The following is a 72,089-nucleotide window of genomic DNA, read 5'->3' on the forward strand; positions in this document are numbered from 1 at the left end:
TATGTTATTAACAAGTCAAAACAAATTAACAAATCCAAAGGTTGCTGATCTTTACCAGTTAACAGCTACAACTAGGGTTACATTCACATTAATATCTGCATCCCATTGGCCCAGCCTCCGATTCCAGTCTGTCAAGAATTATAGTCTCACCCAGCTGGTGTGGCTCAGTGGTTGAGCGTCAACCCATGAACCAAGAGGTCACCAGTTAGTTAGATTCCCAGTCAGGGCACATGCCCAAGTTGTAGGCTCAATCCCCAGTAGGGGGTGTGCAGAAGGCAGCTGATGGATGTTTCTCTCATCAATGTTTCTATCTGTCTCTCCCTTTCCCTTCCTCTCTAACTCAATAAAAAAAAAATTTTAAAAAAAACCATATTTAAAAAATAATAATTACAGTCTCTTACAAATTTCTCCCCTAAAATTTCCCAAGAGTCTTTGGATGGGGAGTGGCGGGGGGATGCACATGAATGTGAATCAACCCAAGCATCCCCATGCTGCTGGCCTCTGTCCATGCAAACCAGAGCTGCTCAAGCGCCCTCCACCAGCCAGAGAGCTGGGATTCCTATTCATTTCACATCATCGGAGTGACTAAAGGCCCGCCCACTGTCACTGCACTGACTCTGCTGAGCTGGGCAGAGACCCCCCACTCTGACACCAGATTGCTGCGCCACTGATGCTCACAGCAGAGTAGCACCGTCATTGCCATGGGGGAGAGGAGAACGGTTACCTTCACGCCGCTACTACTTCCCATGGCAGGTGTGCTTTGGGCCCCAGAGCATCACAGCGTTTAGCCTAACAGGTCTTCTCATTTGTACCCCTGGCCCTTCCTCCCAGGGTGCTCAGGAGACTTGTTGCTGTGCCCTGAGCATGCACAGGCGCACCGTACCAACCTACATTTCCCCTTTCAGTCATTATCCAAAAAGAAAACAAACAGCCTTCCTGAAACTTGGCTTCAGTCACAAAGTACCAGCCGTGACACCATCTGCTTGAAGCCCATTTGTGGAGACGGTCTAAGTGTCCTCTCTCAGGAGTTCCTCAGTGCCCAGGTCAGTCTTCAGATATAATTAAACAATTGGGCGGAAGAGTTGCTGCCCAATAACACATACCAGATGTTGGAGTCTCTCTCAGCTCCTGCCCAACTGAGACTCAGGTACAGATACACAACGTATTTTATTTATTACTTAATAAAGTAAGTATACAGCTATAAACAACACCTACAAAACTTGAACTGTAACTTTACATCTGTGACCTCAGAGCTACAACAGCACAAACAAAAAAGTCGATCTGTCCATTCAACCTTTCCCTCCCTAACTTACAGTGGTTTCTGGGAGAAAGTGTTGGTTGGTTGGTTTTTTTTTCATCTACTGCTCAAACATTTCTGGGAATTTTACCTCTCTGAAAAGATGAAAACATGGATGAAGAAATTATGCTGAGAGAAATAAGTCAGACACAAAGAGTCAAATACTGTATGATTCTACTTACATGAAGTACCTACAAGTAGTCAAATTCATGGAGACAGAGAGTAGAATGGTGGCTGCCAGGGGCTGGGAGGGGCCATGGGGAATTCCTGCTTAATGCGTGCAGAGTCTCATGATGGGAAGATGAACAAAGTTCTGGAGATGGGTGGTTCTGACAGCTGCACAATAACTAATGCCACTGAGCTATACACCTAAAAATAGTTAAAAGGTAAATTTCATGGTATGTATATTTTACTACAATAAAAAATACAAGAAATTATGGAGCACTCTTTTTTTTTCCCCCAAAAAAAGGCAGACACAAAGGTGTTGTGAATTAAGGAGTTAAGGTGTTGGTCCCGCCTCGGGAGGCCAGATTGAAGCAATTTCCCTGAGATACCGAAGATGTACTTCCACTGAAGGCTAAGCTGAGGATGAAGAAGCTAAGAGGAAGAGAAACTTTTTTTTTTTTGGCATGGTTTTTGAGGGCAGCGATTTCCAACCAGCGTGCCGCAGGAATTTTGAAAACATGCAATACCTGACCTTTTAGTCAGGGGCACTGGCTTCTTTTCCCTTAGGTTGCCAAATAACAAAGTGACAACAGCCAACACAACAATAGCTGTCCAGTGTGAATGAATCAAAATTATACCTGTTTTTTTTTTTTTGGAAGATCAGCAAAAAATATAAGTTTTGGGTGTGCTGAGAATGTTAGTAATTACTTTACGTGTGCCATGACATGAAGAAGGTTGAAAATCACTGGTGCACAGTAGTATGGTTACCCCTCTCAGGAACGTAGTGCGTTAGTTTTCAAAGCTCTTGCAGGAGTGATCTAACCTGAGGTCATAACAAGCCTGGAAGGTGAATGGGGAAGGGCAGGAGTTCAGACTCTAGGGCTATGGTGCCGGGCAGGGGGGGGGGGGGGGGCGGGACGACTGGCCCTGCCCCAGGGATGCTCCCAGTGTCCTTGGGGAACTGACCCCCCATCTTGCAGACAGCAAACTGAAGCTTAGACAGATGAACTGACTTGCCCCAAATCCCAGTTACTAACAAGCGGAGCAGAGACTTGACCCTGTCTCTTGACTCACTACCTAGTGCCCTTCCAACAACCAAGGATGACTTAAAACAGAATGAGACTGGAAAAGCCCAAGATAATTCCCAACTGCGTCATAGAATGAAAGAATCCCTATGCTACACTAAAAGGATATATTTTGGGGATGTATTTTAAGCTTTATAAAATCCTGCCACCCCCGCCTCTGAGTAGGAAAGTGGTAAAAAGAGAATCTGAGGTGAGAAGGCATCTGACTCATCCACGATGCGGTGGCGGAGAATCTGTAAGCAAACACCCTGCATTTATTTCAAGTCCTGTGCCTCCCTCTGCCAGCCTTGGCATCCAGCCCATCGCGTTTGGTTCAGGGGCCCACCTTTGGACACATGGTCTGATCCCTATTTTAGGATGATAGAAGTCACCTAAAACACGTGGCCATTAAGCTAGAGTTTCAAAGAACAAACACATTGCAGACAGAAGATGGAATAAGCCATCTGGCTGCCGTCATATGCTGGGAATTCATCATCCAGATGTGTGTTCTAGGCCCCATCTGACACAGCACAGCCCTATCCACAGAACATCATCCCTGTGTCCTGGCCTGTTCCAGGAAGCAGCTGGCAAAGTTGCCTGCGAGAGAAAGCACGTGGCCTCTGAGGTGAGCCAGGGACAGCCTCTGAGGTGCCAGGGATTTATCCAAGCCGCCAAATGTGCCCTGACAGACAGGTCTGTGTGTGCTGAGGCGCTTGCTCTGCGGCTCAGATGAACAACTCATTGCGGAATTCACCCACAAGGGGAAGTGAGTTAATGACTGGAATGGTTCACTTTCTGCCTAGATGTGTCATAAAATCAGCTTGTCGATCCTGGCTCTGAGAATACATTTGCACACCCAAATGCAGTTCTGTGGGGCTAGGCAACAGTTCAAAGAGGGAACGCTCGCAGAGAAAGTTCATAGGCTTTTCTCTGTGCTCAGAACAGGCCAGTGAGCCTGACAGCTGCTCCAGGCGTGGTCAAATCTGCTGGCAAGCAGCCCAAAGCTGTCTGCAGCATCTGCTCCACATCTGGGACTTGTGACTCATCAGCCACTCTCTCCCGCTGCCCTACATTCTCCTGCAGGCCAGAGCACGCAGGCCCCATAGTGCTGAGGCCCTAGCAGTCAGAGGCCCATCAGGATTTGTCCTTAACCCCAAATCTCTAACACTATCTTCCCCTGCCCCATAGACTCAGTGTGGTCCACCAGCTCCAGGTTCAGGGGAAACTGTGCCCAGACCATCTCAGACACAGCCTGAGCTATTATTATAAGAGGCTCAGGTTGAATCCAGGTTCCTGGACACTGGTGTCTGTTCCGGCCTTTTAAACTTAACAGACCCACACTCCCATCAGGCCCAGCTGGCCCCCCAGAGCAAGCCACAGCAGCACCTGTTCTAGTCCAATCCTGTTTACCATGACCTACTATTTTTGCTCTCCCCTCCCTGGTTCTCAGATTCCTGGTTCCATATCCGTTGCCATAACTGCTTCTGGCCCCTTCCCTTTGGTGACCCTTTGAACTTCCCTTTTTAGACCAGGGCTTCTCACGTGGTTCTGACTCAACTTGCTCCTGCGGTGCTGGCTTCACGCTCAGGCTCAGGTGAGGACTCCAGGATTCAGCCCCAGCCCTGGGCACCCCCTCAGCTGGAATCAGGAAAGGCAGATGGTGAGGATTGTTTCTATGGTCCCTGCCTGCTGCTGGCCCTCAGCCTTGCTTTGCCCTCCATTTCCAGCACGTGTGGGGCTCCCTGACCCAACTTGGGTTCTGATCCCTAGAGTCCCTCCCTCACCTGTGACAGCTCTGTCCTGGGTTCAGTTTCCGGTTTCATGCTGGCCCTGCCCAGATTACACCAGGCCCGCTCCCCTGACTGTCTCATTGAGATCAGAGTAGGGAAGACTGCCAGGCCTCTGAGGCAGTGGGGGTCTGAGAGGACAGGGAAACCCTGCCTCAGGGGGAGCCCTGACTATCTGTGATCATATCTGCCTAGGGATTTTGGGATTACTTATGAGGAAAAGCCTAAGGGGGAGCAGGAGGCAAGGTACTTGCCATCTCAGGCCCTTATATTCTACTCTCTAAATTGGGGGGAGGAGGGACTCATTTTGTTCCAGATGATACCTCACACAACCTGGAAGTTAAAAGTGCCCCATATGACTCAGACCCTTTTCCTTGCCTGCCAGACTCCATGTCTGACTTTAGGGACACGTCATGGACGTTCTTCCTCCACCAATGAGCAAATGAGCCCACCTGGGATTCCCCCACCTGTTTGTTCCCTCCACTCTAGAAGGTGCCAAAACAAGGACCAGAGCCAGCCCTTGCTCCCTTTTTCCTCCTCTCCAGCCCTCATCATCCCCTTCCCTGGAGACGCAGGGACCCAAAGACCTCTTCTCTGTTGATTCTCCACTGGTTCTCTTTTCCATCGGCCCTAGAGGTAGCAGCTCTAATGAGCATGCACTGTGGTGGAAAGGTGAGCAGCAAGACTTTGCCCCCAGAGTGATTCCAGCCCTGTCACATGACTCTAGACAAGTGATTTAATGTTTCTGCGCCTGTTTCTCACTCTCTAAACTTGGGATACTAATAATCCCTCCCTCTCCGCATTGCTGTGAGGATTATGAGTTCATAAATGCAAAAATGGTGCCTCACCTGTAATAAACGTTGATGCTACAGCTCTCACTTGCGGATTGCTCACTCTACGCCTGATTCTAAATACTTTACATCCAGTAATTCACTTTTCTTAGGCAAAGTAAAACAGGGGAAAAATGATCATTCCGTAATTTTAATTTAAACTATCATTAATGATTATTGTGCTCATTAACTGGGATTAACAGGCATTACCAAAGTCGTCATAATTCCTGTTACTCCAAAGAATCTAATTGTTTTTATTTTTGTGGTGCTCTCCCTACTGGCCTTGGTAAGGTTTATATTTAATAAATATTCATACCGGGTATAAATAAATAAACAAAGTTGTAAAAGATTAGAGAATTTCCCCATCTGAACACAAATCCAATGTGTGAAGATGACAAAAATGAAGCACCAAGGGGAGAGAGACTCCTAACAGTGCCCCTCATCTGAACCTAAGTCTGCCTCATAGTGTCGACACAAATCTGTGTGCATCTTGTGACTTAATATTAAATCATAAGCAGCTTCCATGTTGCTGGATTGTCCTTACAATGATCATTGATGACTGCAGAATAGCGTCTGTTTAATTGAATTGCCATAATTGCATTGAGTCCATTATTGGATATTGGTGGATTTTTACCATTATAAATAACTATGGGGTCAACATCATAGCACAAGCACCTTTTTCTTTCTTTTAGATTATTTCTTAGTCCAAGTCTCGGAGATGGGGTTACTGGGTCCAGGAGGCAAACTGAGGCTATTTGAAGCTATTATTGCTTTTATAATCTCATGCATTCCTCCTCAGTTAGTGGAGGATTCTATGCATTTGAGGGATGAACACTCCGGGGAAGGCAGGAAGAGGGAGAAAGGACTAGCATTTGTTGTTGAGTGCCAGGCATCATGCTGGCTTCGGATTGAATCTTTGAGGTGCTGCGATCCAGATTTGTCGTCACTGATGTTGTTTTGGCCATTTATGAAGACGTTTACCGAGCAGTACATCAGAAGCTTTGTTCATTCAATCTTATTTAATCCTCACAACGCATGCTCTGAGGGAAATATTATTATCCACATTTTACAATAGAGGAAACAGGAACTTGGAGAGATTAAACCAAGGTCTCACAGCTAATGAGTAGAAGAACCTGGGTCCAACTTGATGCTCCATCATTTCTGTCACATTGTGCTCCAGCCCTTCCCCAACCCCAACTCTGAAATTACAGATGGGATGTTTCACCCTCAGTTCTCTATGGATAAAGGGAATGCTGGAGATGGGGGCCTGGGGAAGGTCTGTTCTGAAGGCAACTGGACCCTCCTTGTCCTCTGCCTATAAACCATTTTGTGTTTTTTTTTCTTGCTGGTGGAAAGCATAATATTAAAAGTCTCTCTCTCTCTCTCTCTCTCTCTCTCTCTCTCTCTCTCTCTCTCTCCAAGGAGTGGGCTCTCTGTAAATAAAGGACCCACACCACCTATCAAAGATGATGACCAAGGACTTATCAGATGTCCTTTGAGGCTAAATAGCTCTCAGAACAAATATTACTGAAACTTGAGTACGTGTACTGGTCCTGTCCTTATGTTAAAATAGCTCTCTCGCCCTAGGTTTTGCTCAGTGGATAGAGTCGGTCTGCAGACTGAAGGGTCCTGGGTTCAATACTGGGTCAAGGGCACATGCCCGGTATTGCGAGCTCGATCCCCAATAGGGGTTGTGCAGGAGGCAGCCAATCATCCTCTCTCATCATTGATATTTCTATCTCTCTCCCTCTCTGAAATCAATAAAAGTACATTTTTAAAAAATAATAATAAAATAGCTCTCTCACGGAATTATTTGATCTGGCCCAACATTTACCAACTTTGCACACATTTCAAAATCTCAATAAATCATCTAATCACAGAACATATTTTAGCCTTTTTTCCCTACCAAGAGTCCTGTATTATTTTCCCCTCATATTTTGAAACACGGTCTTTCTCAAACACACTGAATTAATAACATTCCAGATGTTGCCTAGTGATATATATCTGGGCCACTGACACCCTGGATATCTTAGAACTACCAAGGAACAGGCTGCAGATGAAGACGATTATGGAAAAACAGGGGTTGGAACGTGCACAGACCAAGGAGACCAGACTTAGTGAAATGAATGAGTTAAAAGCCCCTACTAGGTGTGACAGAGATCATCTGCAGGCTCTATGAGCTGAGTTCTGCAGCACCCTGACTGGTGCAGACCACGCACTCATCAGCCTCTTTCGGATGAAAGTAACAGAAATCTGCCTGGTTGGAGTAAAGGGACATTTATTGGCTCCTAGCTGAACAATCTAAGGGTACTCTTCAAGTGTAACTTGATCGACGTGTTTAAATGGAATCATCAGGAATGTGTCCCCATCTCTTTGCTTTCTTCTATCCAGAGTGATGACAGGATGATCACTAGAAGCTTCAGGCTTATTTTCCACATAAATCCTAGTGGATATTATGTATTTCCCAGTTGTCCCATCAAAAGTCCCAGGACTGACTCTCAATTAGCCTGAATTGGCTCCTCTCCACCCTTTTCCCTCCTTTGTAGCTAGGAGCCTGATCCGTGTTGATGCATCAATGGTTCCCTTCCCTTAGGCCTTCCTTTGGGCATTTTCAGTGAGAAGACCAGCAGAAGACTGGAGGAAGAAAGACAAATAAAGATGCTCATTTTACCCAGGTCCCTTTGCAAGGGTTAGCTATGTCTCATGGCCAGTAATCACAGGTTCTGCCTCATCTCTTTCCACACAGCTTTCCCTCTTTTAGTGCCAGTAATGGCTCCTCAGTCTTGCCTCTACAACCTCTGGGTGGTACCAATGACTCAATGACCCAGGTATAAGTAACCTCAGGAATAGCTCTATCTCTTATGTCTTTCCTATACTCTGCCCATACCTCTGTGGGAAGGTTGATAACCCAATCTGAGAATTCAATCTGTTTCCAGGATCCTAGTTGATACAGCTAACATGCCCATCCCTAAAAAAATCCATGTTTCTTGTTGGACAGTCCTGAGTCACACGCCTACCCCTGAAACAAAGGTCTGAAATCAGCTCCATCCAAGCCACAGTCATTGAGAGTGAAGGAGCAGTGGTCCCCCAAAGGGACAGACAAAAACAACCTATGATCGCTACATTTAGCAAAGTAGATAAGGAGGAATTCTAATCATCTGTGTTAGACTACCCAAGCATTCTTCAAAAGCAGCACCAAATAGAAATAAGGATACATTTCAGGGAATAAATTCATGCTGAAACAGTCTTTCATCCATGTACATGCAAACCAATAGCCACTCATTTTGCGAGTTCTGGGTCTGTTGACAACTCTCTCCTGAAACAAATTGAAATTTCTATCATCGATTCGCTTTGAAATGTCATAAAGCAGCATAGGCCTTAGCTGGCTGAGCAATAAAGCAGGCCCTTTGACAGCTTAAATGAGTTGCCCCTGACAGCAGGACAGAGGACAAGGCATTAGGCATTGCCAAGAACGGATAATTTGGAAGCCGCCTAGTGGCAGAAATGACAAGGCCAAAATCATAATGCGTTGGGGAAAAATGACATCAGTTGAAGGATAAACATAAAATGGGAAAATAGCAACCTCATCACAGAGCAGTAAACACTTAGAAGAACATTTAGCCTGGTACCACATGAAACCCCTATATCTTAGCAAGGAATCCTTTTTATATATGGTTAGCTGCCATTATAATGACTGGCTCTGCGATGGATGAGTCACCTTGCAGGTAAAACCATGGACCACTACCCCAGTGACTCTGAGCCCTTTACCACTACTCAGAAACCAGTGCTGCCTTAGCCAGTTTGGCTCAGTGGATAGAGCATCGGCCTGCAGACTGAAGAGTCCTGGGTTCGATTCTGGTCAAGAGTACATGCCCAGTTGCAGGCACGATCCCCAATAGGGGGCGTGCAGGAGGCAGCCGATCAATGATTCTCTCTCATTATTGATGTTTCTATCTCTAGCTCCCTCTCCCTTCCTCTCTGAAATCAATAAAAATATATTTAAAAAAAAAAACAACAAGAAACAGTGCTGATGTTAGTTACCTCATCCCCCCACCCCATGTTTTGATGGAGGTTCCAATGTGCCTTTTTAATGAACAGAGTAGCATTCAATGACATGTTGAGGCTATTTGGCTTTTCTTGTCAGTTTTCTCAGTACAACTTCAGATGCTGCTTTAGTTGAAGTTCAGAAATATGCATTTGCCTGGAGAACAGGCCTCCTGAGCCACTTGTGTGTCTCTCCTAGTCCCACTAATAATTCCTTTGTGATACAATTCGACCACAGTTCTCTCGATCCATAAAGACACTTTAATATCAGCTCTTTGGAGAAAAGAGGGATCTAAAGGATCCCTTTGCTTCAGTGCTTCTGGAGTTTAGGAAATGAAGAGTTTGGAGCCAAGGGAGAGAAGAAATCCAATCTCTAGTTAAGGAAACCCACACTTGGGCCCATGGGGTATAATGAAAAGACTGTGAGCATTAGAGGCAAACAAGCCAGGCTCAAGTCTTAGTGTGTGACCTTGAGCAAGTCACACCTTTGTGAGTCTGAGTTTTATCTAGTATTATTGTTTCCAAGAACACTAATGATTTGATAAGCATTAAAAATAAAAATAAGTAAGTGAGTTGTCTGAGCCCAGGTACCTCTGATTAGTATTTCCAAGGACATTCCTGCTTTAAAGGACCCTTCTAAGCAAAAGTCATCAATAAACTTAGAGGACAGAATAGAGTAGTGGAAGCATGCCACAAAGATTTCATCTCACCAGCCATTTCTGCTTGATTTGTAGTATTTCCCTGGGACACTATATTCAAAAGGATTCTGAGGTCATATTTGGGCTCATGTCTGTGCTCAATGGAAAAGAATGCCCTCGTCAATGGGCACAAAAAGAGGATCTGGCACCATGCATAACATCACTGTTGTAGTGATTGAGAGCATTGAGCTTGAAAGTCAATTCTTAGAGGAAGTAATGTGTATTAGCTCTTGCTTCAATAACAAACAACACAAACTAGAATTTCAATGGCTTATAAACATAAACACTTATTTCTCATCACATACAGAGTCAGGCTGTGGGTTGGATTGGGTCTGCTCCACATTTCTTCTTATTCCAGGAACCAGGCAGAAGGACCTTCCCTCATTTGGGATATGCGATGCTGTGGAAAGAGCAAAAATTCCAATGGTTAAGCCAAATCAGACCATCACATTTAAAACTTCTACTCAAACATAGCATAAATCATATCATTCACATTTCATTGGCCAAATCAAGCCATATGGCAAGCCCAAAGTCAATAGGGAAGGAATATATAATCTTCCTGGGAAAAATGGCAATCAATGTAATCTACCAGATGGTGTTTAAGAAAGATACTTTTAGAATTGAGATACTATATCTGTAATGGGGAATGAATATGTTATACTACTTATACTAGTCTGACCAGCCATAGAATAAAACTAAAATTAAAATGTACTAGCAAAGTAAACTTATAAAGGAATTTATATAAAGCTACCCACGTTAATCTTTGTAAGTGTTAAACCCAGTTTGTTCACCTCTGGCCAAGTTCTCTTTACGGTTTGACAGCCTGTCCCAGGAACAAGGAATGCCAATGCCTACAGTTAAACCACAGCTGTCTGGTTGACACACATTGAAAAATAACTTTGAAACACAAAGAATGAGCCTGAGCAAGGACTGCACATTGCCAGAAATTACACTGACCCCCTCCCCTGATCTCTTTGTTCTACCCTCCCTCTCTCTCCTTATAAAAACCTCTGCCTGCACTGGGATGTTAAGATGGTTTTTGAGTCCAGCTGGTGTGGCTCAGTTGTTGAGTGTCAACCTATGAACCAGGAAATTGTGGTTTGACTCCCGTCAGGGCACATGCCCCAGTTTCGGGCTCAATCCCCAGTAGGGAATTTGTAAGAGGCAGCTGATCAATGATTCCCTCTCATCGCTGGTATTTCTATCTCTCTCTCTCCCTTCCTTTCTGAAATCAATAAAAATATATTTTAAAAAAAAATAGATGGTTTTGGAGGCATGAACCTGCCATCTTCTCAGGTTGCTGGCCCCTGAATAAATCACTTTACTTCTCACAAGCACTGGTCTCATGAGTTTGACTTTCATGTTGGCAGGCAGCCAAGCCTGAAGGTCATTTCCCTGGTTTCATATCTATTTTTTCTTATTTTTTAATACATTACACATGTACTATACATGTAATTTAAAAATTAAAAGTTATAAAATGTTCATGTGTCTTATGGATATTGGGAATCCCTGAGGAGAGAACAAGCTGATACCTGGAAAGTGGAGGGTGCCTATGCTGATGAAAGTAGCGGGAGAGGAAGAACACAAAAAGCTGGGAGCTCTTCAGGGAATATGTGAGTTTAAAAGAGAAGATGGCAAGGGAACTAAGTAGATGACAATTAATCCACAATGGAAGCACTAGAAAATCATCAACAGCAAGTTTATGAGCAAGTGGGGTGGTGCCCTGGCTGTGCCACTTGGATAGCATAAGACCTGCAGAAGGCACAGAGGTCTTAGAACTGAGGTGATTGGGTGAATGACTGACTGAATGAATGTTAAAGATATCTGGAAGGCAAGGAATATGGAACACTTATAAAGAAAACAGGTATCATCTAAGAGAGCAGCTTCAACAGGAAGTCAAGCATTACTAAATAAATATTTATCAAGTAACTACTAGGTTTCAGGTACCATACCAGGTGCTGCAGGTACAACAAAAGAGACAGGGTTTTTTTTAAAGCAACTAACAGGTCACCCTCAACCAATATTTTGTTTTCACCAACCTACCCACTCAATAGATATTCTTTTTCCTTCTTTTCTGTTACAGTGGGCAATACATGCCCCATCTAGATCCCATCCCTTTTTCATTGTCTTCACTCCTGCAATTAAACCTTTTCTCTCCCAAATTCTCACTCCCTACCAAATCATTTGCATAGTTACAGAAACATACTATAGCTGAATAGGGGGGAAAGCAAGATTTTCCTTTCTAAAAAGAATTTGGAAAGGAATGCAAGTTGCATTTCAGTTGCCACAGTGACCAGGGACCCTACTGGCATTTAGTGAGGGCCAGGTTGCTAATTGTGTTGAATCTTATTTAAAAAGAAAAACGTCCTTGCCCAGCCAGTGGTTCAGTAGTTCAGTGTCAACCCATGAACCAGGAGGTCATGGTTCAATTCCCAGTCAGGGCATGTGCCTGGGTTTAGGGCTCGATCCCCAGTGGGGGGCATGTAAGAGGCAGCCGATCAATCATTCTCTCTCATCATTGATGTTTCTATCTCTCTCTCCCTTTCTTCCTTCCTCTTTCTAAAATAAAAAAGACATTTTTAAAAAGACAAGAAAAAGAAAAACTCCCTTAAACCTCACAACATTCTCCAGCCATTGCCAACTACTCCTCAAACCTTCCACAGAAAAACTTCTTGTTGGAGTTATCTATATCTGTGGTAGGCAGTTAGACAAACATGAGCAAAGCAAGGACAATGAGCCAGGTACAGAAAGTCACCTGAGCAGAAAGCCCCAGGTGCCTAGCAACAGGCAAAACTGGGAAAATAAGGAGCTTGCCCCGGGGTAACTTCTCTACCCCTAGCATATCACTGGTCATGGGGTTTGGACCCCCTGACCTTTCATATTGTTGGTTATGCAGTTTAGGCCCCCTGACCCTTTCCTCACGAAAGATAACACCTAGATCTTGGTTGTATTTCAGCTTCAGGCCCAGAAAGCAGCAAAACCAGACAAGCAACACCAAGACTGTCTCAGGACCAGATGCACTGACTAATGACCCCCTGCCCAGACCATGACCCTGAAAGGACACACCTGGAAAACCGATGAATATTCTATTGAGATCCTCCCCTGAGACGTCCCCCATGATTCCTGCCTACAAGAGAGAGATACACGGATTGAATTGGAGAAGAGGACAATAGACAATTCTACAATAATAGTTGGAGATTTCACCACCCCACTTGGATGGATAGAACAATTAGACAGAAGATCAACAGGAAACAGGAGACTTGAACAACACCATAAACCAACTAAACCTAACAGACATACTAGTACTTAGAACACTCCACCCAAAAACTGCAGAATACACATTTTCTCAAATACACATGGAACAATCTCCAGGGTAGACCACATGCTAAGCCACAAAACAAGTTTCAATAAATTTAAAAGGCTTGAAATAATAAAGTATCTCCTCCCACCACAGTGGAATGAAAGTAGAAATAAATAACAGAAGGAATTCTGGAAAATTCACAAATTTATGGAAATTAAACACACTCTAACAATCAATGGGTCAAAGAAGTTCCAGGCAAAAATTTTGAAAATTCTGCCTCACCTAGCATCCCATGAATTATAGCACCAGTTCCTTAATATCTTAGAGGAAGCAATTGTCTGATGTGTAAAAAATGCTATGAATTCCTATACAGATCAGTTTTTGCTGAATAACAAACCACCATAAAATCATCATGTGTAGAGGTCTTAGAATTGAGGTGATTGGGCGAATGACTGACTGAATGAATGTTAAAGATATCTGGAAGGCAAGGAATATGGAACACTTACAAAGAAAATAGGTATCATCTCACCAGCCATACTCACAGGTATTCAGATTGGCTAGAATATCCTGCTTTTGCAGGTCTATGGGAAAGCTGAGATATTCAGGCTGAAGGTGCAGCAGCTACCTGTGGTCATTTTCTTCTCATGACAAGAGGACAAAAGCTCCAGAGCAATGAAGGGATGCGCATAATTCCTCATAAGGCCTAGGCTTACACGTTGTATATTATCACTTCTGCCCATGTGCCCATTGGCCAAATCAAATCACACAACCAAGTCCAACATCAGTGGAAAAGGGAAGAATACTTACCCCTACCATAATGGTCAGAGGGAAGGGAATGAATATTTGCTGAACAATAATCTACTTTTCCACAGCCCCCTTGGAAGAAAACTTTGAAAAATGGTGCTGTCATTACTACTGTGGATGCTGAACTATAATGTCTTCTTATTAACCATGTTGGTTGTATTAGAAATGAATGTTTAAGACTCATCTTCTCTCTGTACTTGTAACTATTAAAAGCCATATAGAAATGTTAAATTCTTCAAAGCCACTTTACCCGACTCATTCAATGACCATCGACTTACTAATGTATTCTTAGCTCAGTAGCATTATCACCACAAGAATTTTTGTTTCAACACAATTTCTTCTTATACCAAATAGAAAAATTTTTAAATGTCTGTGTATATATCAAAGCAAAAAAAATGAATCTGGCACTATCAATAGGAAATGAATTAATATAACCTTTCTGAAAATCTTTCTAAAAGAAAAATCCCTCTGACATCTGAATTTTTGACTTATTGTTGAAAAGTTCAACCCTCAGAAGGAATCTTAGTGAAGTTTATCTCTGTTGAAGTAAAAAATACCCAATATAAATACAATAAGTCTAATCTTTCCTAGCCTATAAGATCTCGCTAATATTTTCACATGAAAAAAAAAGAAGCTGATTGTGAATGATAACATTATTCTGAATTCTGCATTACTCAGTCAATTGATGATACGTAGCCTCCTCTCATACTATAATCCCCCTTCCAATAAATATCTCTCCCCCAGATTTCTATCCTATTTGTTTCATTAAGAATTGTGAGGGATGGGGGGAAGAAGCTACCAAAAAAAAAAAAAAAAAGAACTTGGTGAAAAGAAATTTATTTTTATCTCAATTTCATGCCAGGAAATATGAAGTCATGAAAGCGTACTGAAAAGGATAGACAGTTTTTAAACAGGACCTTACGAGCCAGGCCCAATGCCTGTTGCCAAATTAAATGAAGACTTGTTTGAAGTAAGAACAGAACATTGTTCTGAGATTGAGCCAACTAGAAAGGCTGATACACCATGACATTTCTAGCTTGTATCACCTCCCTGCCCTTGAAATGAACTCTAGATAGAGGCAGCATAGCCAAAGTTGACAATGAGATAAAGAGTGCATATCTAAGTCATATAGCACCCAAAACCTCACTATTCAAGCCAGCTTGGCAGAGAAAAGATTCAATTGTTGGAAAATCTCAATTCCCATTATTTCCAAATACAAGAAATACCTTTGGATTTAAGAAATTGACAAATGGAACCAAAGTTTTTTCCACTTCTCCTTCCAAAAATGCCATTGAAATAACAAAGATATTTTTAAAAAGAAGAAAAACACAAATAGCGGTACTAGGAAAATCGAGAGGAATGCTATCACCACCAAAGAAATGTTGATGAATTGCTGGAAGATATGAAGCAGGTAGGATAACCATAAATCAATGTGTAATTTTAAAATCCAGCAGTTATTGTGTAAGGCCTGTGAAATAAAAATTATTTTCAAAATATTAAAAAGATATTATTTGTTGGCATTTGCACTGATGGAACAAAAATAATTGTGGGTACCTTAGGCACCTAACTGGTACAAGTAGTCATTGTATTCTAAATCTCCAGACATGGGGGGGGAGATTACATAAGAATGCTCTTGATTAAGCCATAAAAAATATTTTATATTATTAAAATATTAATTTTAATATTGTGAAAAAATTGGAAGTATATATAAAGCATTTTTGTTGAATACCAAAATATGATGGTTATCTTAAGAAAAATCACCTGTATAATTAATTTGAGTTGGAAGCTGAATTAGTTGTTTTTTTTCACGGAACACCATTTGTTCTTGAAAGAACAACAGACAAACCATAGCAATTGAGAATTGGGTATCTGGAAGACATTTTCTCAAAAATGAATGAAATGAGCCTGTCACTGCAAGGAAAGTAGCTGGCAGTATTTGTTGCCAATGATAACATTCTAGCTTTCAAGAGAAAATTAGATTTTTGGAAAACTTGTACACACCTACATAAGCCTGACATCATCCTAATACTTAAGACTTTTTTGATACCAGCAGCACTATTAATAAATGTGATTTATTGATATTGTATAATTAAAGATATCAACATTTGAAAGATCTGCATAATGCAGTGAGCCAATATTTTCCAAATGACAAATGTATGATGTTATAAAATCATGCATGGGTAATCGAAAATGTTAAGGTGCAAAATAGATGACTCAATTTAAACATAGTAGAATACAAAATTCATCTATAAGATTTCAGATTCCACATTTGAACCATCTTTTAAGAAAATTGCATTTGTCAAGTTTTGGGGTAGTATCAAAGAAGATTATTCATATTTATCTAAACAAGTTATTAAAATACTCCTCTCTTTTCTAATTACATAGCTGTGTGATGCTGGATTTTATTCATATACTTCAACCAAAGCAATCCTCCTATATAATAAAGATGTAATATGCAAATGGTCATTACTCCGTGAAGCATAACGACCGACCACCTAACGACCGGATCACGGATCAGCAGGAGGGTGGGGCAGCGAGCTACAAGCAGGCGGCGGAAAGCAACAGGAGGGGGCAGGGCAGCAAGCTATGAGGGGGGACTGGGGAATGGAGGGAGCTACAGGAGGGTGGAGCAGTGGGCGGAGAGCTACTGGAGGGCGGCAGTGAGCTACTGGCGAGCTACTGGCACACAGATTTGTGTACAGGGCTACTAGTATATAATAAAAGGCTAATATGCAAATTGACCAAACAGCAAAATGACCAGTCACTATAACAAGCACTGACCACCAGGGGACAGACACTCAACACAGGAGCTGCCCCCTGGTGATCAGTGCACTCCCATAGGGGGAGCACCTCTCAGCCAGAAGCTGGGCTCATGGCTGGCAAGCACTGCGGCGGGGGCGGGAGCCTCTCGCACCTCCACAGCAACACTAAGGATGTCCAACTGCAGCGCTGAAGGTGTCCGACTGCCGGCTTAGGCCTGCTCCTAAGCCAGCAGTGGGACATCCCCCGAGGGTTCCCAGACTGCAAGAGGGCACAGACTGGGCTGAGAGACCTCTAGTATATTACAAAAGATTGACTGTAGAAGCAGATGTGGGAATCTGTCTTCTATTAAGCAATTATTAAAGGGCTCTAGCCAGTTTGACTCAGTGGGTAGAGTGTCAGCCTGCAGACCAGAGGGTCCTGGGTTAGATTCCGGTCAAGAGCATGTACCTCAGTTGCAGGCTTCTCCCTGGCCCGGGTCCTGGTTGGAGTACATGCAGGAGGCAACCAATCAATGTATTTCTCTCACATCAATTATTTCTCTCTGTCTCTCCCGCTCCTGCCCACTCTCTCTAAAGATCAATGGAAAAAATATCCTTGGGTGAGGATTTAAAAATTAAGAAAGAAAGAGAAAGAAAGGAAGGAAGGAAAGAAGGAAGGAAAGAAGGAAGGAAGGAAGGAAGGAAGGAAGGAAGGAAGGAAGGAAGGGAGGAAGGGAGGAAGGAAGAGAAAGAAAGAAAGAAAGAAAGAAAGAAAGAAAGAAAGAAAGAAAGAAAGAAAGAAAGAAAGAAAGTTGTTAAAGGAATTTGTAAAAAATGTAAAACAATGCTACTCTTCTAAATTTCTTTGAAAAACACCATAATTTTTAATGATATGTCATTTACATGAACATGTTATGAATTTGTATTTTAAAACATAAATATGTTTTCATTTCTCTAATTTTAATTTCTAACACAGGACCTATCAATAGATAGCCCTCACACACGAAAGCTCTTTGAAATCCTTACTTATTTCTAAAAGTATAAATTGGTCCTGACACCAAAATTCTGGAGAATCAGTGCTGTATTTACTTTCACTTTTGCTATAGTTGGTTTCTACCTTCCAGAGTAAAAAAAGAAGATGGGGGGGTGGGAAAAGGAACACTGATAGTGTCCCAACTGCAACCAAACATGGGAAGGAGGAAGACGCACCACAGGGTGTCATGAGGGTAAATCTCATACTTTTCATGAGGCTAAAGTCCTGAGGGAACATGGATACCACTGCAATACATCAGTAATAGCTAGAAGTGACAGTTTGAGAGCAGGTTTGGGGAAGCAAATGAATGGGTTTCCATATAACTCATTCATACCTGGGGTTGCTAGTCTGGTCCCGTACATATTTGAGAAAAGTGGGAGGATCAAATAAATAACCTGTGATGAAAAGAAAAGAAAAACATCTGATTTCAGTTTGACTCCCCCCCTCTTAGGCAAGCATACTATGAGTTTGTACACTGGAACAGGCAGTTTCTTCTTCTAGGAATTACAAGGTCGGGCCAGGGCCCTGGCCTGGTTGTAAAGATGAGGAATTGGTGATATGCAGGGTTTCAAGGCACAGGCAAAGCCTCAAAACAAGCATTCAGATTCTCACAGATGATCATGGTTAAGCATTCAGTCATGTATTTAATCAGCAAGAGCTAAGTGTATTCACCAAGACTTGGTGCATTTACCACTAAGAAAAGGTTTTTAAAGTAAATTTTAAATATAAATGGATTTGCTACAAAATCCCCTCTCTTTCAGACTGGCATACATTTTCTTTTCCTTTTAGAAGTGACTTCTTATTCTCAGTCTAGTGAAGAAATTATTACTAAATCAGTAATAAGGTAGTTCAGTAAATTGATGTTTCAATAATTCTGAGAACACAAAAAATCATTCTACTAAAATTATTAGGGAAATGACTTCACTTTCCAAAATATCCAATGTAGTTGTCTGAAGACTTATAAAATTAACTGCTTTTTCTATCTCTATTCTGGTGACTTGATTTGACATTTTAAAAAGCACATTATTGATGGAGTTATGAGTCCTGAAAGAACTAGAAAAAATGTCTCACTCTGTCATTCATTCACTCAGACATCTGGAGGTGAGACTGAAAGTTCCAAACCTCTAATCACACTATTGGTTCTCCTGACAACTAGCACAATCCATAGTTGCTTTCCAAAAGTCACCTGATTAACATAAACTCAGATGTGGTTGAAAGGGTTTTGTATTATATTAAGACATCTTTATTGCTCTTATCATTTAGGAAATTCTAAGAGCTCCAGGAGCTCTGTGCCAGAAATGAAGATGAAAACCAAATACATATCTTACATTATAAGTCACAATATCACAGCAGGTCACACATGAAAATCTATTCCAACACTTCCACCTACTTTGCCTTTGAAATCTTTCCATATACTATGCGATGGAAGTTCTGGCACCAAATTTCAATAAATGTAGGCTATCACTGAATCCAGAATTTAGTCATCCACACTAAATGAGTCATCCACTCATTTTTAGCTTTAGCTAAAACATTAAATCCAGAATTTCTGGTAAGTGTATTCATATCAATATATTAATCCTGATACAAAACTATAGTCTGTGCTTTTTGAACTAACACTCTGCAATCTATCCTCACACATATTTCCTGGGTTTCTACTTAAATGAATTATCAAATTCCTGCAGTTATTTTGAAATATAATCAGTTTTCTTCCCAGGTCAGAATATTCATTTGTCCTTCTTGAGCATCCTATAATAAAAGGGTAATATGCAAATTGACCCTAATAGCAGAATGACCAGTCTCTATGAGGTGCACTGACCACCAGGGAGCAGATGCTCAATGCAGAAGCTGCCCCCCTGGTGGTCATTGCGCTCCCACAAGGGGAGCTCTGCTCAGCCACAAGCTGGGCTGGTGGCTGTGAGAGAGCCTAGCAGCGTTGGTAGGAGCCTCTTCCGCCTCCTTGGCAGCACTAAGGGTGTCTGACTGTGGCTTAAGCTGGCAGGTGAACATCCCCCGAGGGGTCCCAGCCTGCAAGAGGGCCCAGGCCGGGCTGAAGGATCTCCCCTTGAGTGCACAAATTTTCATGCACTGGGCCTCTAGTGCTAAGATATGATTCTAGTTTAGGTCTAGAATAGGAAATAAAGGACAGTTAATATGGGTCTTGAAGAGAATAAGCATCCCCTTGTAAGCAACTGCCTTCAAATAAGGTGATTCAAGAAGGAAAGGTCAGTCTTCTCAGTCATAAGAGGAGGGGCTACTTCTGCTCACTTAGAAAGACCTGGATGTTTAGCTTCACCCAAGGCAATTCAAGTTTCTAAGTCCACCTGTTCCCAATGCCCTAGTTGTCACATAAACAATTTGATAATTTTGTAATCCACCCAGTCATATTTTTAATTAAGTTTGCCTTACAGCTATAAGAAATATAAGACTCTTTAATGGTTACCATAAAAGTTCCCTGATTGGCATGGCTCAGTGGTTGAGCATCGACCTATGAACTAGGAGGTCACGGTTCCATTCCAAGTCAGGGCACATGCCCAGAATTCGGGCTTGATTCCCAGTGGGGGCCATGCAGGAAGCAGTCGATCAATGATTCTCATTCATCATGGATGTTTCTATCTCTCTCCCCCTCTCTCTTCCTCTCTGAGATCAATAAAAATATATTTTTTTCAAAGTTCCCTGATTGTCTGAATGTGACTTGAGTTTAGACTTTAAAGCCTTAAGCTTGTCATTTTCTGTCAGTTTTCTAGCAGTCATAAGATATCATCCCACCCCACAGTTCTTGTCATCATTACCACCATAACGGTTAAATGCAACATCCACTTGGTCTCAAAGGCAACTACTTCAATAGGTATTTCCTCCCAACCAATCACAGGCCACTCTTTAATTAATCATGATCCCACTGTATGTTATAGATTGCCGGAATCCTGACAAGGAACTAAACACTCCATTCAGGGCCAAGGACATCAACAAACCAATTCCAGAACTCTATCTTTAAGAAATAAAAGGATTAAGTATAACATCTCCATAATTAAGCTGTAAGAAATACAAGACTTTTTAATGGTTACCATAAAAGTTCCCTGATTGGCCGTAACTGGTTTGGCTCAGCGGATAGAGCATCGGCCTGAGGACTCAAGGGTCCCAGGTTCGATTCCGGTCAAGGTCATGTACCTTGGTTGCGGGCACATCCCCAGTAGGGGGCATGCAAGAGGCAGCTGATCGATGTTTCTCTCTCATCGATGTTTCTCTCTATCCCTCTCCCTTCTTCTCTGTAAAAAATCAATAAAATATATATTTTTTAAAAAAAGTTCCCTGATTGGCATGGCTCAGTGGTTGAGCATCGACCTATGAACTAGGAGGTCACGGTATTAAGTATAACATCTCCATAATTAAGCTATAAGAAATACAAGACTTTTTAATGGTTACCATAAAAGTTCCCTGACTGGCATGGCTCAGTGGTTGAGCATCGACCTATGAACTAGGAGGTCACGGTATTAAGTATAACATCTCCATAATTAAGCTATAAGAAATACAAGACTTTTTAATGGTTACCATAAAAGTTCCCTGATTGGCATGGCTCAGTGGTTGAGCATCGACCTGATTTCTGTTGCCTACTGAGCAGGGACTACAGCTGACCCTTGTTATGTAAGAGTCTAGTGCAGTGGTTCTCAACCCTGGCTGCACATTAGAATCACCTGGGAATCTTAATTTCCAGAGGATAAGGCCCAGAAATCAGGATTTTAAACAGATTCCCAAGTGATTCTAATGTGCAGCCAAGGTTGAGAACCACTGGTCTAGTGAGAAGAAGAAACCAAACCAGGTATTTCAGCAGAGGGAAATTGTTTACACCGTGTTAAAGGGCTGAAAAAGCAAAAAGTAAATGTTGGGGTCACCTAGAAATAATAACTTCAGGAAGCAACTACCACCTCTAGGGCTGGAGAAACAGAAAGAGGAGAATAAGCTAACCCAAACCTAGACTCTCAGAACAGAGACCCAATAGAGCTAGGGCTCAATCTTCCAAGGAGGTTAGGACCAGCTGCTGCTGCTAGTCTCTAAAGCAAGCATGTCAAACTCAAAGGCTAACACGAGCCAAATAAACAAGGTTTAAGTTTATGTGGGCTACAGAAAAACAAAAGCTTCAATTTTCATAGAAACATGGGTTTATTTCGATAGAGACATGCTGAATACAAAGGGCTGAAATAAATGAGTAATCGTTAACATAAAATATTAGAACATTTTAATAAAAAGTAATATTTTTTTCTTGAATATTAACGTACCAGACACTGAATAACACACAAATTAATAAGCGTAACACAAATACACCTATTTTTCTTGTTCTCCAAAAGTGAAATACTTCCTGTTGCACACACCAAACAAGTCAGTACAAGACTAATGATGTGGCAATCGGCTGCTAAAATATTCACTGCTTGTATTAGTGGAGAGAAATGGTGCGCCTGCGCATAAGGTGCATAAGGGAAATGAATGCAACATGATTACAGAAATCAGTCATTAGCGAACGTTGTAGTTCGTTATTTTTTAAAAATATATTTTATTGGTTTTTTTACAGAGAGGAAGGGAGAGGGATAGAGAGTTAGAAACATCGATGAGAGAGAAACATCGATCAGCTGCCTCCTGCACACCCCCTACTGGGGATGTGCCCGCAACCAAGTTATATGCCCTTGACCGGAATTGAACCTGGGACCCTTCAGTCCGCAGGCCCTCGCTCTATCCACTGAGTCAAACTGGTTAGGGCTGTAGTTCGTTATTAATAATTATGTGTAACAGGATATTGTAAAATTTAAGTTATGAAATTTTTATTAAAACATTTCTTACATACCGTTACACTGACTGGGCCGCAGAAATATTCCTTGTGGGCCCCAAGTGGCCCACAGGCCGCGAGTTTGACATGCTTGCTCTGAAGGACACAATGAGGCTGTTTCCAGTAGTGCTGAAAGAAGCTGGAGGCTGGAACCAGCTGTGCTGGGGTGAAGTTCCCCTGCAGGTAAACTGCCCTGCAAGCAACACTAACAAGCACAGCAAGAATGGGAAATAGGTTCTCCCCTCCTCCTGCTTTCCAATCTCCCTCTAGTGCCCCCATTGGCAGAAGCAAGCTGACAAGAGTCTGGAAAACATTTTGTAGAGAGCTAAACCCACAATCCCTAGAGTAGAGAGAAGAATTTGGAGCTAAGAGACAATAGGTAAATGATTGGCATAGAGCAGTGATGGCGAACCCATGACACGTGTGTCAGAGGTGACACGCGAACTCATTTTTTTGGTTGATTTTTCTTTGTTAAATGGCATTTAAATATATAAAATAAATATCAAAAATATAAATCTTTGTTTTACTATGGTTGCAAATATCAAAAAATTTCTATATGTGACACGGCACCAGAGTTAAGTTAGGGTTTTTCAAAATGCTGACACGCCGAGCTCAAAAGGTTCGCCATCACTGGATAGAGGGTGTTTATGTCCAGTGTTTCTCTTTGACTAAGAGGGGTTTATCCCAGGAAGATTAGAGTAACTTTTGAAAATCAAGTAAAACAGCGATTTTCAACCTTTTTCATCTCATGGCACACATAAACTAATTACTAATTCTTTGGCACACCAAAAATATATTATATTTTTTGCCAAATAGATATAATTCTGATTCATTCACATTGGACTGCTATTGTTGTGTTGGTTGTTGTCATTTTTTTATTTGACAACCTAAGGGAAAAGAGGTCAGTGCTCCTGACTAAATAGCTAATGCATGTTTTAAAAATTTTTTGTGGCATACCAGTTGAAAATTTTGAAGTAGGACATAGTTTTTATAGATTATTAGGCTTACAGTTTTTTAAATTTCAAGTGTAAGGTCTTAATAGTTTGGCTATTTGTGGAAAGGTTGATAAACTTACAAAAAGACACTTAACCTTATTAATCAAGAAAATGCTAACTACGGTGAGAGTTTTAAATCTATCAAACTGCAAATTTTAGACTGACAAATATACAAAATAATGTTGGCACAGATATGAGAGATAGGCTCTCTCATGTGCTATTTTATGGAAGCTGCTTCCTGCATGCCCCACACTGGGGATCGAGCCCGAAACCCAGACATATGCCCTGACTGGGAATTGAACAATGACTTCCTGGTTCATAGGTCAACACTCAACTACTGATTCACACTGGTCAGGCTAGAACTTGAATTCTTGATATAAATATAATTTCTGCCCTCCACCCACTGGTACAGGCTTTGCCAGGCACAATTTAACACATATTCTTTACAGCTTAAAATTTAAGCCAATGTTTCTACATAAGGAATCTAACCCACAGAAGTATACCCACAGATTCACGAAGATATATACACAGGATTTTTATTGTAGCATTGTTTCTACAAGGAAGATTTCTTCAAGGCATACAGATAAGGGCTAAACATACTGCAGAATAATTTATAAAATATGTATATCAAATAATTATATACATGTGCATGTGTACATTATATATAGATATGTACATATATGTATATACAAAAAGCATTAACTGTGATTACCTTTGGTGAGTGAGGGAATGGGAGGGATGGAAGGAGATAAAATGAGATCATACTTATTTTTTTGTTCAATTCAGCACATAAACATTATATTAAGAATAATTTCTTGTGAAATGTTTGTAACTACAATTTTTTAAAAGAATATATGCTTCTTGGGAGGCACTCAAAGCTTCTCAGAGAAATGATACTGCATAAATCCAAGACACTGGTATTACCATTGTTGTTACTATGAGCATCCTCACCCTTCACAACTATAACACCGATATGCCTTTCATCAGAGAAATTTAAACAAGATTTACAAATAGAGGCTCAATTATTCACAGAACACGCCTTTGAAGCAAGGCTATAATTCCAAAATACAGACATAATAAATGACTTGCCCAGATTTTCAAACAAGTCAGGAAATGATCCAGGGCCAGGATTCCACTCTTGTACAAATAAATGTGTACGTACTGGCTCTCAGCACAGCACCATAAATAACCCTATCCCTGGCATTTCAGTCTCTCCCCAAGTAATTGAGTGTTTAAATGATGTGCAAACCTTCACTGTGGCTTTAAAACTTGTCTATGTCTGGCATTCTTTTTAAAGGAATAGCTTTTAAAAGTTTAACATTAACCTTCCTAAGAAAGTCAGAGAATAATACTCGTTTTCACCTTCTATAAAAGGACAACCCTAAAAGAATATTGTGCTTTTCGAAATAATAGTTCTGATCATACTATTTAGCCTAAGATCATTAACTTAGTAGGAGTATTCTAAAATGCATTATCCTAATTATGAAAACTTCCTAAAGAAAAGACACAGATCAACTTCCCTACCCTCAGCTTCCTTATTTGTAAAATAACAGGGAGGTATTCTTATTCCCTGCTTAACGAATTGAATTGTCTTGAGGCTCAAATAAAAGATTGAAGGTGTTCTATAAAGTCTGAAGTTCCAAGTAAAATATTATGTATGTATGAAGCCTGAATTCTTTTTTAAAAATATATTTTTATTGATTTCAGAGAGGAAGAGAGAGATAGAACTTCAATGATGAGAGACAATCACTGATCAGTTACCTCCTGCATGCCCTCCACTGCAGATCAAACCAGCACCCCAGGCATATGCCCTGACTGGAATCAAACTGTGACCTCCTGGTTCATAGGTCAATGCTCAACCACTGGGCCACACTGGCCGGGCTGGAACCTGAATTCTTTATACAAGTATAATCCCTGCCTCCCACCCATCCCAATGTGAGAAAACATCTGATTTGCCAAATTCAAGGCCTCTCAATTAGGAGCCTTTTTTTTTTTTCCTAGACCAACAGGTCTCAACTGCAGTGTCTAGAAAAGGAGTGTGTGGCATTTATTTATGTAATATGTCACAATTTAAAGTGACAGTGTCTTAGGCCTTTTATAAAGAGGACTAGAGGCCCAGTGCACGAAATTCATACACTCAGTGGGGGTGTCCCTCAGCCTGGCCTGCACACTCTCTCAGTCTGGGAGCCCTCAGGGGACGTCCGACTGACGGCTTAGGCCCACTCCCCACCTGCTCCTTGTGGGGAGCGGACCTAAGCCGGCAGTCAGACATCCTTAGCACTGCCACAGAGGCAGGAGAGGCTTCTGCCACCACTGCTGTGCTGGCCAGCCATGAGCCCAGCTTCTGGCTGAGCAGTGCTCCCCCTGTAGGAGCGCACTGGCCACCAGGGGGCAGCTCCTGCTTGAGCATCTGCCGCCTGGTGGTCAGTGCACATTATAGCAACTGGTCATTCAGCCATTTGGTCACTTTGCATATTAGCCTTTTTTTATATAGTACTATGCTAGAATGTTACACAGTGCAATGGCTGCCACAGTCCTTTTCTGAGTGGACTGCCCTATTCTTCAGCTTCTGCTTCTCACATAATCTTTCCTTAGCCACAGCCAGAGCTGAATTAAAAGGTGGGTAATTGGGCAGTTGACCAAATCATTAATCTGTAGAAACTATAGGGCACTAAAATATCACTCAAATAATTAGTAACTATAGAAACAATTAAGGTTTCCACAGGCAAATTCTTACACAGTTGGGAGAATATAAATTTGCCCCTGCTTGAAATACTGTACAGCAAAGTAGAAACTAAAAACAATATTATTAATCTAACAGCTATTAGATACCTATTACATACCAGTCCCTATAGCACGTGCTTTACCTATATGATTCCATTTAAACCAAGATATTATTGTATATTATTATTTTCAAACCTATTTTTCTGATGAGGAGGTTGAGATGTGCCCAAGACTGCACAAGAAGCAAACGATAGAGGTGCAATTTGAAACCAATCTTCCTCCAGGATCTGTACTCACTATACCTCACAGCCCTCCCCAAGTCTAGCTAAGCCTGGCATAGGTTTTTGTGTCTTGCATTTATATAGGAACAATTAGACAAAATTCATCAGGCAGGCTAAATCTGAAACCAAATAATTCATGGATAGTGCTGTTGGCCAGAATTCAGTGATCCATTTTAAAATACAAATTTCAAACCTTTCAATGAGTTTTCAAATAATGTGCCTGATTCAGAAAAATTGCAAAAGAAAAGTGAAAAGAGAATAGAAACTATAAAAAAGTGAAATATATTGCCAAAATTTTTCAAAATATTGACACTGCTTAGGCATCTGTCTATAATATTAATTGAAAGTAAAGTTTTTCATTGTCTCATCAAATAATTGTTGAACGAAAATGTAAAGAACATTTTTGAAAGTGCAGCAGTGAAAACTCAATTGTAAATAACAGATTTAACTCTAGCTAATTTAAACAGAAAGGTTTTACAAGGAGGAATTAGGAATTTATAAAATCACTAGAAGGGTTAGTGGAACAGAGTTGATGCTGCACTTCCAGGAACAACTTCCAGACAATACTGTAGAACTGATTCAACATGGGTACCATGCTTATCACACTTATGGAGCTGGGGAATTAGGAAGCCATCTCCATAGCTACTGACTCTGCCATAATCTGAATCATTAAACTAGAGGCCCTGTTCCCTGTCTTTCATCACCATGAAATTTAGAGACTGAAAAATGCTGGGACCTCCGCTCAAGCTGTCTCAGAAAAACCAACATCTGCCAACAGAAATGACAAAAATACAGTGTCTACCTCAGAATGCTCACTTTTACCTTCCATATCTCACTAAGGTACATCTGTTTTATAGAAACTAGGCTTCATGAATACAAGCTAAAGGGGCTTCTAGGAAATGTAGTCTTTAGGTTTCCAGACTCAAGCAATAAAACTTGAGTATATCAATCTATGATGTCAGCTACATCAGACACCAAATTATTAGAGCCAGCCCAGAGCACCACCCATCTGGTTCCACCCTGGGACATAAAGACAGCCCACCCAAATGTTGGCCAGTGGTAGCTGACCTACTGAAAAAACATTTCTTGGAGCCAGATTTCTCTCAGGATTTTGGGATTGGGACACTGGAATTGAGTCAATAGACAGAGGGCTTTTTAGATTTTAGGTTAAGTAGATTTGAGTTGGAATGATGACCGGTTGTGTGTGAACAAATAGCATTATACACATATTCGTTGAGAAATATGAAGGTAAATACCAAAAGAAATGACATATGTTAAAATTTTTAAGAAGGGGCCAAGGAATTTCTTTTGTTGTTTATAATCATTTTGCTATTTGAACTTTTTAACTTTATGCTGGTATTGTTAGGATTAAAAATTAAATTAATAATTAAACAACCAAATGAATGCCCCAAACTTGGGCCTTTAAGCCAGAACAACTAACTTACACATCACAGCACCACTAGCTGACGGGAGGGAGCTCCAGACGATCTAGTCCTTACTTGCCTCACTTCCCACCTAGCACCTCCACTGTTTTAAAGTTGGGGAGAGGGGGAATTTTACATCCAAACCAGTCTCTGAGAACTTTGAATGCCAAGCCAAGGAGTTGATCACTCCAGCAATGGGGATAGCTGTAAGTAAAGGAATAACTTTAATGTAAGCAGAATGCTTGCTTAACTGTGTACAAGATAAATTTAAAAGAGATTGACGGCAGCCAGGAGATTGGTTAGAAGATTAAAAATAGGATCCTGAACTAAGTTGATGACAATGGAATTGGAGAGAAAAGGTTGGACAAAGAGATACAACAATGGAGTAAATTTAGTATCTTCCAATTTTCCAGAACCCTTTCTTTTAGGGACTACCCCCTTGCCCAGTCCATGAGATTTTGGTGGTGAATTAGGATAAACTCATGTTCTCAAAACTAAAGAAGATACATGTCCCAGAGTGGCCAGTGTCCTTCCATGGACAGTGTTTTGATTCACAGACATAACACAAAGTGAATCAAGACCTTTCTGGAAACCTTTCTCCCAATGCTACTGGGGAAGATGCTCTCCTTCCCCATAAATTTTGAGATGCCAGAGTTCATCATGCTGCCATGCAGAGAGGTCCTATCAAAACAGAGTCACACAGAGCTCTGATAACAGCGTTTGAACCACTGAAGCCCTCCAAACCTGTACAGATCAATTTTTTGGTAATGTCAGCCAAAAAGTTAATTTTCTTGCTTATGGATTGGATTTCTGTCATTTGCAACAGAAAGAGGGTTTATTAATAAAGTCAAAGATGGCTTAATTTACATATCAACAAAAATGTACAGTGTATCTACCAAATGAATAATTTAACATTCTGCTTACAATGAGAGATAAAAAGGAATTTTAAGGCATGCCGCATACACCTTGGGATTTATTCCAACTTTGTCACCAATTACCAATGTGACATCAGCATTGTGATAGCTCCGGGATTCATTCTTTTCTTCCTTTAAAGTGTGGGAACAGGGTAGACTGGTGTGGTTCAGTGGTTGAGCATCAACCTATGAACCAAAAGGTCATGGTTCGATTCCCGGCCAGGGCACATGCTTGGGTTGCAGGCTCGATCCACAGTAGGGGCATGCAGGAGACAGCCGATCAATGATTCTCCCTCACCATTGATGTTTCTATCTCTCTCTCCCTCTCCCTTCCTCTCTGAAATCAGTAAAAATATATGTATATTTTTAAAAGGGACTTTCTGCCCCGCTCAGGGGGCCTAGTGTGCACAGCAGATGGCTTCCAGCTGTTAGCTCACTTTTGGTCTGTCTCAGCTGCAGTCCTGTCCCTCCCAGGGCCCACAGATGCTAACCAGCAAAGGGAGGAGTATAAACGCTGGGTGGTAGTGGGACACTCTGACCTACAATACTAGGTCCAGAGTTCCCTGTCTCATCATCTGCTTCTGGCAAACCTAATTGCACCCCAAATGAACTCATGCAACCAACATGAACAGAATTATCATCTCAGACCTCTTACAACTAACTGAAGTTGCAAATGTGAAATATCAGTCAAAATTCTTGTCACTGCTTCCAGTGATGATTTTACCTGAATCCCAGGAAACAAACCAAGTTCCTTTTTTATTTTTTATTCAGGGATATTTTTATTTTATTTATTACTCTTTATTGTTGATAGTATTACATATGTCCCCTTTTCCCCCCATTCACCTCTCTCAGCCTGCTCCCACCCTCTACCCCAGACCTTCACCACACTATTATCTGTGTTCCTGGATTATGTATATATGCATACAAGTTCATTGGTTGATCTCTTCCCACCTGCCCACTCTCCCCTGCCTTCCCTCTGAGGTTTGACATTCTGTTCAGTGCTTCTATATTTTTGGATCTATTTTTGTTCATTAGATTCCACATATGAGTGAGATCATGTAATACTTATCCTTCTCGGGCTTATTTGCTTAGCATAATGCTCTCCCAGTCTTTCCATGCTGTTGCAAATGGTAAGAGTTCTTTCTTTTTTACAGCTGTGTAGTATTCCGTTGTTTAGATGTACCAGGTTTGTGTGTGTGTGTGTGTATTCATTCTTATTGATTTCGGAGAGAGGAAGGGAGAGGGAGAGAAATAGAAACATCAATGAAGAGAGAGAATCATTGACCAGCTGCCTCCTGCACATCCCCATTCTGTCAGGCATGTGCCTTTGACTAGAATCAAACCCGGGACCCTTCAGTCCGCAGGCTGACACTCTATCCACTGAGCCAAACCAGCTAGGGCTAGATGTACCAGTTTTTAATCCACTCATCTGCAGATGGGCACTTAGGCTGTTTCCAAATCTTAGCTATTGTAAATTGCGCTACTATGAACATAGGGGTACATATATTCTGTCAAGTTCCTTTTTAATGGCCTACCTGCTTAGCCAAAATATTATTGTTGCCTTATCCACAATAGTTTTCTACCTAAGTTTGTATGCACACACCCCACCCAGACACACATGGCTTGAAGTTTCCACAACCAGCACTGCAACTAATCTAGGTAGGTTCTATCACCAATTACCTTTGGAAACCTGAGCAAGTTATCTACCAATCTGTGCCCTATTTCCTTAACTGTAAAATAGGGATAATTATCTGATAGGGTTGTTGTGATGAGTAAATGAGCTATTACATTAAAATGTGTGTAGAACAGCCCTGGCCTGTGTGGCTCAGTTAGTTGGGTATTGTCCTGTGCACCAAAGGGTTGCCAGTTCAACCCAGGTCAGGCCACACGCCCCAGCTGCAGATTCCTGGTAGGGATCCTGCAGGAGGCAGCCAATTGATGCTTCCTTCTCACATTGATGTCTCTGTCTCTCTGTCTCTCTGTCTCTCTCTCTCTCTCTCTCTCTCTCTCTCTCAGTTGCAGATTCCTGGTAGGGATCCTGCAGGAGGCAGCCAATTGATGCTTCCTTCTCACATTGATGTCTCTCTCTCTCTCTCTCTCTCTCTCTCTCTTCCCCCCCCCCCCCCTTCCTCTCTGAATATACAAACATTTAGGACCAGCCTGGCCGGTATGGCTGTGGTTGAACTGGATCTATGAACCAGGTCACCCTTGGATTACAGTCAGGGCTCATGCCCAGGTTGTGAGCTTGACCCCCCTTGGGAGTCATGCAGAAGCAGCCCATCCGTGATTCTCTGACCTATGATTCTCTCTCATCATTGATATTTCTCTCCCTCTCCCTCTCCCTTCCTCTCTCTGAAATAAAAACATTTTTAAAAAATTTAGGAATGTTTGCTATTACCAATCCTAGGAAATCATCTATGCAGCAGTCCTGAAAATTGTGTTCAGTTAAGGGTTAAGCTTTTTCCCCCAATGCCTTTGATATGTATTTACATATCAAAGGGGCATTTTTAAGAAAAATAAAAACTGCCCTGGCTTTTGACTACCAGTTGGGTACTTGCTGCCATTGATTGGTGCAGTGCCTGAAAACATGATCCAATTTTCATTTAGCTATTTCTGCGGGGCCTCGAAAAGCTAAAATATTGCCAACATTGGGACCTATAGTTTAATGTACTAAAACAATCCTCCCCCAAGAAATGTAAGTATTTCAAAGTGCCGGTTTGAAAAACCGACTCCACGGATCTCACACAAAATGAAAATACACAACCCGCCGGCTTCTGCGATGTTGTTTTTAACGAGAGAGGGAGTGGGGCTGCGGTTAAAAACCCGAACGCTGGGGCCAGCAACCAGTGCCCGAGACTGGCCGGTGGGTGCGGGCGGCGGGCGCTCCTGGGGGAGGGGTGCCGCTGGCGAGAGATGCCAGGACAGCGAGCGACTCTCATCTTTCCCGTGGGCACCGCGGGGACGCCGCTGCCCCTGCCCGCTCCTACGGGCGCCTCTCCAGCCCCACTGGGGTCACCACGCAAGAGCTCCGGTGGGAGGAGCGCCCCGAAGGCTCAGCTCTCGGCCGGGGCAGCTGGGGCCCCAGACACGCCAGCATCGGGGAGGCGCGGAGGCGGGGGGAGGCGGGGGAGGCAAAGGGCGTTTCCGACCCAGACTCCAGTGGGAAAATCAGAACAAGAGGAGGTGGTTGCGCAACTGGAGCCGGGGTGCGGCTCGGAGAACAAAGAGGCCGTGGTCGCCCAGAGGCGCTCCGCTCCTCCGCGCGCACCTCGCGGTCCCGCGAACGCTCTCCGGTCCCCGCCGCCCGGGCGGGGCGCCAGAGCTAAGAGCCGGAGGATTCTCGAATCCCGCCGGGCCCTGCAGGACCACAGGCTCCATGGGGCAGCACCAGGCGTCCGCGTGCTAAACGAGCGTCCGGGCTGACTCGGGCCCTGGAAGTTTGAAAACCACCGGCCCACGCCTGACAGCGCCTCGACCTCACGGCGCCAACGCGCCCAGCTCCACGGTGGCCGCTTGGCCACGCCCACCGCGCCGGGTCCTTTCCCTTAGTCCCGCCCCACTGCTCAGCGCGAATTGGTGGCGAGGAGCAACGGTGGCGCTGATTGGCTGGCGAAGGAGTCGCTCGTGGAGACCGTGATTCGAGGCGCTCCAGGGTGCTAAATTTATCTTCTGAAGAGCGACCGCGCCAGCCGCGAGCCGGATCTCTGTGGAGGTGGCCTAGGCGGTGTCCCTGAACTGAGAGCATCACCCTGCCCCCGAGTCCTTCTCCCCGGCTTTATTTTTCATTTCCCCCCTCTCGCCTCCTCCCCCCCAGTCCGCGACGGCTGGCTCTTGACCCTGTCCAGGCCTTGGTGAAGGTGAGGACCCGCGCGGCCGCGGCGGCTGGTGGTGCGCTCTGAAATGGCCGCCGCCTGGAGCTGTCTGTCCAAAATGGCGGCCGCGGGCTCGCTGGGACGGCGGCGCTGCCCTGCAGCCTGGCCGCACTAGACCATGCGCTCCATCTCCGACGGAGGCGAAGTAGAAAGCTAGTGTGGGGTGCTCAGACGCGTACATGTGGTGGTTAGCCGAGGCGGCCGTCCGGGGACGCGAGAGGAGATTTGTGTCGGCGAGGGTGGGCCCCGACCGGAAGCGAGCCCAGGTGTGGCGGTCGGGGAGCATCGCACGCCGGAGACGGGGAAGAGCTGAGGGTTGGCTGCCCCCGGCCACACTTCGAGGTGACCGTTGCTGAAAGCATTTCGGTGCTGGAAGGGGTGCCCGTCCCCAGCGCCTGCCTAGGCTTTCTGAGTGGACTGCACGCCTGCCGAGCCCCCTCGTCCCTGAGGGTATTGTCCAAACCCAGAGGGTGGAGGTGAAGGGATTGTGCTACCTTTCAGCTTAGCCGGAAGAAACAAGAACAGTGAGGGAGCCGCCCTTTTCAGGGGGTGGAATAGAAACTTTGCTCTCTAGGGAGTCCAGACTTCGTCCTCGAGAGGTGGGGGGACGCACCTCTGAGGGGGGGCTGAGGTCCTCTTTCCTGAAGACGGGCGTCCCACCCCGCTGTGCCCTCTGGCAGCGGAAGGGAAGAGAGGGATCCTAATCTTTTAGCTCCACCAGCAGCTCCGCGAAGCTCTCTGTTGCTCAATCCAAAGACAGACTATGGGAAGGAAATCTGCTCTTTTTGCTCCCAAATAATGGAGAAGTGGGGCTTTCTGCTGCTGCCAGTTTTGAGATCCTCGACTTTCTGACAGTTGTAACCCATTCCTCCCTGCACCCTCCAACTTCTGGTAGCAGATATTTTGGTGCTTAGAAAATTGAGGTTATTCAGGGACACACATGCAGGTTCTGCACTCACACTTTTTGGGTTCTGTAAGTTCTTCACTTAAAAGGTGACTTCTCTGTGTCTGTTCATCACCAAAGTGGCGTTATTGATAGTCCCTGACTCTCAGGTTTGTCGTAAGGATTGGATGAGTTCTATAAGGGATTCAGCAATTACTGGCACAGTGTAAACAGTGATCACTCAGTATGCATCAGTAACCTTGGAGATTGGTTAATGAGGGGACAAATGGTTATAGCAAAAAGGCGTATTTCATGTAACACTTCCATGTATCGGCTGCTTCCATTTTAGATGACTCTTAGTGCTTAGTTTTAGAGACAATTAAAGTGTGGCTGTACTTTTAAAAGTTAGGTTTAGTTTTTGAACGTTTCAATGAAGTCACTGGATGGAAGAGCATCTCAAAACAAATTACCAGGGTATTAGCTAGGACAAAAATATTAGCATATTTATTATAGGCATCTTATGTTTCAGTCCAAGGTCTGCATTGCATGAAGAATCATTTGCACTGCCAGGATCTAAAATAAATTGTAATGGATGGTCAGCCTAGAGGTATGTAGTTAGTGCTGCCTTTACTGTCTCTAATTTTAATTTTTCTCATTCTAGGCTATTGGTTACTCCCCTTCCATCCCACCCCTTAATTTTATTCTTTTGAAGAGTCTACATTTCAAGCTGCCAAGGTGGAGAATGTGATTCCAGAAGGGGAGTACTCCTCATTTCAGGTATCTTACCCTCTAGCTATTAATAGGAAAACCATTTTGATTCAGGATCCCAGGATCTAACGTGAGAATACAAAGGTTACTCTGTAGCCAAGTCAAAATGTAAATCAAAAGTAGCTGTATTTGGATTGACACTAAATTCTTGTATCTTATGAAGCTAGTAGTATTCTTTAGAGGTCGTAAAATTTGTGTTACCCTTGCTTTTAATTATGCTTTAAAATATATATATGAGGAATAAACCTATTAAAATTACAGTTTATGTTTTTAGGTCTTGGTTAAGTTTTCATCTATAGTATAACAAGATGCAGAGTAATCAGTAAATAATACATTATTTTGAATGAATCAGTTTGTAAATACTTATGTAATTTTCAGTTCAGAGAAATAGTAGCTAACTTTTGGTCTACAGTTTATTTTTCAATTTCAACACACAGTATTTAGGATATAGCAGAATTCCATGTCTTGCAAAACTTGAACTGTTTGTGTGTTTTTAATACAGCTTAATAGTTATTGGCCCTGAAAGGAGCCTTCAGATATATAATAGTATCAACAATGAATGTATCTAATGGCAACAGGCATCAGAAAGCTAAAAGAGATTCCAAGGTACCATGAAAAGGGGTTGGTAAATTATGCCCTATGCTGTTTTTGTAAGTAGAGATTTATTGAAATACAACTGTGCCCATTTTTTACATATTGTGTATAGCTGCTGCCATGCTACAACTACAGAATTGAGGGGTTGCAACAGAGTTTATATGGCTCATAAGTAAAAAAATATTGATTATATTGCCCTTTACAGAAAAAGTTTGCCAACCCTTGCCATGGGACCTATTCTTCAAGTTCCTTTAAAAACATGCTTATCAATTCTATTATTTCTTAACCCAGTAGTTCCCAAATTGTGTTTTATAGAATATTCTCTTGTTAATAAGTGTTCTGAGAAAAAAGGTCAATGCTAACAATAGGTTTTTTTAATAGTTTATCTTAAGATATAAGTTTAAGACTACTAAACTCATTTCTATAGCTTTTATTTTTATGTGATAATCTACCTTTAAGAAAAGGTGTGCCATACCTGAGAGCACCAGGAAATCGCATGAGAGATCACCTGATAGACGAACGTGTGATGCTCCATCTGCGCATTGATGCATAGGCAGCATTTACAAATTAACTGATGTGTTGCTATATATCATCTCTTTGATGATTGCTCATCTTCTATGTATCCTGTCTTATAATTTCAACAAATTTGTGATACTCAATGTTTATTCTAAACTAACCATGTTTTGTACCACAAATACATTGCCTATGGATCTATTGCCGAAACAAGGAAGTCTTAAACAAGAAGTAGAATCATTTTATCAAATTGTGTCTGAATCAAATGATCAAAAAGTTGGAATATTACAAAGTGAAGATGAACAGTTGCAGCCATCAGTTTCTAAAAAATCAGAAGATGAGCTTTCCAGGGTTCAATTTATGTCCAATTCCAACAAAATAACATTTAGTAAGAAACCAAAAAGAAGAAAATATGATGAAAGTTATTTGTCTTTTGGATTTACTTACTTTGGAAATAGAGATGCACCTCATGCTCAGTGTGTGTTATGTAAGAAAATTTTATCAAATAGCTCTTTGGCCCCTAGTAAGCTTCGAAGACATTTGGAAACAAAGCATGCTGCATTTAAAGACAAAGACATAAGCTTTTTCAAGCAACATCTTGATTCACCTGAAAATAACAAACCCCCACCACCTAAAATTGTCAATACAGATAATGAAAGTGCTACAGAGGCATCGTACAATGTAAGTTACCATATAGCCCTGAGTGGAGAGGCTCATACTGTTGGAGAATTGCTTATCAAACCTTGTGCAAAAGATGTCGTGATGCGGATGTTTGATGAACAATACAGTAAAAAAATAGATGCAGTGCAACTATCAAACAGTACTATTGCACGCCGAATTAAGGATCTAGCTGCTGACATTGAAGAAGAGCTTGTTTGTAGACTGAAAATTTGTGATGGGTTTTCGCTGCAGCTAGATGAATCAGCTGATGTTTCAGGACTTGCTGTGCTACTTGTGTTTGTTCGTTACCGGTTTAATAAGTCTATTGAGGAAGACCTACTGTTATGTGAATCTCTGCAAAGTAATGCTACTGGTAAAGAAATTTTCAACTGCATCAACAGTTTCATGCAGAAACATGAAATTGAATGGGAAAAATGTGTTGATATTTGTAGTGATGCTTCTAGGGCAATGGACGGGAAAATTGCTGAGGCTGTCGCCTTGATAAAGTACGTGGCTCCAGAAAGTACCAGTAGTCACTGCCTATTATATAGACATGCACTAGCAGTTAAAATAATGCCTACATCTCTAAAAAATGTGCTAGATCAGGCAGTACAAATCATCAATTATGTTAAAGCTCGACCACATCAATCCAGACTACTAAAAATTTTATGTGAAGAAATGGGTGCCCAGCACACAGCACTTCTTCTAAATACAGAGGTGAGGTGGCTTTCCCGAGGTAAAGTTCTTGTAAGACTTTTTGAACTTCGTCGTGAACTATTGGTTTTCATGGATTCTGCTTTTCAACTGTCTGATTGTTTAACAAATTTATCTTGGCTCCTAAGACTTGCATATCTTGCAGATATTTTTACTAAATTAAATGAGGTTAATCTGTCAATGCAAGGAAAAAATGTGACAGTGTTTACAGTATTTGATAAAATGTCATCATTGTTAAGAAAATTGGCATTTTGGGCCTCATCTGTAGAAGAAGAAAACTTTGATTGTTTTCCTACACTAAGTGACTTTTTGACTGAAATTAATTCTACAGTTGATAAAGATATTTGCAGTGCCATTGTGCAGCACCTACGGGGTTTGCGCTCTACTCTGTTAAAATATTTTCCTGTAACAAACGACAATAATGCTTGGGTTAGAAATCCATTTACAGTATCTGTGAAACCAGCCTCATTAGTAGCACGGGACTATGAGAGCCTGATTGATTTAACATCTGATTCTCAAGTGAAACAAAATTTCAGTGAACTTTCCCTAAATGATTTTTGGAGTAGCCTAATTCAAGAGTACCCAAGTATTGCAACGCGTGCAGTTCGTGTACTTCTTCCTTTTGCTACAATGCACCTGTGTGAAACAGGATTTTCATATTATGCTGCAACAAAAACGAAATATCGGAAAAGGCTTGATGCTGCACCTCACATGCGGATCCGACTTAGCAACATTACACCTAATATTAAGCGGATATGTGATAAAAAGACACAAAAACACTGTTCTCATTAAAATTGAAGGGTTTTGCATGTCTCATGATAACCAAATATAAGATGAAAATAAAAGATGATTTACTTTATATCTGGCATTTTGGGATTTTAAATAAAATTATTCAAGTGTTTTATATTGCTTAGATTTTAAGAAAATGAAAAGAATCAAAAATTTAAATATGTATTATCAGTATTTCTTCTTCACATAATTTCAAAGGGTCTCATGGTCATTATCTTGACTCACAAGATAAAGTCCCAATTCCTTAGCATAACATACCTCTTTAGAATCTAATCCTTACTAATCTTTCAAGCCATGTCTATCCTGCAACCCACCAGTCTTGTGGAATTTCTTGCCATTCCGTAAGCATCACACTGCTTCATGCTGTCAGGTCTCAAAAAACTATTCCTTCCCCTTCTTGCTTCCTGACTAATTCCTATTTGCTTTTCAGCACTATAACTTAATTTATCTTAGGTACTCTCATTCTCTACCTTTCTATTTTGGCCTTATTTTTTGTGTCTGTCTCAACTGTGGCAGTTTGGTAGTCTCATGTTTCCCAGTTGGACTGAGCTCCTATAGGGTCTTATCCAGCTCTGTGTCTTCATTATTGGCAAAAGGACTTACTGAAGTGATGCTCAATAAAGGAAAGAACGTTGAAGGTGAACAACAATAAATGGAATAGGGTGTGGTGGATTATATGTGTATATTCTGCATATTTACAGAATGCTACCCTTTGTGATTTTTAGCTCAATTTTTCTGTTACCTAGAATTCAGTATGGCTGTTAGGCAAAAGTCACTAAGAATGTCATGGCTCTGGTTTAAGCTGGACTATTGGGGAAGATGGGAGGAAGTATGAAGAATATTTTCAGGTCTTGTTTCTTAGTTCCTATGTACATTATTGCAAATTCCATACACTGTAATCTAAATTAATGAGACTTTACTTGAAGATGATGAGACTCTAAACCTATCAATTTATTCTTAGAATACTATGAAAAATTTCTGACATTCCTGTCTCTAGGCTTCTCTTCCCATATCACACCACACAACACAGATCACCAACTCAAGACCTACTATAATCAAGAGCTACTGCAGATAGCCATTATTTATTTAATCTCACTTATTCATACCTGTCTCCCATTTTGGGAAGTAGGAGTACCTTCCCTCACTACAGCAGGATGTGGTAGAATCAATAGACCTAGGTACCTGCTCCACTGTTCAACTAGCTACTTAACACTGGGCAATTGAGCCTTCCTGAACCCCAGTTATCTCATCTGTAAGATAATTATGCCTTCTCTGAAGGGTTATTCAGATTAAATGAGAATGCGTAAAAAAACTTCTAACAGGGTGAGTAGGAATAGATATGCAGCATATATTATTCCCTGCATATCCAACTATGTCTCAGTTAAACTTCACTCCACACTCACACTTCCAGTCTTGAGTTTTTATTCTCTATGCAAAAAGCCCTCCAGGCGACAGGACCCGAGTTCATTTGAGGCAGCAAGATTAAGCATCTCTAGCCCATGCTTTTCCCCCTTTGTCACATTATTAAGCAGCTATTTATATGTCAGGTATCTTACTAGATGTTTGTATGTTATCTATGATCTTTACAACAATCCTAAAGGATTAGGCAATTTTTAAATTTGGCCATGGTCACAATAAATGCCAGAACTTAGTTTTAAATGGATCTTTTCCAAAGACTCTTTTTGCAGTTACTGCCTTTCAAATTTTTCTAATAGCATCAAATGGTGACTTGGAAGTATAGCTAAAACATCCTACTAAAATCTGAACATTTCTTTGAAATTTTGTGTTACTTTTTCTAGATTCATCCAAAATTAGCTATTTTAAAGTATTACTGCTTATTTCAAATGTACATATGTAAAAAACAGGGATTACATTGCTATCAAGTAAAATTAATTTTCCGAAAAGATTCATAACACATGCAGTACTTTTTGTCAGCTAATCCCAGAATTAAATCTACCCTAGTTTGAGAAGCATGTATAATACCATAATGTCTACATCTGATGGATAGGTACCTCAAATCTGGTAACTAGACCCCTTGATTATGTCATCTGTCCAGGATGTCAGCCTCTTAAGAAATAAGACCTCTTGTGCTTTACAGTTTTCCCCCTAACCTCTTCTGAGAGTCTAGATTCCTGCATTTAAACTTGTCTATTGACTGGGACCCTATCTGCTACTAAATCTCTTCAGTCCCAGCCCTCCCCAACTTGGTTCTTGATGCCAACTGCTCACCTGTTTTCTAAGAATACTAGAGGTCCAATGCATGAAATTCATGCAAGGAGCTTGGCCCTTGTAGCCACGGCAGCTTGCCTCGGCCCTCGCAGCCCTGGCTTCCTCCAGTAGGTCATCTGGCTGTCCAGTCTAATGAGCATATTATGCTTTTATTATAGATTCAAAATAATATTTTCATGTGTCTTCGAATGACAGTTACCCTTCCTGCCTGTTCATGAAATAGTAAAATTCCCCTAATGTGTTCAACCCAAAAGGATTTTCCCACTTTTAATCCCTATATGTCTAGTAATAGAAATTGTCTTGATTTCTCAATTAGGGTTATTTCCTATGTCAGTTTTGTGCTATTACCATACATATGTAAATATACAAATTATACTCTCATAGCTAAGACTTATTTTGAATCATTTACAGAACTTAGCAAATTTTTAATACAAAAAGTGCTCAGTGAATTGAATTCCCTAGCTTAAAGGGTGAAGTATTAATGTGAAATACAGTTCATACTATAACATGAAAATTAGCTTTAAAGTCCTTAGCCTCACTAAAACAGATAAGGCAGTAACTATTTGCCTTTCAAAGATTTCAAAAACATTTCTTTAATAAGCCCCCATGTTGCTTTAAAAAATGCAGTTTAACTCCCCAAAATATAATTCACCTACAATTATTTATTTTTTATTTTTTATTGTCTAAAGTTTTACATGTCTCCTTTTTCTCCAATTGACTCCCCCCACCCAAGCCTGGTTTTGTTTTTTTTTTGTTGTTAATCCTCACCTAAGGATACTTTTCCATTAATTTTTAGAGAGAGGGAAAGACAGAAACTTACTGATTGGTTACCTCATGCACAAGTCCTGAGCAAAACTGGCTAGGGCCACCTACAATTCTTGAAAAACATCATCTATGTGCATCTGAAATTTAGCATGTTTGTTATTTACTTTATCTTTTGAAGTTGTTGTAACTGCACTGTTAATTAGTACAGTGGAAAGAATTCTAAGCAGGTATCAAGAGACTTGTGTTCTGCAGCTAATTAGCTGCCTTAGATAAGTTCATCCTCTCTAGAACTTAGTTTCTTCATTTATTAAATGAAAGGGGTTGAACAACAATAGAATGAGCCCTAAAGTTCTTGTCAAATAAGATCAAAATTTAAACCTAAACAAAGGCTAGCGCAATGGTATGATGTGCTCAGTTACTTAAAATACATGGTTGTTTTCTAGGAAGCCAACCTTTTTTAAAAATAGTTTTACTGACTTCAGAGAGAGAGAACCATCAATGATGAAAGAATCATTTACCAGCTGCCTCCTGCATGCCCCACACTGGGGATCGAGCCTGCAATCTGAGCATGTGCCCTGACTGGGAATCGAACTGTGATGTCCTGGTTCATAGGTCAATGCTCAACCATGCCGGCCAGGAGGAAACCAAGCTTTTTCAATGACTCTTTACCATAATATTTTCCACCAACCAAATAATAAGATGTATAAATTGCCTCATCATGAATATTTACTAGATAGAAGGACATACTTTTTCAGAAGGGAGATGCACTTTGAAATTTAGAAAGCATTGGAAAACTAAAATATCTGTGATTATGACTATATTGAAACCCAGTGTATATTAAATAATAACTAAAGTGTCAGGCAGGCTGCAGTGGAAATTGCTATGTCCCCAGCATCTCTTTTCCTCTCCCAAATAATACCCTCATTTTCTTTCAAGTGTCCATTCTTCCCCTATATAATCCATGTATGTAAGCAAAAGCTAACCCCACTCCAGCTTGGGGAATTTTTTCTTAAGCTAGTAGCTTTCAATTTTTTGTTTCTCCAGTTCGCATTAAGAAACAGATTTTTACATTATAATCTAGGTGTGTATAGTATATGTATGAACACCAAAGTCAGAAAACAGTACTAACCCTTCATATGTGCAATGCAATCTCTCATCTACTTTTTTATAATAGGACCCAAAGATTAAATTTATGATCCATTCTTGGGTTATGTGATCCACCACCATTTGAAAAACACTGGTGAATGTAATGCCATTGCCCTTAACAAAAATTGTTCAGGAACTTGGATCTAAGCCTATTAAGACATAGTATTACTCTAGCCACAGGAATTGGTCCAGGAATAGTATGTGACCCAATACAGGCTAATGAAAAGCAAGGGCAGTATTATAGGGGCTTTGAGAAAAGATGTGTCCTCCCTCTTTAGGAAGAAATAAATGTCGGGTGTCCTTTAAAGGCCTGGAATTGCTACAGCTGTCTAGCTACCAGCATGGGTATAAAGCCAACATATAGAAGAGGACAGAGCCAAAAAATTAGTGAGAAATGAAACCAGAGCTCTGATTGAACCACACTTGATCACTGTTCTGCCTTTAATTTTTTTTTGTTACCTAGGGCAGTAACTGCCTTTTATGTTTAAGACACATTCTATTGGGTTTTCTATTACCATACGCAAAATCATCTAATATAGTGGTCTAAAATGAAAGCAGTATAAAACTAGGATGTATTAGTAAACTTAGCTGCAGTGGTAAGTGCCATCCCAAACTAAGATGATCTGATTTTTGGTTATTCAGCCATCTACCACAGTGTTATCAGTCAAAACTCTGTCACTGGTAATACCTTACAGACCAGAAGCCAAATCACCACATGCTTTGACATTAGATATCAAATGCCATTTATTTCTCTTAGTGAAACAACTTGATAATATATGGATTTTACTTAGTAGCTTGGGCTGGATTCGTTATGAATCGGTTATATAATTCAAATTAGAAATTAACCTTGAGCCTAGCTAGCTTGGCTCAGTGGTTGAGTATTGACCTATTCATGGTTTTATTTCTGGTCATAACACATGCCCAGGTCGCAGGCTCAATCCCCAGTGTGGAGCATGAAGGAGGGAGTCGATCAATGATTCTCTCTCATTGATGTTTCTATCTCACTCTTTCTCTCCCTTCTCCTCTGAAATCAATAAAAATTTATTTTTTTAAAAAAAAATTAAGTTTGAAAGCAAATCTTTTCATTTTCCTTTAATTTGTAAAAGACCCTGGTGATAAATATGATGGAATTTTTAAAGGTTTAATAAATCACATGCTTTGTGGGAGAAATAATCAGTCAGAAATAGTTTGGGTAGTCCTCTATCTTAAAAGTTGCTTTCTATCAAAGAGGTAAATGAGTTCCCTAAAGGATTATTTTAACTTCTCAGAATCTCACTTAGGAGTTAGCATTGACTTTCTTTACAAATACCTTTGAGCAAAATAAACCATTCCCCAAACAATCTGTGACTTCAGGTTTCAGGTGGTGATCTAAATGCTTACATTTGACCTTACCTTCCTAAAATTCTGTTGACATGCTGAAAGAAATACCAAATTTAGATTAAATCCATAGCAGTACTACAAAACAAAAAGGAGTAAAGGTGTCATAACTCTCAAAGAATTTACATCCTAGTGGGAAAGACAAACTTAATTGCTATGTAGAAAATAAAACAGGTTAATGTCATTAATGAAGAGTGTTAACTGAGTTAACAAGAAAGTGACATTTGAGCTGAAGCCTGAGTGATAAGGAGCCAGTCAAATGAAGATTGGGGGAAGAATATTCCAGATGGAGAGAAGGCAAGGGCAGCCTGATGCAGAAAGAGCTTGGTTGTGTTTGAGGAATAGAAAGATTAAAACATTGTTAAGGAGGAAGGAACCAGATTACTTAGAGTATTAGAGGCTAACATAAGGAGTTTGGATTTTACTTCAAGTATGATGGGAATTGATTGTGTATCTTAAGCAGAAGAAGGGGTTGTGGGTTAGGTTATCATCACCTCCAGGGATATTTGTAAATGTGTGAGGGCATTGAGGGAAGAGCTATATTATAAGGGTGGTTTAGATCAATTCGTACAGACAGAATATCCATCCACATAGGACCCTTTCTTTTGAAGAACTCAAAGTTTTGATGATACTGGGGCCTTCATTACTTCTGAGGAGTCCCAGAACTTTAGAGACTCCACTTTGGAAAATGTACATATTAATTGAAAGCTGCTCCATCTACATTTTTAAGAGCAGGGAACATACATTGGACCTCTTTCATATGATAGAGCACCACGTTAGACTCCTTTTGGCACTGTTTTGTTGCACAAATTTGACAACCATTTAAATTTGGTAGAAAAAAAAAATCAACTTAGGAGCATGCAAAATTTAATGGCAGATATCTTTTGTCATAAGGAAATGTAGTACATTAATTAAACAAACGCCCATGATCTATAAAAATCCCAGATTTGGCTTTCAGTATGTTTTTATTGAGTAAAGGGATGAATGTTGAGTCTCCAAGCCTCTTCTAGTAGTCCTTCAAGTTGGCTGCCCCACCATGTTCTTTTTGCAGCCATAACTTTTCCCCATCCTTCCCCTGTCCCTCAAGAAAGAGAATCCCTTGATTCTTAGTGAGTGGGAAATTTCACTGTTGGAATTATTTTTTCACTTAATTTTTCAACTTCCTCCACCAGGTGATTTCAAGATTTCATGTAAAGAAGTAGCCGAAGCTCACTGCCCTAAATATATAAGGAGAACAGTGCTCTGAATACTACAACACTGGGTTGGCTTAGAATGATAAGGATTTTATTCCAAGGCGTTTCTCCATGCTACTAAAACAGTATCTTAAAAATCACTGTGGATGTCCATTTCCAGAGCACTTCATAGGTGTCAGTCAGTTAATTCTGCAGTAGGTTATATAACCATGTTACAGCTATGGAAGAATTAATTGCTTAACACTTAAGAGCTGCTTAGGGTTTAGAAAAGGACCTTGGAAATGCAAAGTGTTACTTTTGCTATTCTACATGTATGAATGAAGAGGTTAGACTTCTCTTATAATAAGTAAAATGTCATGGTATATTGTCAAAGCCTCACATGCTTTAGAGTTCTTAAAAGGCTCCCAGTTTCACTCAGCAACATTCATTCACCATTTTTTTCTCAACCAAGCACCTATTTCAAGAAGCACTTTAGAATACACCTATATCAACACCAATTCATTTTTCAAGTACCTGTCACAGCTTGTATTAAATAACCATACAGTAGGCTCCCACCCCCTTTTCCAAGGAGGATACATTTTAAGTACTCCAGAGGATACCTGGAATCCTATATGTAGCACCGAATCCTATATATACTGGGGGTTTTTTTCCTATACATACATACCTATCATACAGTTTAATTTATAAATTTGGCACAGCAAGAGGTTAACTAGTAAAGTAGAACAATTATAACATGCTGTAGGAAAAGTTAATTGTGCTCACTCAAAATACTGTCCTGTTCTCACCCTTATGATATGCAATGATGAAACGCATATGTGATGAGATGAAGTTAGGTAAATGACATAGGCATTGTGATGTAGCATTAGGCTATTATTGACCTTCTGATAAATCAGGAGGAAGATTATCTTCATGTGATCCTGGATCATGGAGCCATGGTGATGTTGATGGTTAGATGTCAAGAGCAGACGATGTTGATGGATAAATTTAATGTTTTCAGACCGTGGTTGACCATGGGTAACTGAAACTGCAGAAAGTGAAACCTCAGATAAGAGGGGATTACTGTGTTATAACATCAAAGCACCATAAATCTACCACACAGCTGTATCAGGAACTAAGTCACTACTGCTTTTCAGGAGGGCTTTGGAAACATTTTTTTTCTGACAGTTAAATGTATACAGTGGGGCCTTGACTTACGAGTTTAATTCGTTCCGAGACTGAGTTCGTTGAGCTCGTTAACTCAAATTACTCTGTCAACTCAATGCAAAAAATCAGCGGAGAGACAGCTGGTATCTTAAAAAACTCGTTAGTCGGGACACTCGTAAGTCAAGGCCCCACTGTATTTGTTCTATAGAACAAGCTATGCTCATGGCTTCAGTCAGATACAATATAGGGTTTAGTCTGTTGTGGGTTTGAAGTTCTAAGTCTTACTAATTTCACAGTAAGTTAACAACCAATTAGGTTCTCACAGTATTCCTGCAAGCATCAAATAAGTCCAGCACTCCTTAAATTGTGCAACAGCAATAAACTATACCTATTCTATTTTTGCTTAATTTTGTAGTCAAGATAAAAAGTAGACTTTCATCAACTAAACTTTATACCAGAATATGAGAAATGAATAGAGTTTATGAAACAAACGCCTGAAGTTCAAGACACAAACCCTGTTATGAAAATCAATGAAGAATTGTTTGGAGTATATATGGAGCATTTATCTAGTAGCCAGTCAAATACTGAAACACATAACCATGCCTCTGCCTTTTATTATATCACTACTAGTGAAATTTACTTAAATTAGGACAAAGTTGATGATAAAGTAAACGTTGCATTTCCAAGTCAGATTAAAAACACAATCTAGAATAAACATAGGAAAAAAGTAATAAAATGTTTAAATTATTATATCCAATTTTATAGTGAAAGAGGGAATATAAGCTCCATGAGAACAGAGATCTTGATTTATCCACCTTTGTATTCTCAGGTCCTAAAGCAGTGGTTCTCAACCTTCTGGCCCTTTAAATACAGTTCCTCATATTGTGACCCGATGATAAAATTATTTCATTGCTACTTCATAACTGTGATGTTGCTACTGTTATGAATCGCAATGTAAATATCTGATATGCAGGATGGTCTTAGGTGACCCCTGTGAAAGGGTCGCTCGACTGCCAAAGGGGTCGCGACCCACAGGTTGAGAACCGCTGACCTAAAGTAATGCCTGACACCTAGTAGTTGTTCATTAAATAAGTGTTGCATTAAATGGTAATGATGGGAAAAAACTAGGTTTGAATATAGGCTCTGACATTTTCTAGTTGTGGAATATTGGACAAGTACATAAGTTCTCTGGTCCTCAGTTTCTTCATCAGTAAAAGGAATAATTTATTCTCTTTTTCCAGTGGGGTGTGTGTTTTTAACACCTTCCAGCACCAGGTGGCCTACAATTTCAATTCCAACACTATCTACCTGGATAAGGGCTCAGTCCTACAAGACTGACGAGAATGAAGTTGGGTCTGTGACACCCATCAACCCCCTTAACATGACCTTAGCAAGTCCAGGTCACCTATGCCTCTCTGTCTGAGAGGCTGTAGATCTGACCTTTATGAGGCTGCTTACAACATGGTAGCTGGCTTTATCAAAGTGAGCAAGTCAGAGAGTGCCAGTAAGAAAAGTCACAAACTTTTATAACCTAATTTTGGAAGAGTTATCCCACCAGTTTTCTTGTGTTCTATTAATTAAAAGCAAGTCCCTTTAGTGAACCAGGATGCAGGCTCTCAACAGACATCAAATCTTCTGGCACCTTGATCTTGGACTTCTCAGTCTCCAAAAGAACTGAGAAATAAACTTGTGTTGATTTTTTTTTTAAGGATAGCTAGATACAGCCCACATTCAGGAGGAGAGAGTATGACACAAAGGCATGAATACCAGGAGGTAGAGATTATCACTGTGAGCCGTTTTAGGAGGCTGCCTCCTGCATTCTCAGAGTGTTCAAGTTGCTTATCCAGTTTTACAAAGCTAACAAGTAGCAATCCGAAATTCAAAATCACATCTGCCCGACTACAAAGCCCAGTGTTTTTATCTATTACTCTTTCCCAATGCATACATAGGAATAATGTCAAGTTAGCATAAACTTGTTTGGAATAAATCTAGTGTTAAAAGTCTGTTTGTTCTTGTCCTGGTTGGATGGCTGAGTTGGTTGGAGCATCGCCCCACACACCAAAAAGATTGTGGGTTTGATTCCCAGTGAGGGCACATACCTAGGTTGCAGGTTTGATACCCATTCAGAGCGAGTATGGAAGGCAACCAATTGGTATTTCTCTCTCACGTTGATGTTTCTTTCTCTCTCCCTCCCCCCCTTTCTCTCTAAAATCAATAAAACATATCCTTGGGTATTTTTTTTAAAAATTTGTTCTCTAGGATAGTAAAGCCATTTCCTTCCTAATTGTTTTTCTAGGATCATTCATCTCAATCACTTTCTTTTTTTAAAAAATATATATATTTTTTAAATATATTTTATTGATTTTCTACAGAGACGAAGGGAGAGAGATAGAGAGTTAGAAATATCAATGAGAGAGAAACATCGATTAGCTGCCTCCTGCACATCTCCTACTGGGGATGTGCCCGCAACCCAGGTACATGCCCTTGACTGGAATCGAACCTGGGACCTTTCAGTCCGCAGGCTGACGCTCTATCCACTGAGCCAAACCGGTTTCGGCTTTTTTAAAATATATTTTATTGATTTTTTACAGAGAGGAAGGGAGAGAGATAGTTAGAAACATCGATGAGAGAGAAACATCGATCAGCTGCCTCTTGCACACCCCCTACTGGGGATGTGCCTGCAACCAAGGTACATGCCCTTGACCAGAATCGAACCTGGGACCCTTCAGTCCGCCGACACTCTATCCACCAAGCCAAACCAGTTAGGGCCCAATCCCTTTCTTAATGACAGTGAGACAGTAAGCCAGTACCAGTGGAATAGGAAGACAGACAGATAGCTGAACAAACTGACCAAGCAATTTACAGCCAGATACAGAATGTAACCTCCAGCCTATAGATAACCTCTAGGCTTCAGTTGTATTTCAGCTCCACGCCCAGAAAAGCAGCAAAACCAGGTGGGCCAGCTTCTATGACTAAAGACCCCTGCCCTGGCACTGACCAGTCAGTAGAGATCACCACCCTGAAAGGACACACCTGGAAAACTGATGAATATTCTGCTGAATCCTTCCCCTGAGACCTCACCTAAGATTCCTGCCTGGCAGAGAGATAAAAACCATCAAGATATAGGACCCAGCTCATGCCCTTTCCCTCTGGGGAGCATGTCCACACCTTCCCGTTCTCCCTCTTCTGCCCCGACAAGTACACATCTCCTAAACTCTAAAGGTCATCATAAGACTTGGAACCAGGGTAGCAGTGGGCAGCAACAGCTTGTCCACGCTACTCCCTGAACCTTCAAGGCTCCCTTTTCTCTGGCTTCCCAGTGAGCTAAAGCAACCCAGCCTAGGCTCTCCTGTTGCTTCTGTGCTAAGTCCTTCCTTGTTTCAGTGCCCCCAGCTTTAGTAAATGTACGTACTCTCAATCACCTGGATTCATGCTGTGAAATTTTTCCTACACATGCACTACTGGCTGGCCTGACCCTAGGCAGACCAGCTCAGGGCCAGGTCCTCTGGTAACAATAGCACAAGTTAAACCTTTTTCATTCTTGGTCCACGGTACTATAAATTACAAATTTTAGTAATATCAGAATTTTTATTTTTAAATTTGCCCTGGCCAAGTAGCTCAGTTGGTTAAAGCGTAGTCCCAGTACACCAAGGTTGTGGGTACAGTCCCTGGTCAGGACACATATAAGAGTCAACCAATGGTCCAGCCGGTGTGTTTCAGTGGTTGACCATCAATCTATGAACCAGGAGGTCACATTCGATTCCCAGTCAGAGCACATGCCTGGATTGTGGGCTCGATCCCCAGTAGGGAGCGTGCAGGAGGCAGCCAATCAATAATTCTCATCATTGATGTTTCTATCTCTCCCTCTCTTTTTCTCTCTGAAATCAATAAAAAAATTTTTTTAAAAAAATCAACCAAGGAATGCATAGGTGAATGGAAGAACAATTCAGTGTGTTTTCTCTCCTCTCTCTCTCTCTCTCTCTCTCTCTCTCTCTCTCTCTCTCTCCCCCTCCCTCCCTCCCTCCCTCCCCCCTTCTATCCTTCTCTCTCTCAAATAAATAAAATAAAATCATACAAAATGTAAATTGCCTCTCAGCAAGACCATAAGAAAAATAATCTGATAGACACATTAGTGTTACTAATAACCTGGAAAGCGTATTTTTCTTTTGTTAATTTATTCACAGTTTAGTAGGGGAGAGCATAGCCATTTGTAAATGAACAATAAAGGTATACATAGGAGCTATGTAAATTCATAGAAAAATATGGTTAACTTATGAATCAAAGTGGGGGAAAAATACTCTTTGAGTCTTGAAGCATGAATCTGAACTTACCAGATGACCTAGGCACAGAGTTTTGTTTTGTTTTTAAAAGCATGGCCCAAGATTTTTGGAGCCCAAGATTACCAGCAGATTTGGAATTTTGAGAATCCCTGAAAGTGAGAATGCAGATAGGATCAGATTAGCAGACCAAGAATCAGATTTCAAACTGAGAGGCAATGGATACAGGGTATTGGGAGAGTCAGGGAGGGTGAAGGGCGTAATGTCTTAGAGCAACCATAGAGGGTAACTTGGAAATGGAATTTGAAACCTCTGGTTGAATTGACTTCTCCCTCCACTCATCCTTCAAAGCTAAGGGTATCCTGGAATGATTTGCCTGAAGGCTGACATAGTGACTCCAGAAACTTGGGGCAGTTTCCCATCAGGCAGTACCCCAGGTAGCTTCATCCAGGAAAGGAAGCCTAATTTCACACCCAGAATATTAACCACTGGCATGTCCTGTTTAAGATTACATATTATCCGTCCCTCACAATAACCAGAGAAAACTGTGATAATAGAAACAGCATCATGCACAGAACAAGTAATACCAAGATGAGAACAAAATTAAAAACCACTAAATACCCAAGGAAGACCAATACCATGAAAGGGTGGTACCAATCAACAAAAGAAAGAATACTCAAGCAAATAGTTATTAGAGTAAACAGAGGAGGATCTTGGAAATAATAATTATAATACTTATTTAGTGGAATTTATATTGGGTGTAGTGTTAGGCATTGTTCTAAGCATCTTACATGTTTTTTTATTTAATTCTTATACAGAATCTCCCGAGGAATATGAGAGAAGGTTGCATCTAACTTTTATATAAAAGGATGAGTTGAAGATTATTCAAATTAAAAGATGGTTTAAACAGCAAGTGGACTTTGATGAATAGAAAATTAGCAAAACTGGAAGAATAAGATGAAGAATTATACCAAAAGAACACAGATATCTGGGGAAAGGTGATTTAAGAAACAAGATAAATCCAGAGATTTCAGTATCTCTCTCATAGTTCCAAAGAAGAGATAAAAGATAATTTTAGGGCAGCAAAATTGAAAAAATGATAGAAGACAAATTTCTGTTATGGCTAGTGTAATTCAGAAGAAATTCTTAATGTCATTTGTATTTTAAAAAAATCAAACAGTATATAAATGTATTTTTTATTGTCCAGTTGCATCTAAAACTTCATCACTATTTTATGTATTTCTAAGTTATATATTTTGTATGTTTTCATGATAATTTTGCTTTTAATTTTAATTTAAAATAGCTTCTAATTTTGAAATTTAGACACAGAAAAGTTGCAAAAATAATACAAATGCCTTTCACCTAGCTTCCTATAATGTTAATCTTTCATATAATCATAGAAAATTAATAAATTAACTTTAGTACTATAGTACTATATTATTAACTAAACTACGAATATACCTTATATAAACTAGAAGGAAAAACAAGTCAATGGGAATGATACAGGGTGGAACAAAAGCAGGTTTACAGCCCTGGCTGGTGTAACTCCGTTGGTTGAACACTGTCCCATGCACCAAGAGGTCTTTGGTTTGATTCCTGGTCTGGGCACATACCCAGGTTTCAGGTTCAATCCCCAGTGGGGGGCTGGAGGGGGAGGCAGCAGATCAGTGTTTCTCTTTCTCTCTCTCCCCCTTCCTCTTTCTAAAATCAATAAAAACATATTTTTTAAAATAGGTATACAGTTATAAGTATGCAAAACACAGGATTTATTCTTGTATTATAATGTATCAATGATTATATTACTTTCCATACAAAGAACTGTAAACCTACTTTTGCCCCATCCTGTATATACAAAACAGAACAAAGGAGATGGGTAGCTACTACATCCTCATTTCAACAACTGGTCTTGAGTCTCTGTTGAAAACATCCTTCCATCATCTGGTTTCATATTCATTTTGCCAGCGCCTACAGTTGGTTGAGGTTTTCACGTGAATCGGCAATATTAGGAGGTGACCCAAAGCATCCCCTGGGTTCAAACATTCTCATCCTTGCTCCATTAAGTGGCAGTAATCAGATTTTCCTTTTTTATCAAGGAATAATCTTACCAACCTACACTGTAACCTCTTTGTTCCCCTATGGTTTCAATGTTACAAAGAACCCAAAATAAAGTATAAACTTCCAGCTAAGTAGAACCATTGTCGGATTTTCTGGGAAGACCATTCCTCCCTTGGATACTAGGACCTTTAAATTGGCAACGCTCGAACTTGTGGGAATAGAAAGCAAAACATTTTATGAGTACATCACCATGTTTAAATTGGCAAAGCTCAAACTTGTGGAAATAAAAAGCAAAAACATTTTAGGGGTAAGTCACTATGTATAATAATGGAAGTATCTAACTCACCCCAGTATTGTAGATAAGGGAGAAGCAGCACTCTATATTAGTTGCTATTTCGCAGCATGTAATGCTATAAGACAGGAGTTGGCAACTTTCCTGTAAAGGGCCAGATAGTAAATATTTCAGTCTTTAAGGACCACATATGGTATCTGTCACATACTCTGTGTTTGTTCACAACCCTTAAAAAGCATAAAAGCCATTTTTTTAAATATATTACTTTATTGATTTCAGAGAGGACGGGAGAAGGAGAGAGAGATGGAAACATCAATGATAAGAGAGAATCATTGATCAGCTGCCCCCTCCATGCCCCCGACTGGGGATTGAGCCCACAACCCAGGCATGTGCCCTTGGCCAGAATTGAACCTGGGACCCCTCAGTCTGCAGGCTGATGCTCTATCCCAGGGGTGGGCAAACTTTTTGACTCGAGGGCCACAATGGGTTCTTAAACTGGACCAGAGGGCCGGAACAAAAGCATGGATGGAGTGTTTGTGTGAACTAATGTAAATTCAAAGTAAACATCATTACATAAAAGGGTACGGTCTTTTTCTTTTTTAGTTTTATTCATTTCAAAGGGGCCGGATCCGGCCCGCGGTCCGTAGTTTGCCCACGGCTGCTCTATCCACTGAGCCAAGTCGGTTAGGGCTAAAAGCCATTTTTAAAGGCTATACGAAAGCAGAATATAGGCCAGGTTTGGCCCTCAGACTATATTTGCTAATCCCTTCTATAGGATAAAACTCTAATTTTGCAAAGTGTTCCCTCTCTGCTGGCGCTAGGATAGAGTCTTTAAAAGACCATTCCAGAGTTCTAAAAGCCAGCTGCTACTGGATGATGGGGATATACAGTAAAACCAGTGAGTCTTGTTTGCTTGTTATTCTGGGTTAACAGGGATTAACACCATTGCCTAATAATCCCTAAAGTTAAGATACCACCTACCCCCATGCACCCACATAGTTTTACACTCGTAAATAGCTGTATATCCCTTTGGAGAAAGGTTGAAAGAACGATTTACACATACTTTTCTTTTAATATATATTTTTTATTCCAGAGAGGGAGGGAGAGAGATAGAAACAACAATGATGGGAGAGAATCATTGATTGGCTGCCTTCTGCATGCCCCCTACTGGGGATCAAGCCAGCAATCCAGGCATGTGCCCTGACTGGGAATGGGAATCAAACCATAACCTGCTAGTTCATAGGTCGAAGCTCACCCACTGAGTCACTCTGGCTGGGCAATTTACACATACTATTGGTGTTATCACAAGGTCTTTTCTTAAAGGTACCTAGCATACTTTTTTCAAGAGCCTTTGAGTCTGTAAACTTCCCAAGATTAGGAAATGAGTGAAAGCTGTTATTAGTAGTGTCTCTAATCAGGCCTCTCCTTTTCCAACCTAGAGTTTGTTCAGTTACATAAAAATCTAAGTCCTTAGTGAGCAACCCATCTATTTTAGTACTGGAAACTCTTAAGATCAATTAACCACCAAAAATCTCTGTAGGTCAAACATTTCAATTACCATTCAGAAATTGTGCCCACTGTGTCCTTGGCAGTTACGTTCTGTTATCTGGCATCTCAGGATTCTTCACCATCATTGAAATTAGAAAGCCCATTTCAATGGCAACACATGCAACCTTTGCCCCCAGAGGCAGCCATTACAGTAATATTTAGGCATGCTTGTGCTGTTCTCACCAATATATTTCTTCATGCTATGGGGTGATGAGAAAGTGTGCTCTAGGCCCTTTTGGGGCGTATAGTGGTGGAAAATCCAATATGAATAACAACCCTCTTCAGTATTGCTTTCCTCACAAACTTTGGAGCTTGTCTTCAACATTATATCAAGAAATGTGTGGTAACCCAACTTTATTAGCTCCATTCACCAGTTGAATGATTTTTAACTCACCAACTAAGTGTAATCAGACCACTTCTAGATACCCAAAGTCATATACTGAGTCCAAAATATCTGGTAAGTGTTCTCTAAGAGTTGCAAATCACTAATTTTCTAAGAGCCTTCTTAGAGACTGGTTACCACAAGATTTCTGTAGGGTTTTCAAGAAAGGTAAGACCAGTCTCATTAGGGGAATAAGGGAGCTGCTTCTGCAGGCAAGGACCATTCATTGGAGTTTGGCAGCACAGGGTGCCATTTTTGTTGTACCATTCTTTTACAGCCAGTACCCTCATTTGCACATCAGAGGTCAAGTGATGCTGTTAATTCTACCTCTAATATTTCAGTGTTTTACTGAAGAAGATTCTGCTTCTAATTTTTGGTATGTTAGACCTGTGGCTACAAAAGATACATTTTGGGGGCAATAATAGAAAACCCCTGCTTTTCCTTAAACATGCCCTATGCTAAAAATTTGGAACCTATAATTTTCTTCAGTTTTCTAGCACAATTAGAAACAACCAGCACAATACCTGCACGTGTATTCCTTGTGCTTCTTATAGTGGTCTAACTCAGCAACTAGTTGGTTCACCAAAGCCTTACTTTTAATAGGCACTTCATTCCAAATTACCCCAGATGATAATTTTTTTAAAGCAAAAGTGGAATATATTTTCTCATGCAACTGAAAAGTCTATGGGTAGACATGGATCCAGGGACTCAAAACATGTAAATAAGAATCCATTCCTTGCCATCTCTTAACTCTACCTTCCTCTGTTGTCTTTATTCTTAGGGAATCTCCATGTGATAGCAGAGATGGTCTCTGGCTTACATATTACTAATTTAGTACAACATCCATCAAATTGAATTATAGCTGGAGTCCTAACTGAAAAGGAGTCTGAGAAATGTCTCTATTAGCCTTCTAACTTTTTCAGATTAGAAATGGTTTGAGCATCAACCAACAGCACCTATATAATTTTGTTTATATCAAATAGTATTATTACACTGTAGTCCTGGCCGGGTAGCTCAGTTGGTTTGAGCATTGTCCCAATACACCAAGCTCGCAGGTTCCATCTCCAGTCAGAGCATATACAAGAAGCAACCAAGGAATGCACAAATACGTGGAACAACAAATCAATGTTTCTCTCTCTCTCTCTCCATTCCTCTCTCTAAAATCAACAAAAAAATTTAAAATATATATTATTATTATTATTATACTGTAGAAATTTTAGTTGTATTTGCTATAGTAGAGTGAGAGTTCTTTAAGAACAGGGACAAAATTGTATTCATGTTTAGGATATGTGGCATTCATTAAAGTATTAAAATGTCTTCCTTTATACCTATAACATTGGAGTTAGAAGAATTATCTAGTCCAGCTTCCTAATACCTATGAATAAGCCCAAAACTAAAGAAAGTGAAGTTTCACATCTGTTTTTACCTACCCCAGCTCTTCATGGCTTAACCTGCTCATCTCTTATATGTTGACACAATTGTACCTTAGATTCCTACTAGATACTTCTATGGGTAAATTTTTATCTTCCCTTTGAATAGAATTGGAATTATCTTCCCTGTTCAATTGGCCCAGAAATAGCTCTCTAGTCCTTGTCCTGATCATTAGACAATTAGCCTTGACAATCTACCCCTATGTCTTATGCTAAAAGGGAAGTTTTCACCTGGCACTCTGAAGTTCAAGAACCCCCTTCTAGACACCAAAATGTATAGTAATGTTGATACCAACTATTTATCTCATCATAACTGGCTACTGAATCTCTCCTATATTGCTGACCTCCCTCTGCCATCAGCCAGGCTTAACATGATGGCAGGGCCTAATGCAGTGGTTCTCAACTGAAGGGTGACTTTTGCCTCCCAGGGAACATTTAGTAATGGTAGGAAACATTTTTGGTTGTCACAATGGGGAGAATGTTGCGCCCAGTTGTAGTGGGTAGAGGCCAGGGATACTGCTAACTATGCACAGGACAGCCTCCAACAACAAAGAATTATTTGGCCCAAAATGTCAATAGTGATAGGGTTAATAAATCCTGGTCTAAGTTTAAAGCCCAGTCTTGTACACTAAGCCTGTATTGGAGTGTCATAACTCACCAATAAGTTTCAAAATAGGACATTTCCATCATAACGTCATCTCTTATCATTCCTGATCATATCAACTTCTTCCTCTACCTTCTATAAAGCTTTATTCAATTTTAGTCTCCTAACAGCCCTCTTTTATTTCTTCTGTTTATACATTGCGTCTCCAACCAGGCTATGAGCTCTCCAGGACAATAGCTCCATCTCCCTGTTGTGTATAACAATTTTAATTAATTCCTAAAAATAATAAGAGTCTGGATTCAGACCAAATCTTTCAGAATGCTCCCACTCTCTGGACAAAGGCTGAGAAAGAAAAAGAATACGGTTCTTAACTGATTGAAATATTCAACCCATTTGAAGTCAAGTAAATAAAATCTTGGATTTACGATATCCACTCATTCCTGAGAGCTCTTGGTTTTAATTTTGGCTTTTGATTTCTATCCAGAGAATTTCTCTTCTGTTTATGTCTAATTGCTCTCTCCACTAATATCCATAGCAACTTGTACTTCCTCTTTCATTACATAGCACATCTTAATATCTTTTTCAAGTTCTGTCTTCCCCAAAAAACTTTTAGCTATATGAAGACAGAGATTATTTTTGCCTTCTTCATTACAATATCCCCAGCGCCTTACCACAATGTCTGGCACACAGTAGGTAATTTCCCTTGTCATTAGTGCATATGAGATTTTTGTGATTTTTTTTCCAAAATAAAGTTTTTTAAAATATAATAGGTTCAATAGGAAGTTTAACAAAGAAACTACAAAAAGGAAAAGTCAAAATCAGAAACTATATCCTTCTGTTCTAACACAGGCTGATTGGTGCCCAGGCTCATGATATCTTTTTAAAAGTCTACTTGAGGGTGCCACACACTCACAATGACTTGTAGGCACCACTCACCTCCTTTGTGCCCTTCCTTCCTTGAGATCTCAGATATGTAAGCCCTGGGGAAAATTGCACATGAGTGGGATAACTTTAGACCTTGAAATGACTCTGGTCTTATCTTTTCCCCTCTATGCCTTTGATTTGGTGGCATGTCATTATACAGTCATGCGCTGTATAATGATGTTTCAGTCAGTGATGGTCCGCATATATGGTGGTAGTATACCATATAGAATAGGTATGTAGTAGGCTATACCATCAGGTTTGTGTGAGCACACTCTATGATATTCAGACCACAATGAAATCACCTAACAACATGTTTCTCAGAATGTATTCCTGTGGTTAAGCAGTGCATGACTATATATGTGTTTGTCCTTTGGCTCTAGTGTGATGTGGAAAGGTGAGTTGTAATCTGAAAGGTGTGAGTGAATTTACTATTGAATATATGTAGTAAACATTTAAGTCTTTTTCTCACCAGTTATTTCCCAGATCCAGTTGGATTTTATCTCTGGCTTGCAATTATAGTGAAAATGCAGAAAGGAGACAAACTTTATTTTTAATATATTTTTTATTGATTTTTTACAGAGAGGAACTCTCCGGAGAGGGAGAGAGAGTTAGAAACATCGATAAGAGAGAAACATCGATCAGCTGCCTCCTGCACACTCCCCACTGAAGATGTGCCCACAACCAAGGTACATGCCCTTGACCGGAATCGAACCCGGGACCCTTGAGTCCGCAGGCTGATGCTCTATCCACTGAGCCAAACCAGCTAGGGCAGGAGACAAACTTTTAAAATGTTCTGTCCAGAAGAGTATAAGAACCCTTTCTAAAACAAAATGAAATTCTATTATAAATGATGCATGAAAGAGAATAAAGCATATAGTGAATTAACTAAAAGAAAAAGGTCAGTCCTTTGTTCTGGTTTATCATTCTACATTACAAACTAAGACATTTTGTTGATTTTTATACTTTTCTTCTAAGGGAGGGGAGCTCAGTGTACGGATGTGAAAATGGAGACGTGCAGTTCTCTGGGACAAAGATTAAAGTCTCAGACAGCATTTGGGTAACTGGATCTGCATTGGTTCACCATGGTATCCTTGTTTTCTGTATTGAGTTCCTTGGTGGTTCACAAATGTTCTCACTTCACCCTTTATCTAATCGGCCACAATAAAATATAACTGTCAACCAGAGTGCATTTAAACCAAGGAAAGGTAAGTATTTGGTAATTCACAGAAGGTACAACTCTGTTTTACTTCCTAAATCTGGAGGAGAATCAGAAATCTTGAATTCCCAGCCCAGGAAACATATGAGGCAAACAAATTTAAAAGAAGGGAGGATACTTGGCCAGGGAGTTGGTATCCTGGTTTCTAGACCCTGCCTTGTGCAACTTCAGGGGCAAGACCCGAATTATAGACCTCAGAGTGCTTCAGTTGCATCATTTGGAATTAGGGTTGCCGAAGGAGGAATGCACGAGGCCAAAAGTGGTGAGGGATTATAGATTTATTAGGTCATCTGGAAACCCAGATGGGCTGAGCCCCAAAATGGCATCAGCACCCAGGGACCGGGAGTCAGATTTTAAAGGACTCTAGGTGGGCTTTTTCTGGGCGGAGAATTCTCTGTGTGGGTGCGGATCCTAGGAAGGTCTGGAGGGGGAGGATAATGTGGTCTTAGCAAGAGGCATGTGGTCTAAGCGAAAGGGAATGTCAGTTGTGAAGTGGTCTAAAGGTCAGTTCCCAGGGGAAGGGGTATTAATTAAATTATTTGTTCAGACCTAACACAGTTATATTACTACCTACACCTTAGCATTCCCCCTCAAATATACTGCGATCTGACAGAAGAAAGTACTACTCAGAAAAATGATGTTTTGAAGCATTATTAGTATCATTAACTGTCATCTTTGTATTTGGTACTTACCATTGATGCTTTTTTCATCAGAGAAACTCAAAATTTTATAAAGAGAAACATGTATTCATATAGCATATCTCTAGGAAAATGCTAGAATTCCAGTATACAAAATAAGAAACTTGCTTAAGTTTTCAAACAAGTTTGTAGATAACCCAGAGCCAGAATTCCATTCCAATACATATGAATACTTATGTATATACACTGGTTGTCAGAGCAACAGCATAAATAACCCATCACCTGGCATTTTTTTTAAACAGACCCCACAATAATTGTTTATTTTTTAAAGGGGAGAATTATGATTTTTTTAATTTTTTTAAATGTATTTTATTGATTTTTTTACAGAGATGAAGGGAGAGGGATAGAGAGCTAGAAACATCGATGAGAGAGAAACATCGATCAGCTGCCTCCTGCACACTCCCCACTAGGGATGTTCCTGCAACCAAGGTACATGCCCTTGCCCGGAATTGAACCTGGGACCCTTGAGTCTGCAGACTGATGCTCTATCCACTGAGTCAAACTGGTTAGGGCAACCCAACCTGGCATTTTAAATGCATCTACTAGTAATTGGCCAGGGAGTTGCCAATATATATTTTTTATTGATTTTTTACAGAGAGGAACGGAGAGGGAGAGAGAGTTAGAAACATCGATGAGAGAGGCTATACCATCTAGGTTTGTGTGAGCACACTCTATGACCGATTCTGGTCAAGGGAAGTACCTGTACTTCCACTTTAAAAATTACAAGGCATTCTTTCTTTAAAAAAAATATTTGTATTGATTTTTAGAGAGAGAGGATGGGAGAGGGAGAGAGAGAAACAACGATGTGAGAGTGATCGTCTGTCTCCTGCACCCTCCATGTCCCCTACCCGGGGTCAAGCCTGCAATCCAGGCATGTGCCTTGACCAGGAATCAACCAGCAAACTTTTGATGCACAGGGCAACACCCAACCAACTGAGCCACACCAGCCAGAGCAACCAGGCATTCTTTTTAAATGATTGGCTTTCTAAATTAACCATCAACGTTCCAAAAAAATAGTAAGAGAATGGGAAGTATATATAGAGAGAGACTTATTTTAAGGAATTGTTCACATGACTTATGAGGTTTGGTGAGTCCAGAATATAGTGGGGTAGGCCTTCATGCTGGAGGCTCAGGGGAGAGTTGCAGTTGGAATCCAAACCCAGTTAGCTGGCAGAATTCCTTCCTGTTTGAGGTAAGTCAGTCTTTGTTAAATATTAAGTCTTTCAACATTACAGAGAGTAATCTGCTTTACTCAAAATCCACCAATTTAAATGTTAATATCATCCAAAAAAAAACCCTTCACAGAAACAGCTAGACTGTCCAACCGAATATCTGGATACCATGGCCTTGGCAAGTGGTTTAAATCACACCTGGTTTAATTATATTCAGACTTAGGTAAATAGTTCAGCGGCATTAAACAAGTAATATATATTATTTATATAAGGTATCAAAGCTTGCAAATGATTTTATTTTTTTAATAAATTACAGTGAATGCAATATCATTCCTGTAATACTATTCTTTGTAACTTGCATTCCTATATGCTTTATTACCTTGGAAAGAAAGGAATTGCACATAACTTGAAAACAATGTCATCTAAGATGTGGCCAGTAATCTTGATTATCTTTCAGGAATATTTCTTGCTGATGAATATTACCTATTTTCTAACTTTGTTTTTCTTAAAAATTCTGAAATACAGTGAACTAAAAGTATCAGTTGTCCTCCTCTACTTAAGGCTCATCTATAGCCTGTTTAATATAGAAAGGTTTGCCCTGAAATGGGCCTCCTGCTTCCAGCTTACAAGCCCAGCATCCAAAGGTATAAGGAGTCTCCAAAATGAAGTCCAGTGAGATCACAGTAGTCATGCTACCATCTAGCCATTTAAAAACCTTTAAACCTACGTTAGACTTTAAACAGAGAAATGGCAAAGGGAAAAATACTAAGCAGGCGGGATCTTGATTTATTTCATTCTGTTGACCTAACAATATGCATCATAAATACTGTAAGGTGATCATATGTCCTGGTTCGCCTGGTATAGTCTTGGTTTATGCCTGCTGTCCTAATATAATTATCAGTAGCACCCTCTCTTATCTAAAACATAAAGTGCTTACAAGTGTTTATCAATGTATCCTCAATTTCTGTACACAGCATGCATTAAGTGCTCACTAAATATTTACTAAATGAATGAATGTTGATCCAAATAAAGAGAGAATGGCCCACTAAATAGTGTTCCAATAATTTAGTTATATACTAAGATGCTATGAACAGTGTACTGGGCTGAATGGTGGCCCCCAAAAATAAATGTCCATGTCTTAATCCCTGAGACCTTTGGATATTACCTTATGTGGCAAAATATGTAATTAAGGATCTTGAGAGGTGTTTATCCTGAATTATCTGACTACAATCACATATATCCTCATAAGAGAGTCAGGGGGAATTTTGTGACTCACATAGAGGAGAAAGCAATGTGAAGACAAATAAGAGATGCAGTCACAAGTCAAAGAATGCCAACAGCCAACAGAAGCTGGAAGAGATGGATTTCCCTCTAGAGCAGCGGTTCTCAACCTGTGGGTCGCGACCCCTTTGGGGGTCGAATGACCCTTTCACAGGGCCTAAGACAGCTGTGGGCAAACTATGGCCCGCGGGCCCGATCCGGCCCGTTTGAAATGAATAAAACTAAAAAAAAAAAAGACCGTACCCTTTTATGTAATGATGTTTACTTTGAATTTATATTAGTTCACACAAACACTCCATCCATGCTTTTGTTCCAGCCCTCGGGTCCAGTTTAAGAACCCATTGTGGCCCTCAAGTCAAAAAAGTGGCCTAAGACCATCGGAAAACACATATATAATTACATATTGTTTTTGTGATGAATCACTATGCTTTAATTATGTTCAATTTGTAACAATGAAAATACATCCTGCATATCAGATATTTACATTACAATTCATAACAGTAGCAAAATTACAGTTATGAAGTAGCAACGAAAATAATTTTATGATTGGGGGTCACCACAATATGAAGAACTATATTAAAGGGTAGCAGCATTAGGAAGATTGAGAACCACTGCTCTAGAGCATTGGTAGGGATTACAGCCCTGCCAATACCTTGACTTTGGACTTTAGATTCTCAGAACTGTGAGAAAATTTCTGTTGTTTCAAGACCACCCACTTTAGGACGATTTGTTATGGCAGCACAAAAAACTAATAGAAGCACCTTCCACACCGCATGCAAAAGTGACTTAGAAAAAAAAAAAATCTATTATGGTTACTCAAGTTTCTGTAAGAAGCAGCTTGGCACACTTGGAAAGTATAATATTCTGCCACATACTGAATTTCATTGGAAAAGTCTCCTAACTTTCAATTTCCTTGGGCTGTAAAATGGAGGAAATGACACTTCCACTTGTCCCCAAATGATTTTTACTGAGATTCAAATGAAAAAGTTTATATTTTTGTATTCAATAAATATTTATGGACGGCCCTAACCGGTTTGGCTCAGTGGATGGAGTATGGGCCTGCGGACTGAAGGGTCCCAGGTTCAATTCTGGTCAAGGGCATGTACCTTGGTTGTGGGCACATCCCCAATGGGAGGTATGTAGGAGGCAGCTGATTGATGTTTCTCTCTCATCAATGTTTCTAACCCTCTATCCCTCTCCCTTCCTCTCTGTGAAAAATCAATAAAATATATTTTTTAAAAAATATTTATGGAGGTCTACTATATACCAGGAACTATTCTAAGCACTGTATCTAAGAGATATAATAGTGAACATAACAGACAAGTTCCTGCTATAATTGAGCTTACATCCTAATGCAATAAGCAGGCAATGCACAAGAAAAAATGCAAAAAAAAATCATTTTAGATAGTGATAAAACATTTAAAAGACATGTGGAGTAATGTAATAGAGTGCCTGGAAAATGAGACATATAACGGTCAGGGAAAGTTTGTCTAAAGAGGTGACCATAAGCTCATAAAGCTGTGACCTAAATTATGAAAAAGAACCAGCCATGTAAAAAACAAATAAGAGCTTTTTGGGTAGTGGAGCTTGAACAAGAAGTAGCCATACCCTTTGCATGTTTGAGGAATAGAAAGCTTTGCTTGAACTTGATATGTTTGAAGAATAGAATAAAGGGCCTGTGCAACTGAAGTATAGAGGTCAAGGAGGAACATGGTAGGAGATGAGGTCAGAGTGGTATTTAAGGGCTGGAACATGTAAGGCCATGGAGCCCACAACAAAAATATTGGATTTTATTGTGATATGTATATTCATGATCAAAGGGTTTTTAATATGGTAATGATGTTATCTGATTTACATTTTTAAAAGATGACTGGCTTCTGTATAGGGAATATATTGGAGAACAAGAAATGAAGTTGAGAGACCAGTTAGGAGGCTATTACAATAATACAGGCTAGAGATAATGATGGTTAGATTAAAAGTGATAGCAATACTAGATGGGGTGAAAATAGGTTTACAGTTGTGAGTACATGAAACACATAGTTTATTCTTGTATCATTTATTAATTATTGTATTATTTTCCATACAAACAACTTTAAGCCTACTTTTGCCCCACCCTGTAGATCAAGGGAAGTGAACCAGTTTAAGATATATTTTGAAGATAAAGCCAATAGAACTTCTGATGACTTGAATTTGGGAGATGAGAGACAGAGAGGAATTAAGAATGATCCATAGGTTTTGGTAAATAATTAAAGAAAACCTATTTCAAACATGTTAAACTTGAAATGCCTATTAGATATCCAAGGGGAAATTTCAGTAGGCAATTTGATATATATCCATCACTTACATGGAGGCAGGGATGAATCAGAGATGGAGAAAGGAATTTGGTAGTCATCATCATATAAACTGTACTTAAAGTCATAGGCTAGATGAATTACCTAGGGGGAAAGTATTCAGAGAGAAGAGAAAAGGGTACAGCATAAATCCTAGGGTACATCCATATTTAGAGATCAAATATAGAAGGAGAAGCCAGCAAAGATAGCTGAAGTAGTGGTGAAAGCCAATCAGGTAGAAGGAAATCTTGAAAGCATGAAGTCATGGAAACCAAGAGAAAAATGAATAAATATCAACAAGATAATATGCACAAATATTTTCTTAGCTCCTGCTGTGTGCAAAGAACTCTACTAGAATACAGAAGAGCTCCCAATCTCAAGGACCTTATTAGGTCCTTAAAAATAATATAGTACACTAGAGGCTGGGTGCACAAATTCATGCATGGGTGGGGATCCTAAGCCTGGCAGGCAATTAGGGTTGATTGGGGCCGGCCAGCCAGCAGGGGAAAGGGATCGAGTAAGGTTGGCTGGCCACAGAGGTTAGCTATGGGAGCGCACTGACCACCAAGGGGCAGCTCCTGCAGTGAGCGTTTGCCCCCTGATGGTCAGTGCATGTCATAGCAACTGGTCAACTGGTCATTTGGTCATAATGGTCACAGGCTTTTATATATATAGATAGCATTTTTTTCTTGTTCAGTTTAACATTAATTCCACCCTTTTCTGCCTTTGTAATTGGTGTATCTTTTGTCTAGACTGTGAGCTCCTTGAAAACAGATTAAGCTCAAACTCCTTGCCTAATCATATATTAATTCATTAGCCTTATTTCTTTCTGCCAAATTTCAGATGAAGATCACTAAATTTTAGTCATGTAAAACACTGCTATTATAACAGAAAATTCTGAGTACCATAGAGCTAGGTTATGGATAAGTAGGATTGGAGGTGGGATGTAGCTAGGAACAGGGAAGTAGTCTGAAACCAGATTACAAAGAGCCAAACTAAGGTGTTCTGATATTATTCTGTTAGGGGACATCTACTGACATTTTTGAGCAGGGCATTTATATATTCATATCTGTGCCTCAGGAATAAATAGGTAGAGGGGAGAAATGAGGATGGCCTCAAAATTACAAGCAATAGCACATTAGTGGGAGTGAATTCTTTGAGGCAGCAATACCAGCCCAACTGGCTCTCTGAGAGAAGCCTGGGTGTCTGGGAGTGGTGAAAAATAAGACCAACAGAAGCGGTAAGGTAGGGCCAGGATATGAAGGGCTTGAGAGCCAGACAAAAGCATATGAACTGGGATCCCTGGGTTCGAATGCCTGTTAACCTACTTGGGGAAAGTTCTTTTTCTAGAACCCAGTTTCCTTTTCCTAGGGTTTCCCCCCTCCCCCCCAGCTATAAATGTTATCATTTTCTACAATATTCTGACCTGCTACAGTGGTTCTCAAACCTTGACTGCACATTGGAATCACAATCTTTAAAAGCTGTTGATGTCTGGATCCCACTCTCAGAGATTCAGATTTACTTGGTCTTGGATGCAGCCTGAGCACTGAGAATTTTAAAAGGTCCCCAGGTGATTTTACTGTGTAGCCAAGATTGACATAAACCCAATCTTGAAAATAGTAGAAAATAATGAAGCACTAAGATCTTAAACATGGCAATGGTATGTTGGGGTTGGGGGAAGTGTTTTAAGGAGACTAATATGAGTATCCAGAGTAGAGGGAAAAGATTATAGGAGACTTAACTGGAATTTTTCAATAATCCAGGAGAACATTTTATACTAAGGCCTACATTAGTATGTATGCAATAATGTTGTGGGACAGATGAATGTAGGAAGAAGTTTATTTAGAGGGAAATAGCAGGACTCAGTAACTTATTGAATATTAAACCTGATCAAAAGAAACAGCCAAGACCGGTTTGGCTCGGTGGATAGAGCGTCGGCCTGCGGACTGAGGGGTCCCAGGTTTGATTCCGGTCAAGGGCATGTACCTGGGTTGCGGGCACATCCCCAGTGGGAGATGTGCAGGAGGCAGCTGATCGATGTTTCTAGCTCTCTATCTCTCTCCCTTCCTCTCTGTAGAAAATCAGTAAAATATATTTAAAAAAAAAAAAAACAGAAAATGTAGAGTCAAGTTTCTAGTACAGAAGAGTAGTGGGATCCTTAGCAAAACTAAAGTAATTGTGAAATAGGTAATTAATCAATATTATTGATAATATAGTAATTGACATGTAATTACTATGTCAGGGACTGCTATGTGCGTTACATACATTATCTCATTTAATGCTTATAACAACTCTATAAACAGTTATTCCTATTTTACAGATCCAGGAACTAAGAAGAAAGCAATTACATAAAAGCTACATAGTAAGTGGTAGAGAAGATATTTAACTAGTCTGACTCCTTTTCCTTATAATAGGAAGATGATCAGTTACATACTGAATCTTTTGAATTTGAACGAATAAATTCAAAAGAGTGAAATGGCTATAGAGGTCAGACTGGAACAAAAATGAGTGAGCAAAGTGAGATTTAACTATAGTGCAGCGGTTCTCAACCTGTGTGTCGCGACCCCTTTGGCAGTCGAACGACCCTTTCACAGGGGTCGCCTGAGACCATCCTGCATATCAGATAATTACATGACGATTCATAACAGTAGCAACATTACAGTTATGAAGTAGCAACGAAAATAATTTTATGGTTGGGTCACAACATGAGGAACTGTATTTAAAGGGCCAGAAGGTTGAGAACCACTGCTATAGTGGAATAAGGAAAAACATCTAGATAAGGCCATAGCTACTCAGCTATACTTGAATATCCATTGGAATTTCAAGCCCCTTATTGCTGTATTTTAAGATTGTTCATGAAAGATGGAAATCTGGATTTGTATGTAAAATCTCCTAAAATTTGAATGTCAATTAATTCAAATGTTTAAAATTACTGTGTGGCCCAAAGTAAATATGGCTGCAAGTTTGCATCTCAGATCCAGAATAGGCTATTGGAAATTCAGAATTGAAGTTAGTGAGAGATCTGGGCTGGAGATGTATGATTAGGGAATCCTTAAGTTCAGAGAGGATAGCAGATGCTCCAGGAGCTATATATATATTAACTAGCATTTAACATGATTAGTTAAAATAATACAAAAATATGACAGCTAACAAGTCAGGACTCTAAGAGGTTTTCAATCTTAGAAAAAACGACATAAAATGGAAGTGTTAAACCTAGCAGATTGAAGTGGGTGTATTTAAAATTCTATTTTCTAGACACTAAAATCTAAATTCCAGACAATGACTTGAATTTTCATACATCCATGATGTGATGGAAATATATCAAAATTGTTTCAAGTTCCTCAATTAAAAGACCATCCAAGTTATAGGACTTGGTAACATAAAAGAGCTAAGTGAGGTTTAATGATAATGAAATAAGGAAAACACATGTAGATGAGGCCGTTGCTGCTCAGCTAAACTTAAATATCCATTGGAATTTCAGGCCCCTAAGTATTTCTTTGAAGTCTAGACTAGAATAGTGTTTTTGAACACTATTTTATCAGATTAATGTATTATTAGTCATGAATAATGTAAAGGAGCTATGCAAAAATAAAGATTACACATATGAAAGTATATGTAAAACCCTACAAAAATTATATTGTTCTGTTATTTTGAAGCTAGAAGGGTCCTGAAGTTATAAAGTGAAACCTTTTGTATTTGAAACACAATTTATGCCTTTCCCTCAGAAAAGCCTTTTTTTTTTTACATGTAGCTCCAAGAGTGAGAATCTTTTCCAGTCGTTGAAGATAAAGTTCAGTGACGTTGACTTAATAGCAATAATTGTGGTAATATAATGAGGGGGAATGATCAGTCTAGCACATGGCAAAGATCTAAAGATAATGGAATTGTGTTTCAAACCTTCAGAATTACACCGCAGCCGGGGTAGGAGTCCTGTGATCAGGTTTAAAAGTCCCAGGAAAAAGTGTAACTCTCTTGAAACTATTCAGGATTAGGTGCTTTCAACCCCAGGAGCTGTTTGACAGTCATGCCCTTTATCGAACGCTCTTTAAAAGGCATGCGTGTTCACACACACACACACTTTCTTTTGATTATACATTATATCAAGAACTGTACACCCCAAATGCAGATGGGGAAATTTCTGCTGGATGTTTAGTATATGAAAACATGACTCCCTTTTTTGGATAGCTGAAATGTCGCAAACGATGTAACTTCATTTTACTGCACCTCTCCTGGAAAGTACTACCTGAGAAGTAGAAACAGTTCACCCTGTCGGCTTTGAAAAGCCTAATCCTATTTGTTACGGTGGACCTTACATAAAATGGAAATGCAATCTTCAACATGCTTTAAAAACAAAAACAAAAAAAACAACCAACAAAAAACCCCAAGCGCTAGCAATTAAAACCCTCGGCGCCTGCGCTCCGCAAACACTTCTCCCAAATTGGCCTGCGAGTGCTGGGTGCTGCCCCAGGGCCACCGGCCGCACACTCCTCGGGGAAGGCTGTTCTTGTGTGAGGTGCTAAAGCAGACAATACCCCCTCTCCCCACCCTCCACCCTTTCTCGTTCACTCTGCGGGGGGTGGATAACTAGGGCGCGGAATAAGCTTTCTTGACGCGCTGGGGCGCACCGTCCGGCGCCTGAACCCCACTTCCCGCTCCCCCGCCCTAAGGCAGCCGGAGCCGAGCCCCGGAGACCTAGCGAGTCCGAGCGCCAGGCCTCGTCCTGCGGGCCCGTCCGGGAAGCCGGCTCGAGGGGCACTCCCGGCTCCGTGGAGGCGCCGAGAAAACCAGGCTCCGACAAGCTCCGGGCAGGAGTCGGGGCGGGCAGAAGGGCGAGTTCCCCAGCACACACTCCGGGGGACGAGGGGAGAGGGGAGGAGGGCGGTGGCATCGCAGCGTGGGGCCGGGAACAAAGACGAGGCAGAGGAGCCGGCCACGCCGACCGACGCCGAGGGCGCCCCGACTTGACGCACGCCGCCGTGCCCGCTGCCCTACGCCGCCGGCGGGCGCGCAGCCTTCGCGAATACGGCTTTGCGCACTGCGGCGGGCTGCGCCGCAACCGAGCTTGCCGGCGGCTCCTCCCGCGTCCTGCGCGGATTGGCGGCGGGCGGTAGCCCGGCTGCTGATTGGGTGGCGCCGGAGCCATTCGGGGCGGCCCCGGCGGGTTCGCCGCCCCAGAGTGATAAGTGCGGCTCCGGACACGCCTCGGCGCCAGCGGTGAGTCGGAGCTCTATGGAGGCGGCCGCGAGTCCCGGGTGGTGGCCGTAGCGGCGACTCCTCTGAGCTGAGCGCTTCTAGCCGGTCCCGACTCCTTCCTCCCCCTTCCCTCCCCCTTTTTTGTTTTCCGTTCCCCTTCCCCCCTTCCCCGTCCCCGACGACCGGATCCTGAGGCGGCAGCTGCATTGGCGGCTGCTGAGTTCTGGGTGAAGGTGAGTGCCGCGCCGCCGCCGCGAGGAGCGCTCTAAAATGGCCGCCGCGCCCAGGCCGCTTCTTCTCCAGCGGCACAAAATGGCGGCCGCGGGCATCGGGCGGGGCGGCCTTTAAGAGCGTGTCCTCCGCGCTTCGGGGCCCTGGGAATTCTTCCCCTTTGTTCTCCCTTCGCGTTGTCGACCGAGTAGAAGACGGCCACCCCTGCGGCCCGCGCCGTCCTGGCGGCTGCGGGGCTGGGGTCCGGGCGGGCCGCGGCGCGGGTGCATTCCGAGGGGAGAGCGTGGAGGGGCCGCACGCGCCGCAGCGGGGAGGACGCGGACCGCGGGGGGCCCAGCCGTTGGCGCGGGACCAGCCGAGGCGCAGGAGTCCCGCAGACCGGCCTCCCGGCGGGGAGGTGTGTGAATCCCCGAGGCCGGCCCTGAGCGCCGGGGGTCCTTCGTGGGGGGCGGGGGGGCGAGGCGGCCCCTCCTGAGCCCGGAGAGAGAAGAAAACGAGGGTGTCTCCTTTGTCGGTTGGGGAGGGAATGGAGGCGAGGGTCGGCCCCTGGGGAGTGGGGGCCCGTGGGGGGCGGCGGGTGGGAAGGAGGCCGCCTGCCCACGGAGAACAAAGAGCCGGGCGCCGCCGGCCTCCCCTCGCCGGCCGCTTCGCGGGGCGCCCGGCGGAAACGCTTCCCCGCCTCCAGCCGGCGGGGAGGGCTCGGCGCTCTTTGTTCCCAGGAAGGGAGGAGCGGGCGGAGGCCCCGCTGCCATGTTGCGGGCCTGGCCTCCGCCTGTTGGCGCCGCGCTGGGCTCCCCTCTGGGCGCCTCCCCGGTGCCCCCCGCGGAGGAGTGAACTGTGGGGACCGGGAACCGCCGGCAGTCGGCTGTCCCCGCTCCGGGCTTGGGCGACCGGGTCGTTGGCATCAGCTCTCGGGGTCTTTCCCACATAAAGTGCCCGGTTGATGGTTAGATTTTCTATTGCTGATCTCGGTGTTAAAGGAGGGAGAATGGCTTTTTCTCAGAGTCTCTTACCAGCTGGGATGTTTTTGTGTGTATGCGAGGGCTCTTTGCATCCTTGGGCACCGGGGAATTTCCAGTTGGCTTAACTGCATCTTAGAGCCCGTTTGCGAGTCCGGGACCTGCAGTGCGGGGCAAGTTCCATCGACTGCGGGCCGCCCGGGTGAATGATAATTGAGGCGGGTTGCGGATTTGTGTGCGCGCAGCGTCTAATTTTGCACTCTTTCTCATTCTAGGTTTTTCATTTCTCCCACCCCCGTCCCTCCCCACCCCATCCATTAATATTATTCTTTTGAAGATTCTTCATTGTCAAGCCGCCAAAGTGGAGAGTGCGATCGCAGAAGGGGGTGCTTCTCGTTTCAGGTGTGTGTAGTTTTATTCTGGGCAACTGTTAAAGACCCGTCCCAAAACCAAAAGAATCGCCAGACTAAATAATTCTGAATAAATGTGCTGTACATATAATTTATAATGTGTCTTGTTCGTTTTTCTTGGAAGTCCTTAAATGTTCATTATCTTCTGTTAATTGCCATGTGAAAATAAATGTAATCAATCATTTGGCGCAAGTTCAGTCTTCATCTGTGGTGTAATTTTCTAAAATACAGAATAAAGAGATCCTTTATCCCCCTGAATGAAACATAATTGGGGTCTAGTTTTTTAAAATGTTTTTCTTTTAATTAGTGCTTCTTCGGGCGGAGGAGGAAGTAGGGGTGCACCTCAGCACTATCCCAAGACTGCTGGCAACAGGTAGAGTAAACATGTAAAAACAATGAGTTTTACAAATAACAGATGGTGTTAATAATCTTTGTCATGCATAACAAAATAATTACAGCACTAGACATCAGGAATCCCAACCTAATGATTTCTGCAAAAGAACCTAAGTTTAGATTATGCGTGCAACATGGTCATGAGACTTCGAAAATGTTGGTTCCCAGGGTGGGGCAGCATTGGCAGCACCTGGGAGTCTCTTAGACATGTAAATCCTCGCCCGACCCTGCCTGACCCACTGCAGCAGAAACGAGTGGGCCCAGCAACCTGTTCTAACAAAAGCCCTTAAGGCGACTCAGATGCATACTTGTTTGAGAACCACTGATTGAGTTTTTTAGTTGTAAGGGAAATTGAGAAACCCTAAACTGAAATTTGTTTTATTTAGAAGGATTTGTGATCAGTATGACAGTTGATATATGTGTTTGGGTGCTACATTTTAAATTGTCTTAATTTCAATTATAAATATATTTTTATTAGCGAGTTCCTGGGGAAAACCCCAGGGCAAAACGCTCAGAAATGGATTCCTGCACGAAGCACTAGACGAGATGACAACTCCGCAGCAAACAACTCCGCAAATGAAAAAGAACGACATGATGCAATCTTCAGGAAAGTAAGAGGGTAAGTTTATAGGTCTCCTTGGTCTTTTAACAAATGCCGGTGTGGGTGGTTTTAAAGAGCAGCACCATCAGTATTTGGGGGCTTAGACTTGCTTTTCAGCCTGTTGTGCTGACATTGCCGGTGTCTGGTGTGTAACCCAGTGAAGTGCACAGAACAGGTCTCAGCTCCTGCTTCTGGCCTTGCTAATAGGGGGGCTCTTGTTCTCTGGGGACCCCTAATCAGGTACAGATATTACCATCTAGATTACAGTGACAGGGTTTTTTAAGTCTCTGGTTAGATGGGTACAAAGAAATGTCTTGATACTAAAGGGAGACGATAGAAGAAAAAATGAACATAATTTAAAAACTGTTTTTCAAGTTAATAATTCTTTGTGTGTTAGCTGACACTTAAGTGTGATTCCTTTTTCCCCAGCATACTAAATAAGCTTACTCCTGAAAAGTTTGACAAGCTATGCCTTGAGCTCCTCAATGTGGGTGTAGAGTCTAAACTCATCCTTAAAGGGGTCATACTGCTG

At 41.2% G+C, this 72,089-nt stretch overlaps 2 protein-coding genes across 2 annotated transcripts in view; both read left to right on the forward strand.

The window, feature by feature from the left end:
• The first annotated feature begins 32,565 nt into the window (after nt 1-32,565).
• On the forward strand, nt 32,566-37,820 carry ZBED5 (zinc finger BED-type containing 5). The gene is made up of 3 exons (XM_081099082.1): nt 32,566-32,772; nt 34,332-34,447; nt 35,492-37,820. The coding sequence occupies exon 3, from the start codon at nt 35,633-35,635 to the stop codon at nt 37,709-37,711; it is 2,079 nt and encodes a 692-aa protein (XP_080955208.1). The 5' UTR covers nt 32,566-32,772; nt 34,332-34,447; nt 35,492-35,632; the 3' UTR covers nt 37,712-37,820.
• Nucleotides 37,821-70,370: 32,550 nt separating this feature from the next.
• Nucleotides 70,371-72,089, forward strand: part of EIF4G2 (eukaryotic translation initiation factor 4 gamma 2) — a gene marked incomplete at its 5' end in the record, with an annotated part of 9,939 nt that continues 8,220 nt past the window's right edge. Inside the window, 4 exons of the mRNA XM_081099083.1 lie at nt 70,371-70,555; nt 70,871-70,936; nt 71,435-71,575; nt 71,987-72,089. Coding sequence (XP_080955209.1) covers nt 70,371-70,555; nt 70,871-70,936; nt 71,435-71,575; nt 71,987-72,089 — 495 coding nt within the window. The remainder of the gene's footprint in view (nt 70,556-70,870; nt 70,937-71,434; nt 71,576-71,986) is intronic.

This window comes from Myotis nattereri, assembly GCF_964212035.1.
Source record: "Myotis nattereri genome assembly, chromosome: 9".
NCBI classification, from domain to species: Eukaryota; Metazoa; Chordata; class Mammalia; order Chiroptera; family Vespertilionidae; genus Myotis; species Myotis nattereri.

Coding starts and splice junctions, on each gene's coding strand:
- ZBED5 (XM_081099082.1), top strand. CDS start 35,633: ATGATTGCTCATCTTCTATGTATCCTGTCTTATAATTTCAACAAATTT.